The 71,406-nt window shown below is 40.0% G+C and overlaps 5 protein-coding genes across 11 annotated transcripts in view; 3 read left to right on the top strand and 2 right to left on the bottom strand.

The window, feature by feature from the left end:
* The first annotated feature begins 716 nt into the window (after positions 1–716).
* LOC144703492 (Peroxisomal membrane 22 kDa (Mpv17/PMP22) family protein) lies at positions 717–4,792 on the top strand. Of its 2 annotated transcripts, XR_013581540.1 has the most exons (4): positions 717–1,035; positions 3,696–3,787; positions 4,105–4,592; positions 4,661–4,792. XR_013581540.1 is itself a non-coding variant. In XM_078575665.1 (3 exons), the coding sequence occupies exons 1-3, from the start codon at positions 877–879 to the stop codon at positions 4,514–4,516; spliced, it is 663 nt and encodes a 220-aa protein (XP_078431791.1). In that variant the 5' UTR covers positions 717–876; the 3' UTR covers positions 4,517–4,674. The 2 variants fall into 2 exon arrangements, 1 of the variants encoding a protein (XP_078431791.1); XM_078575665.1 differs by having other exon boundaries at positions 4,105–4,674.
* RSY3 (Adenine nucleotide alpha hydrolases-like superfamily protein) lies at positions 4,012–9,325 on the bottom strand. Of its 2 annotated transcripts, none has more exons than XM_078575663.1 (11): positions 8,804–9,325; positions 8,524–8,718; positions 8,367–8,451; positions 7,966–8,041; positions 7,326–7,502; positions 6,961–7,063; positions 6,457–6,566; positions 5,859–5,948; positions 5,697–5,777; positions 4,884–5,582; positions 4,012–4,814 (listed from the first exon to the last, which is right to left on the bottom strand). In XM_078575663.1, the coding sequence occupies exons 1-11, from the start codon at positions 9,111–9,113 to the stop codon at positions 4,722–4,724; spliced, it is 2,019 nt and encodes a 672-aa protein (XP_078431789.1). In that variant the 5' UTR covers positions 9,114–9,325; the 3' UTR covers positions 4,012–4,721. The 2 variants fall into 2 exon arrangements, with proteins under 2 accessions (XP_078431789.1, XP_078431790.1); XM_078575664.1 differs by having other exon boundaries at positions 8,367–8,437; positions 8,804–8,939.
* Positions 9,326–18,398: 9,073 nt separating this feature from the next.
* On the top strand, positions 18,399–25,516 carry S1P (SITE-1 protease). 4 transcript variants are annotated; one of them, XM_078575657.1, is made up of 11 exons: positions 18,399–19,041; positions 19,129–19,257; positions 20,282–20,434; positions 20,740–20,856; positions 21,510–21,694; positions 22,120–22,383; positions 23,115–24,186; positions 24,293–24,760; positions 24,826–24,886; positions 24,977–25,056; positions 25,194–25,516. In XM_078575657.1, exons 1-11 carry the CDS (start codon positions 18,526–18,528, stop codon positions 25,425–25,427), a joined length of 3,279 nt encoding a protein of 1,092 aa, XP_078431783.1. In that variant the 5' UTR covers positions 18,399–18,525; the 3' UTR covers positions 25,428–25,516. The 4 variants fall into 4 exon arrangements, with proteins under 4 accessions (XP_078431783.1, XP_078431784.1, XP_078431785.1 ...); XM_078575658.1 differs by having other exon boundaries at positions 24,958–25,056; positions 25,194–25,333; XM_078575659.1 differs by having other exon boundaries at positions 18,399–18,550; positions 24,977–25,516.
* Positions 25,517–47,212: 21,696 nt separating this feature from the next.
* Positions 47,213–53,741, bottom strand: LOC144703487 (adaptin family protein). The gene is made up of 11 exons (XM_078575655.1): positions 53,609–53,741; positions 52,970–53,486; positions 52,736–52,860; positions 52,060–52,258; positions 51,728–51,956; positions 50,963–51,129; positions 50,674–50,883; positions 49,838–49,948; positions 49,572–49,748; positions 48,524–48,919; positions 47,213–47,608 (listed from the first exon to the last, which is right to left on the bottom strand). Exons 1-11 carry the CDS (start codon positions 53,659–53,661, stop codon positions 47,318–47,320), a joined length of 2,475 nt encoding a protein of 824 aa, XP_078431781.1. The 5' UTR covers positions 53,662–53,741; the 3' UTR covers positions 47,213–47,317.
* Positions 53,742–66,532: 12,791 nt separating this feature from the next.
* Positions 66,533–71,406, top strand: part of LOC144703485 (phox (PX) domain-containing protein) — a 21,538-nt gene continuing 16,664 nt past the window's right edge. For both annotated transcript variants that reach the window (XM_078575653.1, XM_078575652.1), the window contains exons 1-8: positions 66,533–66,662; positions 66,734–66,889; positions 67,685–68,072; positions 68,172–68,349; positions 68,606–68,745; positions 68,815–69,062; positions 69,165–69,904; positions 69,985–70,085. In XM_078575653.1, coding sequence (XP_078431779.1) covers positions 66,787–66,889; positions 67,685–68,072; positions 68,172–68,349; positions 68,606–68,745; positions 68,815–69,062; positions 69,165–69,904; positions 69,985–70,085 — 1,898 coding nt within the window. In that variant the 5' untranslated portion in view covers positions 66,533–66,662; positions 66,734–66,786. The remainder of the gene's footprint in view (positions 66,663–66,733; positions 66,890–67,684; positions 68,073–68,171; positions 68,350–68,605; positions 68,746–68,814; positions 69,063–69,164; positions 69,905–69,984; positions 70,086–71,406) is intronic.

Raw genomic sequence — 71,406 nt, 5'->3', positions numbered from 1 at the left:
CCCAAACTATGGAATAGTCTAGTTCTTCCCCAAATAAATTATTATCTGGCCCAAGAACTTCCTCTCACTATTTTTATAATCTTCTGATAGCTCTTTGTGCTACCTAAAAAAGTGCCCATACATATATATACCATGGTGATCTCCTAGCTCAGACTATAATTGAAACAATTTTTTGAGTTTTAACATTCATCATAGACCAAAAAAAATAATCAGTCACTATATTCGTTGATCTATAAATCTGTTATAGGGAATTTATAAAAAAACAAGGGGAATTGAAGAACTTATTTCCATGTCATCACTTTTTACATTAGATTACATTGTTGTATACATACTAAAATGAAGACATGCTAGAAGTATAAAAAACATTCCTTTTGAAATAAACTTCCAAGCCCATCAGCAAATTTCAAAAGGTAGAACATTTCTAGAATTGTAAATTCCTCTAGCAGACTATGTGGGGGGGGACAATTACCAGATGGTGACAGCTGAGGACTCCCCATTGACCTGCCAAAGTCTCACTAAAGTATCTCTTTAAATTATGTCGTGGGCAAGGGAGAGTGGGGTCTGTGTGTAATTAGGATACCCGGCACCGTGTTTTTGCCTATAAAATAAGTGAAAATTTCACAATTAAAGTAGAGAGGTCATAAAAAATGAAATTTACCTCATTGCTATAAGGAAATTTATCGGAGAATGATATAAAAACAAAATTTCAAAAAAAAATAAAAGCAGGGCGAACAAAACTTGGGGAATCGGCCGTCTCCGTCGATCTGGCAGGGTAGGTCGTCCCCGTCGTCGACGGGTTCGTCCCCGATCTTCTCGCGGAGCTCCGCCAAGAACTGCAATCCCCAATCGTTTATCCAGAAATCTCGTTAACCTTCAATGTCGGCACTGTGGAAATGGTACCAGCGATGTCTGACCGTGCATCCCGTGAAGACCCAGATTGTGAGCTCCGGTTTCCTCTGGGGTTTGGGTGACGTGGCTGCCCAGAGAGTCACCCATTCCACTCTGAGCAAGCTCGCCGATGACACCCCGACTTCGGTATTCAATCTTATTGGTTTTTTATTGCTTGGAAGTTCAGATTTTTTATTGCTTCGGTATCCAACCTTTCTAGTTTTTTTTTCTCGTTACCGTTCGTTTTTTCGTGTGAATTAGGGGGAATCTCTGCTTCTACTCATGAATGGGCGATTTTTCCTTCTTCCTCGGTGATTATCTGGGCTGGGTTTCGAATAATTGGGATACTGATCGAAGTATTCTTCTTCTCTATTCTATCAACATTGGTGCCGCTAATGAGCTTTTTGTCACTTATTCTGTTCATCCGGTTTACAGAAAAAAAAAATTGGCGAGCTGTTTGCTCTGTAGCTACCGGAAAAAGACCTAATTTCTTGATATTGCTGTTCAGATAGATCTTCTTTGTTGGAGGGTATTGTAGGAGCTGTTCTTACAGTATACTTCAAGATATCACTCTTGGAAAACTAGAAAAAGGACGTTCTTGGTATGAACCCTTTTCCTTTTGTTTCAGAGAATGCATTATCTCTCAGCAGTTCCTTTGAACCCTTGAGTTTTTTTAGCGGTTCGTTGGCTCCATATTGAGATAATGCACTCTTGTGAGACTAGGTGTGATCTTCTAAGGACTTTCTTGGTGTGGAATTTGTTCCTCTAGTTTCAGAGAATGGATTATCTTGCAGCGGTTACCACTGAAGCATTTAGTTTCCTTAGGTTTGAGTGGTATACCGGTGATCACACTGGTTTTCTATTTGGAGGAAACTGAAACTTGGTATGATCTATCCCCTCTCGTAAGCCCACCAGGGTTATTTCTTCTCGGCTTTTCCCTTTTTAAATATGTTGCCCTCCGTTGGAAAACAGGGCATGAAGTTAGAGGAAGTATTTCCCTGTGGTAACTCCGATCTCACAGTTAGAGTTCTGTATCGTCTTTGACGTGGACAATGGACAGGACGGATTTTGTTCCGTCCGACGTCCAGATTCAGTGCAGGGACGAAGGACAGGACGAATTTTTTGTCCGACGGTATGAAAACCATCCCGTCCAGTCCTCCCGGGACGAATTTTCGTCCCGTCCGGGGAAAAATCCGTCCCCGTCCCTCGTCCCGGACGAAAAAAAACCCGTTTTATATTTTTAATTTATTAATATAGATTTTTCTAAGTTTCTTAGGGAAATACGGAGAGAGAATGCAAAGGGATTTATGTAAAATTATTTCTGAGTGGTGTCGCTTTGCAGGCGCTTAAAAATACAGGGACTTTGATGCAAATTGTCATAGCAAGCCCACGTGGCTACATCTCAACCGTCAGATGTGAATCCGGCAGTTTTTCGTCCAGATTCGTCTGCCCATCGTCCGAGACCTTCGGAACGGACGGTTTTTTCATCCCATGGGATGAAAACCATCCGGTCTGCTGGTTCCCGTGACGAATTTTTGTCCCAAATTTCGTCCAAACCGTTGGACAGGACGATTTTTCGTCTCGGGACGAAAAAATCGTCCCGTCTGCGTCCCTGCACTATACTCACTGTTGATGTCTACTCTGTTGGCTCTCAAACCTCATTGGTGATGCCCACTCTGCCACCCCCCCTATTGTCCTCATTCTCCTCGGCATCGTCCATCCGATCAAAACCTTCTCTTTCCTCCTCTTTCACAATACGTTCCATGGGGGGAACATGTCAGGACTTAAACCTATGAATTTCCACACCATATCTGAAAGCTATAATATAACTGAATTGCGTTTGAGCAGTTTAGTGGGAAACCCATTGTCTCTGCTTTTGATTCAAAAGCAGAGACAGTGGTTAGACATGGTCGTTCTGTTCTGTTCGTTTGAAACAAACACAAAATTTGCACAAAAGAACCGCACAGGCCCTTGTTCTTTGTTCTGTTCTTTTTCTTTTTCAAAAACAAACAAAATTCTCACATTCGCACAAAATTAGACAAAAATTCGCACAAAGCGAACAAAAGAACAGAACACAGGTCTGTTCGATGTTCTGTTCGAATTCGTTTTTGTTCTGTTCGGAAAACTGAACAAAACGAACAATTCGCACAAATTTGCACCAAAAGAATAGAATGACCATGTCTGCTTTTGATATTAGAGTAATTTCCTAGCTGAAGATTGTTGGTTTTGGCAAATACATCTTTGTTGGGTGACCGTTCTTTTTTTTGGCTATTCAGTTAGGTTCTATTGAAATTGGATTCAGGTAATATCTCTGATTTTTGGAGCCAGTTTTTCAAAATCTTATTACACCCTATTTAGATTATTATGTTTATTCTAAAAATGGTGTTGAAAGTTAAATTTGTGACGTTTTATGTTAGTGTATCACTTCCTAACGTATGGCTCGAACTGAGTACTTTGCATGTTTGAGTGTGATGAGCCACTGTAAAGATCCATTATTCTATTTCTCTTTATTTTTGTCTCCAGCATTCAATCTTCAGAGTAAAATCTGGGATTTTCACAAACCCTTCTCTTTCCCCCTTAAATAAATCTGTTAATTTCATTATTCATTCCCTTCTCTTGTTCCAGTATTTTGATCCACACAGTACTGAGTTTTGTCGAGGCACAAAAATCTGGACATAGTTACTCAGGCTTCTTCCTTTGTCTTATTTGTTCATGAGAAATTGAAGTTGCCCGTGCCCAAATGTTATAATAGGCTGGTCAATGGAAGTTTTTGATTCAATCTTTTTAATGATTTTATTTCTTATTAGGACTCTGATAAGGATTTCAAGATCAACTGGAGAAGGGTGGCTGTATCAAGCATGTTTGGATTTGCGTTCGTCGGACCAGTGGGGCATCACTGGTCAGTCTTCAATTCCATCAAATATAACGTATTTTCTTTTAGAACACCATTGAACATTTGTCATCTACTTTTTTTTTCTTTCTTTCATTTATCTCATAATTACCTCTTCTCCTTTAGCGAAGAAGTTTGGGCATGATGGCAGAAAACATCAGCATTCTTATCATATAAAAAATTTCCTAACTTTATGAAATGCTGAGAAATAAAGCTTCAAAATGCACCTCATATGATTTTTTTCTGAATTCCATAAAATGCTGAGAAATTCTTGGAAACAGGAGGGGAAGGGTATAGTTGTTACGCACCGCTCTCGATCCATGCAGGTACGAGTTCTTGGATAAGTTCATCAGGCATCGGCTGCTCATGAAGCCCAAGTCGATGAAGTTTGTGGCAGCCAAGGTGGCGGCGGATGGGCTCATCTTTGGGCCGTTGGATCTGCTGGTGTACTTCTCCTACATCGGCCTGGCGTCGGGAAAGAGTGTGGCCCAGGTGAAAGAAGACGTGAAAAGAGACTTTCTACCGGGTTTCGTTGTCGGCGGCGGCATCTGGCCGCTCGTCCAAGTGGCCAACTTCAGATTCGTCCCTGTCCGATACCAGCTTCTCTACGTCAACGTCTTCTGCCTGCTGGACAGCTCCTTCTTGTCTTGGCTACAGCAGCAAGGAGACGCCTCGTGGAAGCAGTGGTTCACCTCGGTTGCGAGCTTGGAAGATCACAGAAGCAAGGACCAGGGTTGACCGGCTTTGACTCGGTTCAGTGGAAATGTATGCATCAGGGATTGATGACCCGGTTCAAGATCAGAAAGAAAGTCAGGTATTCTCTGACGTTGATCATGGGGTTTGAAATCCCATTTTGTCATCAACTGTTTCTAATAATGACAGATTTTGTTCTTGCTGGAGTTATCCATGGAGAGATGAAGAGAGCATTGAATTTAACTTTGGCTCACAGGAAGGAGCTGAAGCCTCCGCCTAGGGGCACTCTCGGCTCAAATCTAGCCGTCAATTTCAAATCAGGGCAGTGACTGAAGCAGATATTCTGTCCAAAAGAGGGAAGTTAAAAAGAGATCATAAACTTATTAAAAATTGTAGAAATTGAGGAACGCACCGGGATGCAAAGAGGCAAGCCCTCCGAGTTGACCAGGACTGGAAGGCCTCTCCTTGCCGGCGCCGGGATCGACTTAATCGCCTGGAGAGCTTTCTTTGCCGATTCTCTTGCATAATCTTGATGGTGTGCCATCTGGCTGTTAGACAGAAGAACGAGATATAGCCAATCACCGTCGACCATGTGGCGAAGGAAAGCCACGTCATGCGGAATCCGGCATGACCCGCATGATCTTTCCTCCCACGATACCATAAATCTTCCCATGAAATGACACGACTCCCCAGGATGGAGTTGCACGGAGGGGGGAACATATCCAGCCTTTTCTCTGCGTTTGGCTTTAGAGTCGTCTCGTAACCCAGCCGAGACCTTGAAATTTTCACTCTCTTCTTTCTGCAGCAAGAGTAGGCTGTCATGAGTGGATTCACTGATGATCTTAAGTCTGATTGCTTCCCCAAGGATTGATTCGGTTGAGGTGGAGTTCAGAAGAGGAGGAAAATCTGATGAATGGGATAATTCTTTTAAGTGGGAGATAATATCGTTTATCTCATCGGGGAGGATGCGCTGTTTCTCAAAGGATCCTCTACGTGATTGTGTTTCAGCCTCTGATGCTGTTGGGGAGTTCTGGGCGATTGTCACCATGACCATTGTACCCTTGGATTTTGGAACCGGGGATAGGTAACAATAAGCCACTGTAAGAGATGTCTGCAGAAAGACCAGGTCAACATTCCAAAAATTAATGTTATGCCTACCAGAACGAGCATGACTATGGAAAAGGAAACAGATAAGAATAAAATCATATGAATAAGAGTAACCGACCTTGCATGGGATTGTACGAATGTAGTCCAGAAGTAGCTTAGAAGCAGCCCCACGGACGGGTTTATGTCTTTGAGAGATGAACTGTTGGAAGCGGCAATGTTGAATCAGAGAAAACGTCAAATGAGAGGAAATGTTGAATCACTTGTCGGGTAAGAGGTAGACCTGCAAAATGACTGCAAGAAGCTTCGATAGACATAAATCTTCCACATTTGACGGATCCAATTTACTGAGATCAATGACAGCATATCCATGCTGCACAAGTAATGACTCAAATTCTTAAAAAAAAGTAAGAAGTCAACATGAGCGGTAAACGCGATAGGTTCTGTCATGGAGAACTCGGTTAGGTCTCCATAGAGAATGATAATGGAAGAGGAGAGAGAGAGAAGAAGAACAACGTCACAGGCCAGGATAGCCAATGAAAGAACTTATTATCTGCCCTCCTTAGAGGGGAGCTACATTTATTTAAGGGAAAATAAAACCAATATGATAGAAAGACCCCTGATAGAAGTTAGGAATGATAATTACTTCTTCTGATGTTGACTCGTAGGCATGTTACAGGAAATAAAATTAATATCAACAAAAACTCTCACGGATATTTTATAAAAACAAAACTTGCACGATCAAAAGCAGTTTTTATCAATCCTCACAAACGTAATATATTGTGGTCTTTGTGAAATCAAAGACGTAACCCTCAGCATCGAGATTCTACTCTCTTTTATCTATAATTACAAAAACGTGAATGAAATGACGCGGGACTCACATCATTAATCATGACGCATTGTTGTATTAAGTGGTGACAGATCTGGTCAACGTATGAACGTGTAACGCGACACGCCGAGATTAGTGCCTGTAACTCCGACCTAAAGGTATCTGATTAGAGAAAAAATGCTTCGACAGATTAATCTACTCATGTTTGAAATCAAAACTGGAAAAAATTGAACAATGGTCGTCAACTGTGATAATAAATAAAAAGGACAGAGATATTAAAAAATCAAAAGTCAAATTAAAGACCAAGAAATTTAGTTGGACAAACTGTTATGAGAATGCACGTGCACACGCACTGTCACACAACAAAAATTTATGCATTCCGACCGCTTTAATCCTTGTAATGGGATTGCGACCAACATGCATAATAGAATCGGCTGCGTTTTGAAGACATCTGCTGTTCTTCTTTTTAATAAAATTGCGTGCAACATTTTTCAAAAAATAAATAAAGTTTTGTGTAACACAAATAACATTTTTTTTTGCAGAGAATAGCCCATACCGGAGGGTAGATCCTTAAGTAGAATTCGAATCCTATTACGAACATAAATGGGGCTCAGGTTCGATGGGTCTTCAACCCACTCTTGTGAACTTCCAACGCATATCTGATTAAAATAAAATAAAAATGCAAACGGTAAAATAGGAAGAAATTAAAATCATTATAAAGTGGGAAGATGAATCAACCGCTACTTAGTCCACTAATTCCTCGGCATATAAAAAGTACTAGGGAAATGAATCAGTCAGAAATTTAAATCCAGGAATGACCACCTGAAATTTTAAGAGAGTACGCAACCGGAAACTAATACGAAGAAAAAGATATTTGAACATGATATCAAAGTTAATCTCGCAAAAGGAAATATTACCCACTTTATACATGTCATCTTTTGAGAACTGCAACAGAGGTCGAACTGTAAGTAGGCCGTTCTTGTTTAAACTGTCGCCAAGGCCATCAAAATCAGAATGAAATAACTGGGAAACAAATGCCATCCCTGCGAGGCCAAGAATGCCACTGCCACGAGACAATCTAAGGATGAACAGCTCAGCCTGCAACAAAATGTTTTATCCAGCTCAGAAATCACCCAATTTCTTCCACTTCATAAATGACTAAAAACACCACAAAATGTTTTTAACGCAAATTTAAGACAAGGAATAAAATCAGGAGAAGGAAAACATAACAGTCTGAATCAGAGGATATTGGTTTTTTTAGTGCAGTCAACCATCACAATGCTAAGCTTTCAAGGTATTCAACATGTTGTTAAATCCCATTAACATCTTACGTGAATTCTTTGACGTATGTTCAAAATTACTGGAGGACACAACAGGGAACGGAAGAGTTGAGCGTGAATTTTCAATCTCGACCTGGTGATTAAAAACTACAAACGAACTAAAAATCGGAAGTTATCGCTATCCTTAGTGTAATTGACATAAATTTGGAATTTTATTCGTGCGAATAAAACGAAGAAACAATCGGAGATGGTAGCATTCTGCACAAGTTTTCACCGGAGACCTGGTCGTCTGCATGATGTGCGACAAACAAAACGCTTATCCGCTGCTCATGGCATATCTCTCGAAAAATTTGATACCTGAAACTCCAGTTCGTAAAAATGATGTAAAACGGAAGAAAGAATGAAAATATTTCAAACATAAAGAAAACGGAAAACAATCCTTGGAGTCAAAACCTTATGAAAATATTCAAAATTATGGAACGTAAGGTAGTCTAATGAACAATACAGCGCCGACGATCCCAAAAAAAAGATCCTCAACTTAAATGTGAGTGTGATCGGTTTAGAAGCGTGCGAATAAGCTGGAGTAAATACGCAGATAATTTAATAAAAAATGCGAAGATTATTTCCATAATTTGCATACTTCCAAAATCTATGTGCATCATATTATAGTACCAAAACTCACCTCTTCTCACGCGCTGCTTCTTGCACATGTCCTTTCTTTGGGCGACCATCCGACCATTCACAGGCAGCAATCTGACATTGAACACCTGGGCAGGAACATTCACAGATGAACGGCGACGCGTTTCAATTCAAAATCACGCCAAATTGATGACTTTTACCGAGCATGAGGACTCTAGAGCACACCAAATTAGCTTCTTCTGTGCTCTCCGGTCGCAGTCTATGGTCCACCACGATTCCCAGAAGCCCATCAACGAAGCCGGTACCCTCATTCCTGCCGCCCAAACTGCAGGATTTCCACGCCGCAGTAAGAACACACAGAGCCATACTGTCAGGGCCACCGGAGACTCCCAAAGCTGCAAGGATCAGCAAAACTTCCATAAATCATAGAAATTAAAGCGAAGAAATATTCCAGCTACGAAGGTTCGAGATTCAACCGACCAATGCGATGATGCGGCTTGATTCCCGCCATCGCCATTTTTCTCGCGAAGTCCTCTTTGTACCTTTCGAGATCGATCTGGGGAGCAACGGAACAGAAGAATCGGCAGACGGAGAATCGCTGGGGAGGTCGGAGACATTGAATCATCATCCCCCGCAGATCCAGAGATCGACTTCTAGGGCTTGTTCGTTGATCTTCGCCGGAGCAGCTCCCTTTCGATAAAAAAGAGCTCGTTGTCTGTTTTTCTGTTTGAATTTCTACCGGTTCGACGATAACGGGACGAACGGGACGGGCCGGACGGGACGAGACCATGCGTTTTACCCGTCTCGTCCGGAACCGGGTCCGTCTCAAACATCGGCCGTCCCCGAACCGATTCCGTTCATAACCGCCATGACGGGGACGATTATTTCGTCCCTGACGGGGACGGACGGGACGGGATGAAGATCCCTATTTTTAGAAGTCTGTCCAGAGTTCATCCCATCCCTAATATTTTCGTCCACGTCCCGTCACATTCAATGACCATCCCGTCCCATGTCGGGGACCAAGCAGTGCATTAGGAACTCTCATGCAGATGCATGACTCTTGCAGGACGTAGAAACTGTCCCGTCCGCCGTCCAAGGCCCCGAACAGGAGGATTATTTCGTCCATAGACGAAACAATTGTCCCAAACGTGGTCCAGCGGATGATTCTTCATCCCATCAATCATCAGAACTTGGGGATGGGACAATTTTTTTGTCCACTGTCGAAATTACCGTCTCGTCTGCGTCCGTGCACTATACCGCCATCAAACCACTCCCGGACAAGATGGATGACCATAATAACAGCTATCTAACATCGACAACAGATACTGGATGTCTCTACCGTATAAACTGAGATCTGATGTCATAATATGTGGATGTCGATATTTAAATTCCTTTCTGAATATCATTTTAGAATAGGGAATTTTATTTATACCTCAGTGTATTCAAGAATAATAATAAATAGGTTATTGGATTATATACCTTCAAACAATAAATACAAAAGTATTTTGAAATGCCCAATCCTAGCTTCAACATCTGTCACTTAAGTTTCAAGTTCATGGACAAACATAGATCATCAGATTCATTTGTTTTCCTCGTCTTTCGAGAATCCTCCATTATTTTAGCAACCAGAACCCTAATAGTTTTGATATGGAAAAAAATCAATTGTCGCAAATGAATGCACTTAACCTTGTAAATAGCCCCCACACTATGATATTCAAAAACGACAAATGAACTTGAAACTGACATTTAAAGGCTCATTGCCCCCACACTATGATATTCAAAAATGACAAATGAACTTGAAACTGACAATTAAAGGCTCATAGCCCCCACTCTGTGATATTCAAAAATGACAAATGAACTTGAAACTGACATTTAAAGGCTCATAGCCCCCACACTGTGATATTCAAAAATGACAAATGAACTTGAAACTGACATTTAAAGGCTCATAGCCCCCACACTATGATATTCAAAAACAACAAATGAACTTGAAACTGACATTTAAAGGCTCATAGCCCCCACACTATGATATTCAAAAACAACAAATGAACTTGAAACTGACATTTAAAGGCTCATAGCCCCTACACTATGACATGGTTTGAATTTATTTTTTATTTTTAATGAAGCTGATGTGCACTTTCAATTGTGATGTTTTGGGATTATCTCATAATGATGTCTCTTGACCTTTAATATTAAGAATTATTAAATAATATAATAATTTAATCACATTTTGCGATCATCATTACTGTCGTGATCAATATCTTGTTAGTGAATTATGATGCTTATAATGATGTCCAAAGATATATGCAATTTTAATGAATTATGATGAGATCTATGATCAACTGACTTCAAACATGCATTTAAATTATTTATAGTAATACAATACTCATGAAGCATGCCAAAATATCCAAATAGATTAACATTATCTAGTTTCGCTATCATGATTCGTATGGTTGGTCCTCATTAGTGTGGAGATATAAAGGGCGGATAGTGGGTGCTATCTAGGGAAATGGTTAATTGAATTGATTTGAATGAATCTTTGAATGACTTTATACCTAGTTGTCAATCAGGATGTACCTGGTTGTCTAAGTGGTCTTTAGAGCACAGACACTAAGACATCTCGTGGATGGACGTTTGTGCTAGAATATGTTGCTTATCTTAGATGTTAAACCTCTATCGATCTCAATTCTCTCCTATCTTTCACTATTTATTTCTCTTTAGTTTCCAAATCTCCCTTTTCATATCTGAGCCTTTAGCTCTTGTTTCCAAAAACCAGGGTAACCGATTCATCCCATACCTCTTTCCCCTCAAGTTTACAGTATATTGCTATCTCAAAATCCCTCTTTCATCTTTCAGGCTCTGTCTATTCATCTCCTTAACTCTAATTCTCTTACTTTGTCTCTCATTCTAGCAGGAACAACCCTGTCTATTTTCATTTCCAATCTCATTCTTAAACTGTCCCTTTTTCAACTCTGTAACTTACTGAACTTCATGTATGCTCATCATGGCCTATATTTAATTATCCCTCAGTAGTAATTGCATTTGTGAAATAAACTGAAAAGTTTGTCCTTTCTTAATCATCTGTCGTCTCAGGACCGAGGATAATTATCATGTCCTGGGAAAAAGTCAATGTAAGAAAAACAAATTAATTATCCCTAAAAAATAATTACATTGAAGAACATAAACTGAAATTTTCTTCAGTCCTCAAACAAATCAGTTAATTATCATTAAAAATCAAATGAAGTGACAAAAATAATTGAAAACTTTCTCCTTTCTTTATTAATGTACGATGCCTCCAGACAGTACAGTTGTTTCTTTCCGTCATTTGTCGACCTGTCAGATGGGACATTTGTCTTGTCCCCGAATGAAAAAACCATCTCGTACGGGTCCATGCAGTATAAATATAGATCGGGATTGTCCCGAACAGGGACGATGGACGGGACGGGATGAATTTCATCCCGTCGGACGTCCAGAATTTTCCCCGAGATGAAGGACGGGATGGTTTTTTGTACGGCAAATAAAAAACAGTCCCGTCCAATACTTCTCGGACGGTTCTTCATCCCGTTTGGAATAAAAACTGTCCCATCCATTGTCCCGGACGAAAGTATATGTTTTAAATAACTTTTTATTTCATAGTCCCTTTCGAAATAGGAAGAAGAAGACCTCCCCAGCTACCCCTCTCGGCGCAGTACGATCCTCTCCCCCTCCCAACATCCCCCCCCCCCCCCCCCTCCCAACCAAGTCGGTGGCCCTCCGCGCGCCCATTTCCATAGTCGAGATTGCTTCCCTGATGTCGAGGTATGTGCCATATGGTTTATCATCTATCATTGTCTATCTATCTGTCTCACTATCTCAATGTCTACTTATCTATCTCACTGTCTTTCTATCGATCTCACTGTTGATCTATCTATCTTACTATCTACCTATCTATCTCCCTATCTATCTATCTATCTATCTATCTATCTATCTATCTCATTGTCGATCTATCTATATTACTATCTATCTATCTTTCTCACTGTCGATGTATCTATCTCAATGCCTTCCACTGCTATCGCAATGTTGATCTATCAATCTCACTGTGTATCTATTTGTCTTTCTCACTGTTGATGTATCTATCTCAATGTCTACCCCTTCTATATCAATGTTGATATATCAATCTCACTGTGTATCTATCTATCTATCTCACTATCGATGTATATATCTCACTGTCTATCTATTTATCTCATAGTCTACACCTGCTATCTCAATGTTGATCTATCTTACTGTCTATCTATCTATCTATCTATCTATCTCACTATGTATCTATCTATCTATCTCATTGTCTACATATGTATCTATATATCTATATATCTATCAATCTCACCGTCTACCTATATATTTATCTATCTCACTGTCTATCTATGTATCTTAGAGTAAGATTTGTGTATCCTATGCTAATTTTGAATGCTGGAAAATGCCCTATCTCTCTATTTCTCTAATCAGCCTACGTATATATCTCTCTGCATCTATCCATCTATCTATATGTTTATCTCGCTATGGATCTCTCTCTCCCTATCTATCTATCTATCTCACTGTCAATCTATCTATCCACCTATATATCTCACTGTAAATGTATCTCAATGTTGATCTAACAATCTCACTATGTATCTATGTACCTATCTCAACGTCGATCTATTTGAATGAGTTTTTGAATGAGCTGTCATCTTATCCCCCTGCAACTAAGTGTTTACCGAAACAGTTCTGCTTGTGTATCATGTAGCCCAATGTACTAAAGCAAATGGTTAATTTTACCTTTAATCATGCCTGGATTATTTCCACATAACATTAAATTTAAAATTAGTAGGCCGTAATATAATTCAATTTAGCTGTTTTCATGTATTGTTCAGATAATTCCTACACATCTTTTCCGGAGCTTCTTGATCGCAGGCATATTTGTCGTCGACCCAAAAGAGGTACATCTATATCAACTGGTCACATATATATATCAATTGTTTGCACTTTATCGTGTGTGAGTTCGTTAGAATGTTTATCGAATTTTTTAGTTGTGCACATATCATTCTGTAGCATGTGTTAAGTGATTATCATGTTTGAGTCTGTTAGAATGTTTATCGATCTGTCAATCTATTTTTAGTCAATCGGTTAAAGATTTGAGATTAATATCGTCGGTCATCTCTAGAAGGATTTGACAATATAGGGCAGCATTTTTTATTGCATTTTTGTCTTTAATGAACCTGGAGTGTTGTAAGCAATTATTAGAGTCTCCATTAATTTTATTATACTTGGATGTCAACCCAATACAGCATTCAAATTGCACATCACACACTTCGTGCGTATGACTGCATGTTGTGAACAATTTTTATAGAGATATGGATTCCACATCTGCTACTACTCCTAAATCAACAACTAGGGCTACTCCGTCAGCATCCGTGGAGTGCTATGCCATAGAGGTTGATAATAATGCATCAACTTGAAGTGCAAGATGCAATCGGTCTAAAGTTCTAGATCGGTTTGTTAAAGTTGGCCCGGACGAGTACCAGTGTACGCTCTGGCAAGCGCAGAACCCCACCCATAAGGTCATCATCAAGCGGAATAAAGATAAGAGCACAAATGTATTAGGGAGACATCTAGAGAAATCTCATCGCAAATTTCACGATGAACTCAAGGGCGTCCGGACGAATCAGAGAAGTATAATCCATTACGAATTAGTATCCCACAAGCTGTACTTACGTGGCATCACCACACAGCGTACAAAGGAGGAGTTTGTCAGGTTCATATGTGACAACGACCTTCCTTGGCAACTTGTTAAGAAGAAGTCGTTTCGAAGACTATGGTTCTACGGGACACAAGTGGTTGGGGACATCCCTGGTCCGGTGGAGGTGAAAGCAACGACTTCTAACAAGTATAGAGAAGTCCAAGGGAAATTAATAGAGATGTTTGCTGACGTTCATAGTGTCTCCCTTACAGTGGACGCTTGGACATCACAAAATAATCTGCTCCTTTTAGGTGTCACTGGCCACTGGATTGACGCCGACTAGAAGCTCTTTGAGCTACTCCTTGCTATCCGGCAGATCAAGGGATCCCATTGCGGCACTAACTTGGCGAGGATCATCGTGGAAGTTGCATATGAATATGGAATCGAGTCAAAGCTTTGTGCTATCACCACGGCCAATGCGTCTAACAACAAAATGATGCTGGCCTCTATTGTAGATCAACTGAAGACCGTAACCCCACAGTTCACTATAGATCGACACGTACCATGCGTTGCCCATATACTCAACCTCGTAGTCCAGGTCGGATTGAAGATCATTTGTAGTCCTGAGGCACCAGCAAGTAGTACGCTATGATGCTGAGATTTTCACACATATGCAGCATTGGCCACGGATCAACCAACTAAATCACAAGTCGACAAATATAGTACAACAACAGCTGCACCCTTGGGAATAGCAGTTTCACGTGTGCGAGCCATCGTCAACGCTACTGAGGAGTCCACACGACGAATGGAGAAATATGTTGATATGTGCAAAATGTTTGAGCTCCCAAACTCGATCAAGATAAAGGTTGACTGCCCAATGCGCTGGAACTCATCCTCCATTACGTTAGGTAGCGCGCTCTTACCAAGAGAGAGGTACTGGGCCATATGACTATGAGCTTCCTTTCGACATCGTCTAAAGATTATGCCCTATGTCTAGAGGACTAGGAGTTGATTGAAAAATATCTGTGTATACTCAGGCCACTGTGTCAGGGTTCCGACTATGGGTTTTGTGAAGAAATTTCCAATCACTAAAGTAATATCATTGATCGTGGACCTAAAGACTCAAATTGAGCAGGCTATGTGCAGTGTTGGGGCAACTTTGGATGTTGAGTGGTGGGATGCATTGTGCTCAGCATGCAGTGCTATGCATAACAAGTTGATGCAGTACACGACGGTACTTTGGGGCAATCATATTGTGGCAACGACAACGACATTGGATCCATTCTCCAAAATAGACGTTGTGCATCCGTCATATTTCCAAGACATGTTTTCCTATCTTGGCGGTCTTTTAGACCGCGCGTGTAATATAGATGCAACTGAATGTGAGTCGGAGCAGGGTCGAACCATCTGAAAGACGTCGTCCGCAACATTTTGTATCCTCCAGGCGACAATATACATGTCCGTGCAAGAGTCAGCGACCACGCTCAACGCCTAGACAGGAGCTCGACTAGTATCTAAATAACCCGTACAATGAGGAGGAAGATAGTCGACTAAGCTGGTGGAAGGACGTCGGAACTCGACACTTTTTGAACTCGACAAAAATTGCGTCCCAATTTCTTACTGTAAGCCCGACTAGTGCACCAGCGGAGCAGCATTTTTCAGTTGGTCGAGGCATCACCACGTATTGAAGAGCATGCCTAGATGCAGAGAGCATTGAGATGCTGATGATGTTTCGTGCATGGTTCCATCACGTACAGCAGTACTCATCTGACTCTGATGATGACGCTGACGACGACGATAGCTCCTGTAATAGTGAGTTACATTTTATCACTTTCTGACCTTTGCTTGAGCATGATCGATTTTCTTATCTCTCTCCTTTCCACGTAATAGCGTATGCGGGGAAAAACATGAAGGATGTGGATGGTTTTACATCCTTCCTACTTTACTGTAAGTCGTGCGTCTACCCCATTTGTGAATGCAGATATTTGTCTTCCATATGCATGCAAAGAATCTCTCTCTAATGCGTTAGTTTGAATTTTTTTTCATAGCTCTTATCTTCCGTCCCCAAAATTCCATTTCTAATGTGAATGTAGGAATTTCCATTTTAAATCCGCAATATCGAATACGTCTTCCTAGGCTTTGGCAAATATTTGTGATTCACTTCGCCATAGAGCAGCTGATATGCATTCAGATGCTGCTGCAGGTTAAGTTTGTGCTATTGGAGGAAATACTTCTTTAAGCCTAAAATTCGACTGTGTTTAAACGCACGACATGTTTATGATTCTAACCATGTTGGCTTGCTACTTGAAAGTGCATTGCGTTTGAGCAAGGACAGTGATAAGGTGATCCAAGGAATTTTATACTTTATTTTGCTTTCCTTGGATAGGTGATCCGATGAATATTTTTTGTATCTCTAGCTGCCAACATAAGTTGATTTGCTTTTGTATTCGTTGTTGATCCTTGCTGCAGCCTTAACTGGTAGGGAGAGAGAGAAAAAGACTAATCTGAGTTACATGTCCAAGGAGTATTTAAGATGTGCCCAAGGGTCTCGTAACTTTTCCATCATTATTTTGGACTTTCTGAATTTTAAATAATTTTTCCGACACAAAGTTATCTTCTTAGGAAGTTAACCATGAAATTCTGAAACTTCTGAGTCCTGCCTTATGAGTCAGAGTACTTGTTTATTTTCCAAATTACAGGATTTTTTGTGGTGGAGATATTGGCCCTTGTGTCATATATACTGAGAGTTTTCTCTCCTCTAAGAGGTCAGGGACCCCCCCAAGAAGAGCAAGGATTTTAATTTATTTTAATGGGTTCCTTAGAGTTATTCATTTTTGCCCAGAACTTTTACATGTGACATGGCATTAATACATCGTGTGATATGTGTTTTTCTCTTGGACCATGGAGTCATTTTGGGTTATTGTTTACGGTTGAATGCTGTTGTTTGTATCTCCTTATCAAGACGAAGGTGAAGATATAAGGGTTCAAGTGTCTCGAGCATGCAGCATTTTTTTACCCATTAATTGCATTCGGTTTCTTTTTTTCAGTAACATTTTTACATTGTTTCCTTACGACTTTGATTTGATTTCAGTGTGTACGGAGTAAAAGTGCGAGACGTGAGATGGCCATCTCAACACTGTTATTCTACACCAAAAGTGAAGGTGATTTTGAGCGAGTTGGATGGACGGCTGCATGAACTCTGCATCAATATTCTGTCTCAGATTCTGAAAAAACACTCCCCTACTTTATTGTTCACCTTTGTTGTGACTAATGAATGCCACATGCCCACGTCTTGCCCTACTCTGAATTTCGTTTCCATTTTAGTTTGTGTTATCATTTTAACTCCAATGGACATCTCGAAGGGTGGTCGTAAGAAATCTATGAAATTTTCTATTGCTCATCTCATTGTAAGATGGAAATAAGAGTACTTAAGAAAACTGATCAATTATGCACACCCTCTGGCATATTTAAGCAAGGGAATTCCATAATGGAATACCCATCTTTTTCATTTGTAATAGACATTTTAAGACACTATTTCATTAGATTGATACAGTTGGGAATCAAATAATGAACTATCTACATTCACCTTGAATTTAACTAATGAATTTTAAATTCAAATTCGTACTACATAACAATCAAATGAATTTTTACGAAATAAGTATTTTACACTTTGGTGGGCTTTAAATAATAAAAGCTGCACATCTCCCCAAAAGATTTATTGCATTCGTCGTAAAATTAATTAATGGATAAAGGGTATGTGAAAATCAAAATTTAGGCTACTTATCTGGTAAAGTAATCAAATATCGCAATTAACTACTACAATACGATTATAACTTCATGTATGAAATATATTTTTTTTGTTAGTTAATAATGGATTAAATTTCAAATTTTCAAAATTTTCAAATGTAAACAAATATTATTATTGGAATCTTAACAAATTATTAAATTCAAAATTCGTCCACCTTTCGTCCCTCCACTGTCTGAGTCTTCCGTACGGACTAATTTTTCGTCCAATGGGACGAAAAACGTTCCGTCCGGTCGTCGGACGAAATTCTGTCCAGTAATTCGTCCGCATCCCGGATCTATTAGTATAAGTTATGTTCCGGATCATCTGGGACGTGGACGATGGACGGGACGGGCCGGGACGAAGATCGTCCCGTCCTACGTCCATAAAATATGCAGAGACGTGGACGGGACGGGCGGGACGAAAAATGTCCCGTCCGGAGGTCTCGGACGAGTTTCCACCCCATGTTCGTACAACCTCGCGAACGGGACGATTTTTTCGTCTTGGGACGAAAAACCGTCCCGTCCGCGTCCCTGCACTCTAACTGTATGACTGAATTATAAGCGATGAACTCCAGCCCAAATCGCGTTTGTTTGCTCATTTTGAAGCTAAATTTCGCGATCTGGGTTTTTCTCTGCTTCTCCGGCGGAGACCGGCGACGCGCGACGGCGATCCGATGGCTCTACGGCGGCGATCGAACACATTCTAGATTCATTGCAAGCATCCGACATGATCAATCCTACCCAATTCCTCGGTTTGATTTCGTTTCTTGCTCTCTTACTCGCCTTGTTTCCCGTTTCCTGGGATTCTTCCCTGCACGACGCCTCCACGCGGTCGCCGGAGATTGAATCTTCTTCTTTGAGCCCCGCCACGAACTACGTTGTTCGATTCTTGGAGTACAGGCACGCGGAAGATCACCGTTCTTACATCGAGGAGAATGTCGGATCTTTGAGCGGATGGCGGTGGGTGGAGAGGAGGAACCCGGCTGCTTCATTCCCCACGGATTTTGCTCTTCTGGCCGTCGAAGAGTTGAATTGTGGGGAGGTTATTTCGAAGGTTGAAGGGCTCGAGTTGGTGAAGGATGTGGTTGTTGACTCGAGCTTTACTCGTAGACTATTCATGGATGAGGATGGAAACGGTAGCAAGCGTCCGGGGAAACTCTTTTCATCGTTTTCCTTTGAAGGAGAGGATATACACTTTTCCATTGTCAATTCTTCGATTTCTTGGAGGAAACTCATGATGGATGTATGTTTATTTATCTTCTTTCAAATTTTACTGTAGAAGAAGTTCATAATTTTGTTTAATTGTCTGATCTGTTCCTCTTTGTCGTAGAGATCTCAAGTGACTTCGTTATTTGGGGCCGAGAAGCTTTGGGAGAAGGGGTATACGGGTGCAAAAGTGAAAATGGCTATTTTTGATACTGGAATTCGGTCGGATCATCCCCATTTCCGACACATCAAGGTATTGGTCTCTTTGATTGTTCATTACTGAGGTATTTCTAGCTAAATGAACTTTATTATTAGTTCTTCTATCTGTTGAACCCACCAGAATTAATAGGGAACATTTGATGCTTTAATGAAATGGTATTATTATACATTACATTTTTTTTCATATTGATGCTTCACTGCAATGTTGACAGTTTTCGAACTTCTACATCTTATCTGTGAACAGTGATTCAGAAATACCGGATACTTCACTATGTGCACGAGAAAATAAACTTAAATTTAGTCATTTTAGAAAAACATTGGATCTATAAACTGATTTAGTTAATAATATATTTGGCTTCTGATAATGAAACTGAATCCAGATAATCCTCGCGGAGGATGAAGGAGCCACTAATCCTTCATTCAGAAGAGGGAGAGAAAGAGAGAGAGAAAGGTAGAGAGAAAGAAAGAGAAACGGTGAGAGAGAGAAAGTACAAGTGAAGGTGACAGAGAGAAAGTAAGAGAGAAGGTGAGAGAGAGAGAGAAAAGAGAGAGACGGTGAGAGAGAAAAAATACGAGAGAAGGTGACAGAGAGAAAGTAAGAGAGAAGGTGAGAGAGAGAGAGAGAGAAAAGAGAGAAAGAGATGGTGAGAGAAAAAATTCGAGAGAAGGTGACAGAGAGAAAGTAAGAGAAGGTGAGAGAGAGAGAGAGAGAGAAAAGAGAGAAAGAGATGGTGAGAGAAAAAATTCGAGAGAAGGTGACAGAGAGAAAGTAAGAGAGAAGGTGAGAGAGAGAGAGAGAGAGAGAGAGAGAGAGAGAGAGAGAGAGAGAGAGAGGGTAAGCGGGAGAACGAAATTGCATCGACAGGGGAACACCAATATTTTTGGATATTGTGTTTAGTATTCCAATTTAGATGTAGATATTGGATCGACCTTGTTGCTCGCATCGGTTTCCTCTGGGTCAGTCAGTCTTGTCTAACATACATTTTTTATATCATATTTTAGATCCGTATCTTGAAATTATTTCTGGGTTGATTATCATATATCGATGTGTGCTTCAGGAACGCACCAATTGGACCAACGAGGATACATTGAACGACAATCTGGGACATGGGACATTTGTGGCCGGAGTTATTGCTGGAATGGAAGCTGAGTGCCTGGGTTTTGCACCTGATACGGAGATCTATGCCTTCCGTGTTTTCACTGATTCCCAGGTAATGCGTTTTCACCATTTTTAAAAATATCATCAACATTCATTTTTACTATTTTCGAAACAAGGATTGTTTAATGCATGAACCTTTTGCAGATTTAAGATCAATCTTTCATTTTGAGAAAAAGGCATACACGTAAAATATATGTCAGCAAATTTTGATTTAACAATTACGGTCAAAGGTTCATCAGAATTTAATTTTATTGCATGAAAATTTTACTGAATTAAGATGTATTCTTTCAATTTTAGGAAAAGGAATTTTCACCTTGTGTTATATGTCGTGAGAATTTTTATTCAGTTTCGATGCAGGTATCCTACACTTCATGGTTTTTGGACGCGTTCAACTATGCCATCGCAATGAAAATGGATGTGTTGAATTTGAGCATTGGAGGGCCTGATTACTTGGATCTTCCCTTTGTTGAAAAGGTGAATTCTTCCTTGCAAATGACATCAGAAGTAGGTTTGGCGGACGATTTTGTCATTCTCACTGTCATCCCCATCATTGCCATTCATGTTCAAAAAAGTGAAAAGAAAAAAAGAATCAGTATCATCCATGTTAAGCATGGATGGTTGACGGTAATGCCATTAAAGGCTGGATAATGGTTCTTGGGAAACAGATGCCCATGACGATGATGAACTATCAGCGTACTTTCTTCATTATTATCGTTGATACCTAACTAGAATTGGCAGACTATGGCCATTGCCATCGTCATCCATGTTTGGGCTTGGCTTAATGAGGATGAGGATGATGATGATGATGATGATGATGATGATGATGATTCCGCATCTAATGGTGGACGGAGGGCGATGATCAGCCTTGGAACTTGGATGACCATGATGACGATAAGTTGACGTATATTCATCATTTTCATCTTTGATCTTCTTGTCAGCGTCATCCACGTTTGAGCTTGACTCATCATCGACTGATGGATGATGACAACTGCAATTCTTTGTCGTCGTCGATACCAAATCCTAAACATAATTTTAGTACATATGAGAAGGAACCAAGAATTTTAATATCTTGTTCTTGTGATGAGTTGTAAACATGCGCCAACATGTTGGATGTGGACTCTTCATAGGTATGGGAGCTGACCGCAAATAATATAATAATGGTCTCAGCCATAGGCAATGATGGGCCTTTGTATGGCACCCTCAACAATCCTGCAGATCAAAGCGATGTCATCGGCGTTGGTGGCATTGACTATGATGATCACATCGCTTCCTTCTCTTCTCGTGGCATGACTACCTGGGAGATTCCACACGGGTACTTCTTTCTCGCTTTTTTTTTTCTACTTGTCCTCTGTTTCGACAGAGATTGAGACAGAGATGCAGGTAAAGATAGAGAGAGAGTAGTAGGGATAGACAGAGATAGAGATGGATATAGAATAAGAGAGAAAGAGAGATGGAGACAGAAAAAAAATGAGATCGATAGAGAGCCATAGAGATAGAGATAGATACAGGGATCATGATAGGGAGGCAGTGATAGAAATAGAGATGTAGATAGAGATAGGAGAAGGATAGGGAGATGGAGATAGAAATAGAGAGATGGAGATTGAAATCGCGAGAGGCTTGAAATTGACTTTGAGATATAGCGATAGAGATAGAGCTAGATAGGGGTGTGGAAATGGAGATAGATATAGGGGGATAGGTTGAACGCATTTTTAACCTGCTTTTTTGTTTTTTTGGAAGGTATGGGAGGGTGAAACCAGATGTGGTAGCATATGGGAGGGAGATAATGGGGTCCAAGATCAGCACAGGGTGCAAGAGCCTATCGGGCACCAGCGTCGCCAGCCCAGTGGTGGCCGGCGCAGTCTGCTTGCTCGTGTCCATTTTCCCTGAGAGCTCCCGCAAACTCATCTTGAACCCGGCAAGCATGAAGCAGGCCCTCGTTGAAGGCGCCTTCAAACTCCCCGGCCCCAACATATTTGAGCAAGGCGCCGGCAGGCTCGACCTGTAAGTTTCTCTCTTCATTCTCCACATCCCCCTATGTTCATATCTTTTTTTTCATAAATTTATAGCCTAAAATCGAGTTATTCATGAAATTTTCTTCTTGTACCCCATTAAGAAATAAAATGCCATGATATTGAAATTTCCGATTCCCCAAAAATCGAATTCTTCAGAAACTTTTCATCTCCCATCCCCCAAATATCTCTAAAATCGAATTTTTCTTCACCTATCTCACTAAAATCGAGTTGTTCATGAAATTTTCATCTTGTACCTCACTAAAAATAAAATGCCATGGTATTGAAATTTCCGATTCCCCAAAAATCGAATTCTTCAGAAACTTTTCATCTCCCATCGCCCAAATATCAAATAGTACTGTGAATTTTTATTTCCATGCCATAAAATTGTTTCTTTTATGAATTTTCCAGTCCCATGCCCTGAAACATCGATTTTCATAATGTTCCATTTCCCATCCCACCAAAATCAAGTGTGTCATGAATTTGTCACATTCCATCCCACAAGAATCGATTCATTCACAATTGTTTTGTCTCGCATCCTAGAAAATTCAAATTTGACATGAATTTTCCATTTTCCAGCCCCGAAAAATCGAATCTTTCATTTTTGTTTCATCACCCATTCCCCAAAATTCAAACCAGTCATGAAGTTGTCATCATGCCATCCCCCAAAATTCACATCCGTAATGAAATTTTCATCTCCCATTCTACAATCTTTCCTGGCAGTTTGAATTCGTATGAGATCCTAAAGAGCTACCAGCCGAGGACAAGTATCTTCCCCAGCGTTCTGGACTTCACTGACTGCCCCTACTCCTGGCCCTTCTGCCGGCAGCCCCTCTACGCCGGCGCCATGCCCGTGGTCTTCAACGCCACCATCCTCAACGGCGTCGGTGTGCTCGGCCACGTCACCAGCCCGCCGACGTGGCATCCCTCTGACGAGGTTGGAAACATCCTTGACATCAGATTCTCCTACTCTGACGTCATCTGGCCCTGGACAGGCTTCCTTGCCATTCATATCCAAGTCAAGGAGGAGGCTGCCCTCTTCTCCAACACCATCGAGGGCGACATCACCGTCGGCATCACCACTCCGGCGCCCGCCGCCGGCGGCCCGCCGCGCGCCAGCGCCTGCACACTTAAGCTGAGGCTCCAGGTGGTACCGACGCCTCCGCGGTGGCGGCGCCTGCTCTGGGATCAGTTCCACAGCATCAAGTACCCCCCAGGGTACGTGCCAAGGGACTCCTTGGACGTGCGCAGCGACATTCTTGACTGGCATGGCGACCACCTCCACACCAATTTCCATGCCATGTTCGACATGCTGCGGGACGCCGGCTTCTTCGTGGAGGTTCTCGGCTCACCGCTGACCTGCTTCGACGCCGCCCGGTACGGCGCAGTGCTGATAGCAGACGCCGAAGAAGAGTACTTCCAGGAAGAGGTGAAGAAGCTCTGGGACGACGTCACACGCCTGGGCCTGGGCCTCCTGGTGTTCGCTGACTGGTACAATGTGGAGTCCATGGTCAAGATGAGGTTCTTCGACGACAACACAAGGAGCTGGTGGACGCCGATCACGGGCGGCGCCAACGTGCCCGCCATCAACGACCTGCTGGCGCCGTTTGGGGTGGCTTTCGGCGACAAGATCCTCTCCGGCGACTTCTCTCTCCTTGAAGAGCAGACCAACTACGCCTCCGGCACCGACGTCGTCCGCTTCCCCGCCGGCGGCTATCTCCATGGCTTCCCCCTCCAAGATAGCTCCGAGAGTGGCGCCACCCAGAACCTCCTTCGAAAGCCAACGGCTGCAAAGGTATGAAATTCTGTGCCCAATTTCGGAATTCAAGCTCTGGGATGAAAAACCCAGATGCAGTTTCCACCCGTGGGTGATGGGTTTGATCCATTTTGTGGGTTGACAGGTGAATTACTCGGTTCTTGGGCTGCTGGAAGCCGGGGCAGGCGCGGTGGCCGTGTACGGAGACTCCAATTGTCTGGACAGCAGTCATATGGTGACCAATTGCTTCTTTTTACTAAAAAAGATGCTAGACTTCACGAACAGGAGGGTCAAGGACAGGGCGCTCTTCGCCGGCACCGCCAGGCTCGACCGCCGGCTCGAAGAGGACGAGAGGAACATGCCCAAGAGGAGGTCCGACGTCAACTTCTCTGCCTTCTCCCGGGTCGCAGGAAAGGAGCTGGCTTGTGGAAAAGACGCCAGATTTGAGCTATGGGGAGGCCAAGGCTACAACAATCTCCAGCTGATGGGTAAGAGCAGGAAGCTCCCCGGTTTCCCTTCTACAGGCGCTGTCTCTGATCTCAAAACGAGCAATGTCTCGCACGAAGAGGAGCTTCGACGCAGCAGAGACGACTCTGTCGTCTTCACGGAAGAGGTAGAAACTTTCTTCTTGTCGCCGATCAAGATAGACCGATGATTGATGGAGTTTCATCTTCGCAGCTCGATGGGCCGGTGTTCTTCGCCGGGCGGTGGCTGGCGCCCTTCGTCGTGGCGGTTGTGGGTGAGGCTGCGATTCGCGCTCGTAGATCTGTTTCTTCCTTCGCCTCTGCCTGATCTCCCTCTGATTTCTAGGGTTTGCGCTGTTCGTCAGCTGCTGGAGGATGCGGCAGCGGAGGAGGAAGCGGAGGAAAGCTCCCGCGGCCGTCCGATCGGCGAACGCCGTCTAGCGAGGTGAAAAACAGAGAGAAAGAGGGGAATCGATTGAGATCTAGAAATCTAGGGTTCTTCGCCTTGGGCGAGGAATTCCTTCTCCGGAGATTCGACAACGCTGTTAGTGGAATCCAATTCACCGTCTTTCTCTTTTCCAGGATGATCTTCTTCCGCGGGGGGGAAATCTTCAGCGCGGGGCAAACCCTCGTCGTCGGCGATGGCGACGCGGGAGAGGAAGAAGGCGGCCGCTTTGGCGAAGGCTTCGTGGATGGCCTCTGGAGGGAGAGCGCAGTCTTCCAGCCCTGCATCTTCTATCTTGGGCGCTCGGAGCTCCTCCATGGGAGCAGCGCAGGAGGCCTTCGAATTTCTTCTCCTCTCGCACTTGTATGTAGGATATATACACAGAAGAAAGAGAGGAGAAGTGACCTCCCCTTGAACTCTCGTTTAGCCTTATGTTGAGAAAAAAACTCTCGTCAAGTTTCGTCACCGTCCCGTCACACGTCTCTTCTTGGGGCGTCCCGTCATGTCCTCATCACCGGACATGGCGAAACAAACCAGGAAATTAGGAGATTGCGGTAATTTCAAAAGTAAGAGGTGGTATTGTTAAAATTCCCTATGGCTTTTATTAGGGGAATTTGGAGGACAGAGTATTGGAGGGGTATATCTCCAATTATTTATAGGCATCATCGGTTTGCGCACCAAACAAAAATAGGGATTCTGTGAAAAATGCCAAGAATTCGAAGTAGCGATGCCACATGGCGAAATCTTGGCCGTCAGAAAGCTTAAAAATTATTGATTTTTATAGGTATTTTCTGTCTGTTATTTGTATTTTAAAAAATTCATCACCGCCGTCATCCGTGACGGCCATTCTGTCACTTCACGTGACCGAGGCACCCCGTCACCATCACAACCAATCTGTCATCCGTCACCTGCACCGTCATGTCCCCGTCATGACCGATCCATCATCCCTCACCGTCACAGTCACGTCATCCGTCATGTTTCTGTCACGATGACTTATGATACGACAGATGATGCCTGCCGATCCCTAGTTGCTATAGTATCCACAGGATCTTGGAAATGGTATATTCCATGCTACAATTCTTATAACAGAGAGTAGGGATCGTCAAACGTCATCTGTCACGTCACGCGTCACCATGACGGAAACGTGATGGATGAAGTGACGGTGACGGTGATGGTGACGGAATGGAAGGGGCGTGATGGTGACGCGTGATGAACTGTGCGTGACGGTGACGTGACCGTGAGGGGATACCCCGGCATGTGACGTGATGAAATGTCCGTCACGGATGACGGGTCCCGCTTCTCCTCGTGGTGACGGCGCTCGTCCTTGCCACCGCCGCCGTCGTCCGGCCAGGCGCCGGCGCGGGCGGCGGCTACCCCGGGTTCGGCTTCCCGGGCTGGGCAGTGGGAACGGCTTCCCGCCGGGCTTCGCAGGCGGCAGGTGGGGGGAACTTCGACGGCGGGTGGGGCGGCGGCTATGGCGGCCCCGGCAGCAGGCGCAGCGGCAGCGGCGTGTGGCGGTCATCGGTGGTGTGCAAGGAGCGGGGGCAGTGCTTCGGGAAGAAGCTGAGCGGGCAGCGTGGCCGGGCGGTTCGAAGTTGGTAGTCGGTGGCTGACGCAGAGAAGGAGACATTAGATAGTAAAATAAATAATATTATACTTCGACTATGTTTATTGACATAGTAAAATAAATAACATTATTTCCATCACCGGTGACGGTGATGGCGTCACAGTGATGGTGACGTGACGGAACGAGGAAGAAGGGACGCGTGACAGGTACGTGACGGAATTTTTTAAAATCCTTGGACGTGTGAAGAGACGGTGACATCATGAATATTTCGTCACGTCACCGCTCATCACTTATCGTCATCCGTCCCATCACGTCCCAGACGTGCTGTTCCCTTATGGAGAGAACGAGAGATTTAGGATGGAGAGAAAGAGAGAGATAACAAGAGAGAATGCGGCAGAGAGAAAGATAGATAGACAGAGCGATGGAGAGATGGGCAGTTAGTCGACAGAGAGAGAGAATGCACGATAGAGAGGGAGAGTGTGGTGAAGAGAGGGGGCGACAGAGAGAACGGAAAAAAGATAGACAATTGAGAGAGAGAGAGAACAGCAAAGAGAGCGATTGAGAGAGAGTACAGAAAAGAGAGAGCGAAATCATTTGTTGAGTGCCTAGTTGGCCACTTGGTTGGTTGTCTGCCTATAGAGGAAATCATTGGCAATCTTCAATAGCCGAATGAATTAAGTTCTGCTAATCATATTACACCATACCAATGTATCATTTGTAGTGTTTCCAAGGAATCTCAAGCAACTGCCCAGTTCATAATTTGATGCTGGCATGCAGATTTTGGAAGGCTTGAAACACCAAACAATTCTAGATCCTCGAAATCCTCTTTGAGGATGACCTTCATCCTGCTCAATCTTCAGTAGTGCTAACATCTGCCTCATCAACAGTTGAAGCTTCTAGGTGTTAACACGTTTGTGCTATCATTTCTTGGTAGATGAAACATGATATAGGACAGGTGTTACGACAACTTGGTTACCTGATTACATACCCATATACCTCACCAACCTCTGATGCATCAGATCTCTCATACATATAAGTGAGCCCTTTTTGGTCCAACATATGGAATATACTACCATTCATGTAGCTGCCAGATTCCATTCCATTACATAAATCTTTAGAAACTATAAGCTGCCAAAAACCTCTCCCATTAACAATATCTTTATCCTATCAGTGATATGAATTATAAAGTATAATGGATGAAAGAATATAATGGTGAAATGGCACTGCTCATATTTCTGTACATAACCACCTATGAATTTGACAAAAATTCCATCTTCTTGACAGCATTTGTGTCTTGTTCAATGTTTTCTATGTTCATGATTGTTGTCACACGAAGGCTGAGTTGGCCTGCTTGAACTACTAGATTTATATGTGGTAAAGATACCACATGTTGTGTCATGGTGAAATATGGTTTCAAACCCTTTATTATGTTTCATAGGTTTAATATCATCCTTCTGTTACAGAATAAATTATATATTTTTATTGGAAAAATATGCAGATTCTATTTAAATTATTTTTTAAAAAATAAACACAAAATTTTAATGTTTAAATTCATTCATGCCTTTGATCTGAGGTCAAACTTCCTCAACACCTTTTTCAAAATATCGACCATACTCTCCGTAGAGTGGCCCTTGGGAAGCTTGCAAAGACTGAGCACCTTGTAATAAAAAATCACTCAGTATATTTCAAAGATGATGATGCCTCAGATATCAAAATCATTGTTTCTTTTTCCATGCATCATGAAAGGGCTAAAGTATCCATAATGTTGACTTCCATGTCCATCCACAACTTTAGATATCATAAACTTTATTCACCACCTGTTTTGCACCCCTTGATGAAAGTATGCCAAACTGCACTTGGGCGAAGTAACATCAGAATCTGATCAAGCTTTTATTGTCCTTGAAAATCTATGGCACATAAGTTTCTCATTTAAGGTTTGCAAGTGATAACATGCTAATTATTATATTAATTTATTAAATTTTCCATGTCCATTTGCATTAAAAAGATCATATAAGTTTGGAACCAATCTTAATATGATTAAATTGATTGTCAGAACAATATTCTGATTTGTATGGATTTTTGGGTATTTTTATGTAATTTTACATTATATTCATAAAGACAGTTATTTTACAAGTAAGAATATACCTTGTGAGTTTTAAAACATTATATATTTTGATATTTTTATGCATTAAAATTTATTTTAAAGAATTTTAAGGATATTTTCTGGTTTTCTGAAACTTTCATGCCACATTGGGAATCTACAATATTGGTGGAGAGAGAAATTTGGGGACCTTTGGTTGAAAATGATTCAACTTCAGATGGTAATAGTTTGAAATTTTGTGTGTTGCTGTTAGGTTATGGGGCTATGGTTTTGGAGCATGAAATGAGTTTCAATGGAGCATAAGGTAAACATCAATTCGGAGTTGATCTCTAAAACATACAAGATGTAGAGTACCTTTTGGGTAACATTTTCTGCCCTTGACATTCTTCGTGGGAGAACTTTTTCAAGCTATTCAATTTCCTGACCTCGAGGAGTATCCACACGACTAGAAGGTTTTTGAATCTCCTCTCCATCTTCACATCTTCTTCTTGAAAATATTATGGATATTCTCACCATCAATGAGTGCTTGTGGAGCGAGCGGAGAAAGCAAAGAAAGGAGGGGGACACCCAAATCTGTCTGGCATGGGCACCTAAAACTAGTGCCCCCCCTTTTGTATACTTAATAAGAAATTTTCATAAAAATCATAATAATAAAGTATATCTTCCAACATCCTTTTAGTCTTATGTGTATGACCCTCTAGGCCCGTATATCATTGTAGGTAATAACTTTAAAGGTCTAATAACATTTATTCACCAACTTTATTAATTAACTGTATCAACGTGTGGATTTATTAATCAAATATTGATTTTACTCAATCAATATGTTAAGTTTCCAGCCGGTCAGTGCTGAATTACACCTCATGCTCTAGCTCTAGAAGATATTGGGTAGTCTTCGAACTCTCTTACAGAAACTTTTCTCCACAAGACTTGTGTATGATTTAGGGTATTTAAGTCCATGTTTATTTAAGTTCAAACCTTATACATAATTTGGTTAGTGATGATGCATAATGGGGATCATTAGAGAAAGCCTTCTTTAATATCCACCTTACCTTGGCTAATGATTTATGTGTATCATCTTCCTTGAGTCAATCTCCTAATATATCAAGGGCGGGTGATCTTGTCTTGACCACTCAATCATCTTTGTGTACTTCTTACTGATGGATATTATTTGGCCGTCAAGCCAATCACACCACCATGTTTATTTAAGTTCATTGAATAAAATATTATGTTCATTATTATTATAGTGTGATGATTATATTATGATGAGATCATAATACAATGATCATTAGTCTTTAAACATGTTTTATAAATATTTGATGTAACACGATATGTTGGGATAGACCGCTCGTGTTATACCACAGGGAGAGAGAAATATCACGTGATGTAAATGTGGGTAGATGATACATTTGTTTGAAAAGTCAACAAGCAGTACGACGGTAAACCTCTGACACAAGATGATAGTCCAAATAGTGACACGAGGGGGGTCTAGGCAACACACAAGCTCCCAATGACCTGAATGGTCAGCTCAAAGGCTGATAGGGTGGCAAACAATCACTGTCCGTGAGTGTCTACGACCATCGCTGAGAGCGATGTGGATCTAATGCCAAAAATAAAAGTCCCATGCACTAGTTTGATGGCTATTCCTATAACTCGAACTCTTGGCCATGGAGCAAATGAAGATGGCACTGAGGGATGTAATGACACTAAAATAAGGGGGAAGAGATAGACCAGCGAGTAGGGGCCCGGACGCTTGAGGTGGATCTTAGTCGTCGCGGATTAGTGTGGTGATGGTCAGCTCTGAGAGTAACCACAACAGTACTGGTAGAAGGACGACAACATCAACAACAAAGGGGGAACAGCCCGGGAATGGAACTTGCCCAGGCTCTGGTGGTGCTTACCCTTGGCGGCGACTGCCATGATACGAAGTCGCAGGTGCTGGCAGTCACGATCTAGGCGATGGCAGTAGCTCAATCACAAGTGATGGCCTCGTGTGATTGTGGGCGAGGACCGGGGGGCTCAACTAAGAGAGAGTCGGGTTCAACCAGTTGTAGGGCGTCTGCTAGGAGTGACGACGTCGATGGTTGGGACTCAGGAGTTCAGTCGAGGCCCTCGACCTAGAGGCCATCTCTCGGTAGGACACTAATAAGCCAAAAATAAGGGGTAAATTATCCAATTAAAATCCCTTGTCGATGTTAATTTTAGCTTAAACTATAAAATTTATAAAACCCTAACTTAAGATGTATAGTGATAAGTATAGGTATCGTCCAAGGGAAGCTAGTAAAGAATTCAAAAATTAATCTACTTGAATAATTGGCCCTAAATAGAGTTAATTTAATCTTTAATGAAGATCAAATCACCCTAATTAGATGAAGAATTTAGAGAGGAGGGTAGAGGAGATGGGAAGAATAGAAGAAGCAGTTGTAGATTGACTTCTTTGATCCAATAAAAAGGATCAAAAGAGTCAAGCAGAGGGGTTCAGAAGGAGATTTTGTTTTATTTTGTTTTTGGGGGAATCGGGTATTCAAATTTACTAACTACTATCTCATAAACACAATCGGGTATTCAAATTTACTAACTACTATCTTAATCTTCCTCAAAATTAATTTTTTTTTAATTTGTTTGTTCTTAATTTGTAATATGAATAGTTAGGTCAATTCAATGCTCACTCCTCTTAATCCTAGTAAGGACTTATACATTCTGCTCAAGCCTAGTGATTTGGAAATTCAGATCAAGATCAAAATAATAAAAAATTTCACTAACTCTTGATCCAAATTATGCTAAAATTCATATACAAGGAAGTAAAAAGTACCAAACACAATTGATCCAAGCTGGTTATCCTCTCTGTCTTGCAGCTGTGAACAAGCCTCTTCCAGAGTGATCTCCTCAGCTCAAATTTCTGCATTTATACTTAGGTTAAATGGTGAAAATTACTATTTTACTCCCAATAAGCAATTAATTTTTATCCATCGGTTTAGGCTTGATCTGAATGATCCAACTATACAGATAGAAAGAGGAGATCAAGATGAGAAAATAGATAAAAAATTGAGCTCAATCCGACTTCAAGATCAAAAGTTATTAATAATAATAATAAGAAATTAAATGATTATTGACCAATCAGAGACACTGGATCAATAATAATTTATTCAATTTAATTTTTTCATTACATGCAATCATGTGTTTCTTCCCGATTGGCTGGCTAGATTTAAACTTGTTTTGGTGCATCCTCGCTCGGCGTGCCACATACCCTCTGCCCTGAAACTTAAAAAAAGAGAAAAATAAAATAAATATATATTAAATGCACTTACATGTGTGTTTTTACCCACTCACAATTTGCCACGTCACCTCCCGTGCGTGCACGTTTGGGTGGTGCACTGACCGCCTAAAAGGACTTCCGCTGATGTATTCAATCTGTTGGATTCTTTTCCGACGTACGAGATCGTGTCACGTGTCCCAGCAAAATCATGCTCTTGACATTTTGTGGAAAAGTCCCTGCTTAAATTGGCACGCGCAAACGGACACCACACAAAAGTATTTATGCATATGCTACTCCTCTTTCTCTCTCCTTCATATTTCTTAAAAACATAGAAAAATCCAGATTATTTAAATAAAATCCTCAACTATTTTTAATATGATATTTACGCTTTCAATGCACGACCGAAAGCTGTTTTAAGGGCATATTTGCAAAAAAAATTCTGAAAAAACCTCCGACTTCAGAAATTGATTTAAACTACTATTTCTTTTATAGTTATATCATTTTTCTATTTACAATTCATTTCTTCTTTGAATAAATTCCCACAAAATTCAATAAAATTCTAGAAAATTATGTAATTCATCTCCACATTAATTAGAATTGAATTTAACTTTTAAACCTGCCATTTGCATTTAAATACAGTTATTCCAAGCCTACATAAATTTTATAAAATTTATAACATAACAAAAAATTATAATAAAATCAGAATTCACTTGAAATAATAATTAACATGTAAATATATGATAACGACCCTACTTTAAACTCTTTAAAGGGATAAAATTATGCTGAATGCTTGAATTAAAAACTGAATTTAGGGTGTTATCAGGCATCAGATAACCGCTTCGACCAGCGAAGGGGGGAGTGATCAATCGAATAGGTGCTTGGGTCGGCTCGCAGCCACAGGCGTACCCGAGGAGAGTGGGGAGGGGTGTTTGATTGGTCCGGGAAGACAGAAGTTGCCTTGATAGGACGACAGTGGATCGTCATACCTAAGGTCCTATTGGGTCAATCGGGCAGCGGCTGCAGTGCCACCCATGGGTGGGTGAGTAGGGGGTACAGCTCTGGCATCAGCACACTACGGGAAACGATGGCTCGCATCAGTAGCTTCAACAGTGCTACACCAACAAACAGCGGTGGCAGACGGCTTCGATCATCGGTGGATGGTAGACGACTACGCCCAAGCGTTCCTCCTTCCTTCAGAACTAACCTAATAAAACATAAGACAATCCCTCTAGGAGGGGAAGTTGGAGACCCAAAAGTGCAACAACATTCAAGCTTTTTTTTTCTTTTACATGGATCTCAATGGAAGCATGTGACATACCGCCCCTTATATAGTAGGATGGTTGCCGTAATGGGCCACCTTACGGGAGAAGTCCAACAACGACTCTCCCCTAATGGTTCGAACAAAACAACACAACACGGAAATAAGAACATGGGAGGCACGTAACACGGGGGGGCTCCATAAAGTCTATCAAATAAAATGGCACGTACAGGAAATACACAAGCACTAGGAACCTGTCGTCAAGTCTAATATCTAAAAATTGAGTTCTTCACGTTGGCTCGGGCTCCAGGACGTGGCTGTTGATGAGCTTGGGCTTGATCTTATGGATGGTCCTCCATCAATATTATTATTCGAGGGATAGTCGAGATGGATATTGAATCATCCAGATAAAATAACATTAGTTGATCCTACTTATACGATAAGTATAGCTTATCCTATGGCTATTAGTGTGGAAACACTAATGACACATAGTGGGTGTTCTTTGGTGAAAGACTTTACTGAGTTGGTCCGTAGGTTGATTCATGTCACAGTTTTATAAGTGATCCACTGACCTGAGACACCAATGACATCTCGTGAATGGACGACTATATTTTGACTACTACTTATGAGCCTCTAATCATAGGATTTAAACAAGTCATACCTCAAAAATAGTAAGAAGCTCACATAGATGATTGAGTGGTCAAGATGGGATCATTCGTCCTTGGTATAAGAGGAGATTGACTCAAGGAAGATGATGCCGCAAATCGTTGCCCAGGGTAGTAAGGATATTGGAGAAGTGCTCTCCAATGATCTCTATTACGAATCAGTACTAATCAAATGAAAGATTAGGGTTTAATAATCAACCATGCCCTAAGTTGTTCAAGAGTCTTGCATAGATGATGGATTATACATATACGATAACCGATGACGGTAAAGGTTCCATGAGAGATTTCAAACACTACTCCGTATCTTCTAAAACATGAGGTGTAGCTTGGCACCCCACGGGTTGGAAACTTAACCTATCGATTGTTTGAAACTGATCCTTAATTAATTAATCTATATGTTGATATAGTTAATTAATAAGTTTGGCCAATAATTATTATTGGGTACCTAAAGTTATTAACTAGAATGATACATGGGCCTAGAGGGTCACACACATAAGATCATAAGGGCATTGATGAATATATTTTACTTTATGGGTTTTTGAGAAACCTTAAATAAAATATAAGTAGGGAACGTGCACTTGTTCCAGGCACCAGGCCTGCCCCCCCCTTTTTCTCCACTCTACTCTCTTCTCCACCCAACTAAGGAAAGTGTCTTCATGGTGAGAAGATCTTCTACATTTTCAAGAAGAGTTGAAGAAGAAGAAATGAAGATCCAGGGAAAACGTGATAGTATGGATACTTCTAGAGGCCGGGCATGTGAACGGCTTCAAAACAATCTTAGAGCAATAAAGTCAAGGGTGGAACAGGTTCCCCACTAGATACATTTGATGTATGATTTAATAGATCAATTAAGAAACAATTTCATACTTCTGCATCATAGAAACCATGTTTTCCATGGTTGAACCAAGGCACAACACCCGACACTTACAACATCTAAGCTAAGACTTATTTGAACCCCATGATTAAAGACTCGTTCATCCACGAGATACCCTAGTCAATGAATCACTTATACAATTTTTTTATGAATCATCATGATTTACATTTAGGTATGATACCTTTGAGGGATTCATAGGGATCACTTCAGAGAACTCTTTCTCCAAAGAGTAACCACTATTTGTCCCTAGTTTCTGTATACTATGGACAACAAGTTCAGTCATACTGAACATATAACTAGGATCAAATAGTGCTATCATATCCAGATAGTTCAATGTCCATCTTGGTTATCCATCTAATAATAATAATTAAAATATGTGTTTAAAGACTAGTGATCTATATATTATGATTTCATCATAGTTCATTAGGTCATTTCATGTATTTACTGAATTCATAATAAACATCACACGAGAATAATAATGAATCTTTCATCTCTATGAACTGAAATAAATACGACGGTCTGATTGGCTTTATGGCACACACTATCCATTAATAGCCTCATCTCTCTATCCTCTTTCCATCCATAGTCTGATCTATAGAAATAAACCCTTTTATCAATGTTGCTGGAATTTTTTCTACTTTTGTAGGCTGAGTGAAAGAAAGTGATTTCAAAATTCATCAAGTTCTCTTGGTCTTGATCATTTATTGAAGTCAGAAATCAAAATGAAAGTGGAATGCATCTCCTGCTATTGTAAATTCCCTTCATATTACATAATAAGGATTTACAAAGAGCCTTCTTTCACTTCATCATCTTCTTCATCTTGTCAACATCATCTACATATTTACATCCATTAATTTATGTCTACCCATCCACCCTCATCTCATCCATCCCATCAATATACCTCATGCACCTCTATTTCATGTACAATCCTGGTTCACCACACCCACTCATTACATATAACCATCCTTAACTATCCTTCTCCTCATCTTATTTTATTCTTAATTCATAAATATATCATCTCGTCTCCTAATCATCATATAGAAGGTGATTCAAACCCTAATTTATGTTCCTTGTGGAGGCGGCAGTGACTGATCACTAACTAGTCGAATTCTTTTGCGAGTCAAGGTTTATAATTTTTTTTAATGATTTACTCAAATAACAACTGAAATCGAAAAGGCCCTAGTTAATGAGATTAATGAGACTAATGAAATAACAACTGAAATTGAAATAGGAAAGTTCTTCTTTTATCATCTCATGGTAGATGTTTCCAAGTGAGGGGGTTGTTTAAAGACACTAATGGGCTGTTGAGCATGTCTAGGAGTGAGTGCTACTGTTTTTTGGGAAACCCCTTGACCTTTGATGTAAATTGAAAGCCTCTAAAATTTTTATATTTATTTTGTTCTAATAAAATATTCCTTGAATCTTTGAAAACTATTCCATCACATGTGACTTCTTGGATGGTAAGTTGTTTTTGCTGCTGGATTTTTGGTTAATGAGCTTCCAAAACTATAACCACACTATTTGTTTCCAAGTGATCACCTTGATCACACTCCATTTAGATAGTTTCATGAGTACAATGTTTTTGTGCATTAGGATAAATTATAGATGACATTGATGAAATCCACTATTATTCATGTCAACAAGGTACGAGATAAATGTATAGACTATACCATGGATGGATTACGCTTTGATTGTGCTTGGTAATGAAAAATGAATTTTCCACTAATGAAAATAGATGTTACTAGAAAGCCAATCACACATTTTATATCTCATTCATTGTTCATTAATATAATGCATGCATTGGAATGCACATTTGATGCTTATAATGATGTCCATAAACACATGATATGACTTAGTAAATTGTCATGAGGTCATAATACAAATATTACGTCTTTAGGTATGTGTTCTAAACATCCATATTCGAAGAAAAATTGAGCAGGACATAAAAGTATCCAGATGGAATAACAATATCTGGTCCCACTCATATGATGAATATGGTCGATGCCATAGCCATTAGGGTGGAGACACTAAGGATAGATAGTGGGTGCTCTATAGCTGAAAGAGTTCACAAAATTGATGTCTGAATTTCTGCGTAGTATTCTACCAAACTCTTTATCAGGTTGATACATGTCACTGCTATGTAAGTGAGCTTTGACTTGAGACACCAAAGATGTCTATTGGATGGACGATTTTACTTTGACTATGACCTTTAAGTTATTAATCATGAAATTATAAACATTCTTAGTTTAGGTGTAGGAAGAAGGTCACAAAGATGATTGAGTGGTTAAGACGAGAACATCCACCCTTGGTATAAGAGGAGAGAGCTCATGGAGGATGATGTCATGAGGTCCTTGGCCAATGTGACCGAATAGAGGCGAAGAGTTCTCTGATGATTTTTGAAAGCATCAGTACTAAGTCATCATAAGAGAACTAATCGGATGAGGGACTATATGTACGCAATAACCGAAGATAGAAAGGTTTCATAATGAGTCAATACACTCATTTGTATATTTTAAATCACGGGATATAGCTTGGGCCCCCAACGGCTGGAAAGTAAACCTATTGATTGGAATAAATCAATCCATGATTAATTTATCTATGTAAGGATATAGATAATTAATTTGGAAGGGAATTAAGATTCTTGTGTTGTATAACTGATACATGGACCTAGAGGGTCACACACAAGTTGTCTTTTTGACGTCAAAAGATTTACTTAAAGATAAGGAGTATACTGAAAAAATTCTAGTATAAAAAGGGGAATGGTCTAAACAAATTCACCTAGCCCAGAAATTTTCAGTGCTCTACCCTTCTTCTCTGCTTTGCTCCTCTCCACTCATGCTATGTGAATGATATAATGTTGATGGTGGAGAGTCAATGGGGCTGATTAAGATAAAAGTGGAAAATCAAGGTGATGGAGTCATGATAATGTATCTAGAGATTGGAAACATGAACAACTCAAAATGCCTCACTTGAGGAACTGAGAAATTACAGATATAACTAGTGCTTAGTCGATTTTATTTATAATTTTTTTAGTGTCTTTAGAATTCTGTTATTCATCTTCACTGTGTAAATAAACTTATTATCTACATCAAACCAATCCAACCGAACAGGCATGGTGTGAAACCTAGCTAGCATTCTAACAGGCTATCTGACACACTAGCTAGGTAAAAGGCTAGACACTTGATTACTTGGTAACCTATCTTCCTAGATAAATAACTGGACATCTGGTACATTAATTATGTTGTATACTTGAAGACATATTGTGTGACTGGTTAGGTGGATGTCAAGTTTCTTGGCTTTCTAGCTTTGTACGTTCGGGTGCTATTTGTTTAGATAATAAAAAAAATGGATGTCAGATGACTACAATGGAAGCTGTTGCATTTGGCTTTTATTATTTATAAGGAATTTCAAAACCAGCGTATGTTATTTATTATTGTTATCTGGTAACATATAAGGATATTTTTGTGTGCTATCCATTATCGTATCCATAACAAATGCGTTTCTCAAATTTTGAGGTTTTTTGTTTTGATATCTGATATCACGAACAGATGTCAGATATTCAAACATAATTAAGTTTCTAGAATATACTCAGGTCATGTTAGGATTGTTCGTCACTTTGCCTGCATTGAGTGATTCGAGTGGGAGAGGAAGGCTTTGGCTTCAACCAATCAGGTAGAAGAGGCACTTGGGAGAGGGCAATAACGGTGGTGAATATGAAGCTAAGAGGGGCTTGGCTATGGCTGACCGAGGGGGAAGAATGGGTGTTTGGGGGAGGGTGCGATTAAGGGCATCTAGGAGGCCACAGAATGAATGACTAGGGGAGGACGACGTCAACTTAGGGCGATCAGGGAGGCAGGTAACAAGCAACTAGTCTAGTCCGGTGGCAGTGGCAGTTCTAAAGCCTTAATTTTAGTACTTTCTTTTCAATAATGGAGACAATCTTGTCATAGATAATCATCATTATCAATATACCAAATTATTGTTTTTTTGGAAAATGTATGATTATTACATTATGAAACAGTTAATATGCTCCCAATGGCATTTTTAGAGTGCATGACAAGACATCATGTGGTGTCGGATGTGCCTTACATGTATATGCCACCAGCTACAAGAGGGAACTAGAAGGTGGACACACTCATCAACTACGTGGTAGGTTCCACACCCATTCCTTCTCTATAGATTGGAATGACCTTCCCCAAATGCACAAGGCAGATATTGCATTGAGCGTCTTGGCATGCCAGTTGTTCACACACACTGTACCCTTGTCCCTAACAACACTCACTAGTGGAAAAAAACATGCAGAGTCAGACATGGGAGACGAAGATGTCCCACATAGGCGACATTGTAGACTCGGAGGGGGACAAGAACCAGCTATTGAAAACCAAGGACTCCCCATTATCCTACCGATGTCTAAAAAATGTATCTCTTCAATTTGTATCATGGGTATGGGAGAATGGGGCTTGTGTGTAATTGGGATATGTATGCTTGCTCCACACCTGTAAACTCTTAAAAACACTAAACATTTACATATATAAACCCCCTAGTGGCATCCAAGACACAGTTGGATCGGTGTACGAGCACAAATCTTGGGTCTATCATTAGTTTTTTGCCAAAAGATATTATTAAATTATACTATTGAATTAGAATATGGTGACAATGAAGATGATGATAAAAGGTGATGTTTTACCCTGATTTACTGATTAAGTTAATCTATCATAAAAGTGACTATATTGTACAAATGAATAATTACATCTCCATCAGTTCCTAATTATCATTCTTATTGTAAAATCAGGATCACTACAAAGCATTTCATTTCTATCAGTTAATGAGAGATGAGCTCACCTCTAATATGATGATGCAGAAGAATAACATGATGTCATATACCTTCAATTTCATCTTATTTTTAAGAAGTCTTCTGAAATTCTTTTGATTCAATCATTTGTTTAAGTATTTAGAATTTATTCTTAATATCATCTTGATCTGATCTGGTATTCATAAATAGTTTTCCATTCTACACAGTTTTTATGTATTTTATCTTGATGCCTCTACTTATTCATTGCGTACTATGGTTAGCATTCATTGGTCACTTCGACAATTGTCTTGTCGATGGTGGAGAGCGCATTACCCCAAATGATGGAGGAATTAAAAGAAGAGGAAGATGTATGAGACACAGTCTGTGAGCTTCTAGAGGTCCATAGACACTCAAAAAGGTTCCCCATTCTTAAATATTTTATACTCACTGGGGATTACATATATGAGTGAAAAAAAAATTGTGCAAACAATGCAAAAAAGATCATTCAAATGAAGTGACCATTCGATGGTAGTACAAGCATCTTTTGGCAACACTTCAACCTTGTCCATCCTAAATAGCATGATGTGTAGTAGGGTGATGCCACCGCACTGTTTTCTAGAGGAGATTTTGGATGATGGGACATCAGGAATCTTCATGGGCTGGTGACCATTGAGGGGTCAAACAATGAATGAAACAAAGGATGTCATTATTCACCTTGTTTATTGCACATATTTTCCATGGCATTGAGTGGACTCCAATGCATGGAAGGAAATATGGCAGCATATGATACAAACTGAGGAGGACACTCGTAGCGCACATCTCATCAAGCCGTGGATGATGAAGCTAGTAGACAATATTAAGTTGGAGGTCAAGCTGATGCTACCTGATGTGGACTAGGTATTGTCAACAACTTATGGGTGGATGGTGGAGAATAGTTGTGGTCTATTAGGCATAACCATTCACTGGATTGATGCTCGTTGGTAGTATCATGAGTGTATCCTCTCTGTTTGAGAGCTATGTATGAAGCATGATGGGAGTCTATGGCTGTGATCCTCCTGGAGGTTATGGATGAATTCAGCTTGGATAGAAAGGGTGAACGCTGATTAGCGTCCTCACTTATCACATTAAATGCAGAAGTAGATTTTTTATGATGTTTTGCATTGTATGGTTGCATGGTGATGATGAGAAATGCATTTGACAACAAAAAAATGATAGCTGTATGAGATGAAAATTGTGTGATCAAAACTTAGGATTAACTCCTAAAGGACTCATTCTGTACATTGCACACATATAGAGCATCCTTCAGACCACATTCAAGAGTTTTTGGCATTCCTTTTTGTGGCACCCATAGTGGAGGTGAAGAGCAAGTGACAAAGATGATCAAATTGTATGACAATGGCTCCATGTTGGAGAATGGGCTAGATGCTGGAGACTCATAGTGTTGATGCTATGGTTTTTTGGGTAAGGCAGTGACCAGGGTCAAGACATTCGCTCAAGCCATTCGTTAAACTACAAAGCAACAAATGTATATGCACTTTGTGGGACACACAAACGGAAGTGAAAGTAACCTCTACTTGACTGTCAGACACTAGAGTAGCACTCAAGGTATGATCGAGGTAGTTATTGCAAATTGAGACATGTTTGATGAATATCTCTTATAAGACGTGGGAGTTGTGGATGGAGTTTGCTTTGTTGTTGGGCACGTTTTCCTACACAACAAATCACGTGAGCAGGTCAACAGAGTGGTTAGCAATGTCCTCTAACTAGTGTGGGCATTATGCGAATCTCTAATGCCACATTAGTCATCGAGAGCCAACTACCTCGGGATGACTGAGCATCATCGAGGAGCGTGTGCTTAACCATATATACAAAACTTACATCCTATGAGATGCTGCTTGGGAACAATGGCACCTTCCTTGCTGCTTCTCTACTTGACTCCTTTGGCAAGGGCATGATGTTTGATGAGGTGACTGATAACACACATTTTAGTAGGTTCATATGATCATACTTACATGTTTATTTGTACTAAATTGATTATATATGCATGTTATCAAGCCTAAAATGGTTAAATTTATTTTAAAAACAATATTTTCAATTTTATGAATTTTTAAGCATCTTTAATGATTTTTCCGACATCAAATACTAAAAGAACATCATTTTTTGAGTCAGAATACACTTTTACCTGATTTTTGGCATAACATTTAAAGAGATGGTTTTTTACATTCAAAACATATATTTCTAAATTTTTTACGAATTAATATAAATTTTTTGTACTTATTTAATGGCTCTTTGGCCTTTTCAAACTCGGAGAAGAGAAAAAATTGGAGGGTTGGGAATGATGCAAATTCAAATAGCAGTATCTGACGATCGAGAAGTAGTTTTGGGCTGAAATTTTGAGTGGAACTTCCTTTTATGCCTCTTTCCATCCATACGGTTGGATCTACAAAGAGAGCCTCGGAGTTTTGTAAGAACTATGTTTGAACTCACTTTCTCCAAGAGGCTTATTGAAAGAGAGTGAGGGTTTTGAAGGTCCATCAAGGTGTTGTTGGTGTTTTGAGTGATTGGCGAAGATCAACAGAGAAGTGGAGAGACTGATCTGCATCAGAAATGTGCCTTGATCTCGGCGGAAAATAGGGATCTAATGTTAGTCTCTCACCATATATTGGTTTTTCTCATTCGCATCCCTTTAGTTATATCTACGTCCTTATTTTCACCATCATCTTATTCTCCTCACCATATTCCATCATCTCACACAAACACATTCATATCCAATCTCAATCCTTGACCTTGTCACCTTCGTCGCACAACCACCCATCCGTTCTTCCATTGCATCTATTCGTTAGATTATTATGATTTCTTCTTCTACATTCTATTTAACCATCATCCATCCACATCCATTCACCCATTTCATCATCCTACCTTCATATTCATCTTCTACATCCATCATCACTTCACATCTTCATCTATCCCACACTATCATTTCCATTTGATCTATCCACGCTCTCCTACCTATTCATCTTAATATTATTCATACCAGCCTTATATATAATAACTATCACCTCCCCACCACCTTGGACTCATCACATCACAATCCCCTATTTTATACGTATTCTCTCATCCATCTTCAGTCATCATTTAAAGAGTATTTAAACTCTAATATTCGTTCCCTATGGGAATGACCCTTTCTCATCACTAACTATTCAAATTATTTTATGAGTAAATGTTTATAAATTTTTATTTATTCACTCAAACATCAACAAAAAATTAACACACTAAAATTGAGTTCATTAGTGACCTATTCAAAGGCATTGTATTGTCTCTGAGATATCCTCCCTATTGGATACCAGTGAACCTGTAATGTGACTGGAAACGGCAGCAATGTTGGAGGAATTCAACATTTTCCTTTGTATGACACATCAAGGAAGCAGTGCAACTGCATAAAAATGATGGGGATGTAAAAGTGTCATTATCTACTCTTCGGTGGTGAATATTGTACATGAATATCGATCACTATCTGTGAAAAGTGCGCCTTCAATATAATAATTATTGGCAATATCTTTTGTCACCTACGAGTAATCCCGTCTAGATGTTCCTAGTATCAAGGTCCTCGTTGCGTCCAAAGTGTTGGTGTCAAGGAGAAAATATAAAATGAAATTTGTTTCAACAATGACATTGACAAAAAACCAGAATCTTGAAGTAATTATTTACATTTTTGTTGGCCATATAGATATTGTACTTCACACATTAATTTATTTTCATTTCACCTTGTTGCCAACCTCCGCTATGGCTTATTCAGTGGATGGAAAGAGCAGGAAAAGACAAAACTACCCTAAAAATTTTCCATCCACCGAAGGGATTTGTAAAACAATGTCAGGAAGGGGGAGAAACCATTTGAAACTTTCCCCAACCCTATATGTCTGGGAAAGACACATCAAGCTTTTGAAGTCATTTTTTTGTAGTTCTTGAGTTAATCTGGTGGGTTTCTTCTTCCCCTCTTTATCTTCTTCTTTTTGTCGCCAAAACGGCAAGCATGGGCAAAATAGTCATGCTCTAGGAGGAGTTACTGAGGGGAGAGCACCACCTTTGTTCAAGAGTGAAATCTAAAATAAAAAACAAATTAGATAGGTCATCTATCATTCCTAGGATCTCATTTAGATTGAATCTATTATTACCTACATCCTATTCAGCACTTATATTCAGTTTCCCTTCAGGATCTTGCTTCCCCCAAGGGAGAATCAAGATCAAGAAGGGGTATGATTTTTTTCCATCCATTTCTTCACTTAGGTATTGATCCTTTCACAAGGATAGAGCCCTAAACAGCACAATCATTCTCATCATTCATTCAGGTGAGCTGAATCTTTAGGAGAAGATTCAGATTGTTTGATCCCCTTCTCTTCTTTAGCATCCTCTCTCTATTTATCAGGCACTACATTCCTTCGTGCAACTTCTAGCTCCTAGAACCATAAAATAGTTTCAGATTTTAAGGACAGTTGCCTCCCTCCGGATCAACCCCTTTTCTCGTTCTATACTTTCTATAGTTTGAAAAAAATGAATTTTATAAATTTTATTGCATATGCTTATATTTTATTTCACCATTTTTAGGCTTATCACCAAACACCTCCATGTAGGCCTCCTCTACCTCTCTCTGGTGTAGTTCATGATTGAGCCCCACGTCCCGATTAGGCATGGGGACTCACTTTTCCATAAAATTTACGCATACTCTGTCAGGTGGGCTGATGGCAAATTTTGGTGCCATTACATCTTTTCGTCTACGATGTTTGCCTTGGTCCAACGTCATGTCAGTTGTGTCGTCTTCATAATAGTTGAACCATTCAAAAGGGCAGACAAAAGTGGCAAAGGCAGCTCGTTGAATGAAACTTTTTTTGCCTCGGTCCGAACTTACCTAGATTCTAGTTTCATTTTACTCTCTTAGAAACACACTTCATCAGTTAATCTCTTAGAAACATATTTTTATCCCAGTTCCTCACTTCTTCCATCCTAGTCGTCTCCTTGAATTTTATTTCGGCATAAACATTTTATATACAGGACACAAAGTATTCTTCAAAAAGCATTCGTTTATTAAATGTTTTACACAATTATCACCCTTACTTTATGTCATTGGATAACATAAATTAATAATTTTACTTTAATATATAAGTTATCCCCCTTATTTTAATAATTTCACATTAATGATATAAATGATATCACTTTTTAGCGTTACTTTTAGATTATTTATGTTAAACTTTAATCATTCTATATTGATGATATTTCTTAACAGTATCGGATAGCAGTTATTGAAACAAAACCATATTCAATATCATTATGTGCAATAAAATATTGGTGTCTGTTTTCGTTATCTCGTTACCATTATCCTATATCTTTATCTGGATAGAGACCAACAAACCCATATCCAGTATCATTATTGAACACAATTTGGTTTTTTTTATTAATCAATATTGTAATACGTGATAATGAAGACCAAATACATATACTGATAGTAGCACTCTATTTTACATGAAATAACAGAAATTGAGGTTAAAATTTTCATTTTAAGTTTTTGATTCATGTGACAAATCCATAAATATACTTAATAAGTAAGAGCCAATGCATAGAGAGCAAGTATTGAAAAACTTGAAGGGAAGTAGACTAATTAAGCTTTTAAATCAACAATATATATTATTTTTAATACATTCCACTGATATAATTGAAATTTTAGGGTTTTGGGAGATGTTAGGGGTAAGAAATGATTTTAAAATATCTTATGTACCGTCACTCGCAATTTTGATGCGACAGTGGCAATCAGCGGTGAAGGACGAACATGGATGGCGATGTGAGGTGGACAAAAAAGTTATAAATTTTGCTAATGGAAAGGCTTTGAGGCATGGTTGGTGGTCTTGAAAAGTTATGGATCCAGCCTTTTTTATGGATGACAAAAGATAAATAAATATGATGCAAATAGATGATGATAAAAAATAGCCCATAAAACTTTAGTCACGCCAGTTAAGGCCCCAGGAGATGATATTCTTTCCTTCTCCTTTATATCAATAAATATGTTGAACTTGGCCATTATAAAAGTTTTGGGACAGAAATTAATGATACAATCAAAGAGGGGGGAAATTAGTTTAAATATGCGAGCCATATTATTCCCAGCCGTTGGTTCTGAATCTAAGAATTTTGAGGGCTTAGATGTCATGAATTCATCCTTGATCTACAATCTCATCCATGTTTGGAAGAAGCTTTCAAAATTGAATTATCAAGTAGTTCCAAAAAACTTTCTCCCTTTGACTTGGTCCTGAAAATGAGTTTAACTTTGATTTTAAATTCTTCTCTGTGAGTACAAGTCCAACTTCTCTTCCATTTGCATCAAAATTTTAATATTTTATTTATCTAAAATCTGTTAACTTATTAAAACTCCTAGAATAAGAACAATTTACTTGATTCTCTTGAGTGAATTAAAATTAGTGTCATAAACCAATAAATTCAATAAATTTAGAAACCAATAGGTGATTCATACTCATATTTCTCATTTTAGCCATAAATAATAGATATAATTCATAAATTAAAATTAAATGATTACATAATCATCATTACTAAATTATATATTCTGGCATTTGAGAAACTAGGCCGCCAATAGCCTGACTGAACTAATTGGATAGACAGCTTGCTGGTTATTACTCTAGAGATCGAACTAGCCAGCTGGGATGCTCCTATATCGAGACATACAATATTTATACAATTACAAGTCAAAAATTATCTCTGATACTGCCAGAGATACATGATTTTGGTTTCCACATCGAGAGACGCTGACAAAAGTGTATATAAATCCAAATTCTGATATCAGATATTAGATTTGACAGGTAATATTCTTGAGTTTAATGATATTTAATACTGATATATTGATATCAATGTCAGGAACAGGAAATACTGCCCACCATTTGGGGACCAGTAAAGACCCCTTTTGCCAACTAGGAACCACTCTTTGAGTTTGTGCAATATGATGAAGGGTATGGAAAGCTGCATCCTATATTTTTAGAATTTAATTTATTTTTGGCCTCAATGGTTGGATTGGGTTGCTTGATTCCTGTTTTCTCTGATGAGATGGAGGTACCCAATCAGGGCTTATCTTCTCTGATCAAACTGATCTGTGATCAAATTGCTATTCCCTACTCAGAGCCCTCAACAGAATGAGATCAAGCTGGAAATTTTATTTTAAGCACTGTGAGTTTCCTTCCACAAGTTAGAGCCCAAGTGAGGAAGTGTCCAATGGGTTCATGGGAGACGGCTAATTCTAGACTTCAAGATAGAACGCCTCACAATTATTAATCAAGAGAAGCTAAAAAAGAATCAGAAGGGGGTGTTAATTGTCTCTTGCTAAAAAGTAAAAAATGATTCACTGTATCTAAGCTGCGATGCCCACACCACATTATACTGTATATTTTTGTTTTTGTATATTATAATTTATAACTCCAGGGAACCAAAACATGAGATATTAAAAACTCGTGGTACATTTGTCAAAAATTGAATCCTCTCTCTCTCTCTCTATCACACTTTCTCTCTCTATCTCTCTTCCTTCGGAGGAAGATGAGCAGCACAGTATTTGTTTACCAATCTTCAAATTCTACCCTATGATAAAGGCGGACAGGAAATAGCTCAAGAACAAAAAAATATTTATAAAAATGCCGCAGAAGGGGAGAACTACATAAATTCTCTCTCACAAGGGAGAATTCAAACAAGCACTGTGGTGATTTTCCTCACACCCCAAATTTAGAAAGTGCAGTTTGAAACAGGGACCCAAAATCTCCGGCCGCGGCGCTGTCGTCGGCCTTAATCTTAACTTGTACCTTGGCGGTGGACGAGTTGACCAGGCACTCCACCAGGAAAAACGAAGCGGATTGGCCCTCCCTTTGTGCATAGAAGAAGAATTTGAAGCATGGGGGCTGCCCTCCTGAGGCTATGCACTGAATGTGGTGCCCCTGCATGTGCCGAAGCAGCGATTGCGGCGCCACCAGTGCCACCACACCTCTCGGCTCCATCTCAAATTCCTACGATATTATTTCAAAAGCTTGTCATCATCTTTTGAAAAAGTTCAGTTTAAAGATTACTGTCAAAATAAGTCCAGAAGATTTTTCTTAACATTTTGGAACTTGTGGGAGGATTGGAAAAAAATTTACAGCCTATAGCAAATAGACTAAGTGAAGATCAAGATATTTCTTGTTTTTTCATTTCCCTGGGAGGAATGGAAAAGGTGGTGATTACAGGCTTTAGATTTGTGTTTATCTTTATTTAAATAACAGCAGAACGTTTTAAAAACTCAAAATTGCAAAGAAATCATATTTTTTGCTTGAAAAAGTAGATAACGACTTAGATGAAAAAGAAAACGCAAGAAGTTTTTTCCTCCATTCGTGTGAGGGAGATGGGAAAATTGGAAAGCTAGACGAGGAGACTGGTTTCTGAAGGAATCAAAACATGCAAAGTAATTTCTTGCTTCTTTTGTGAAAGATGGAAAAGGTGGAAAAAAAAATTTTTGGAAATGTGTTGCTCATTAGTTCATGACCTTATAAACGTTCAGAACCTCACAACTGCGAAGGAGCCGTAGTTCTTCTTTGGCAAAGTAAATAACAGCAAAGATGGAGAAAAAGCCGAGGAGGTTTTATTTCTTGGTTCTTGTGACGGTCATAGGAAAACATGAGAAAACACACTGGAAAATGTGTTTCTAAAAGAATTTAAATGAGACCCTTAAGCTCCTAAAAAAGACCATGAGATCCTAACATACAAATATTTTCTGACTTTTGTGAGGAAGACGGAAAATCAAAAGAGACCAGATTTTCTAACGTATTTCTCATTATTAAATAACCTCTGAAACCTTCAGAACCTTCAATATTGCAACGGAATCCTAATTCTTGTCTGAATATGCGATTGAGAAAGAATTCAAATGAGAACCGGAAAAAGGTCCAAACCTGTGATGACGAGATTGAAAGCTGGCTCCATTTCCTCTGGAAGGATCCAGGATCAAGAGCTGCCTTAGGATTGAGCGTCAGAGCTGGTGGTCGAGGAACCGACAAACCCAAACCGAGGAGATCATCAATGGGGTCGTAGGCAGGGAGGCCAGGAACAGAAATGATGGCTGTGGTGGCGTCATAGTCTGGGGCTTTGTATGCGGAACCAGTGTTGTGGATGGGTGCACGAGTTTCTTCTCTGTCTGTTGTATCCAGCAGCAGATTGACGTCATTGGCTTCATATCCTTTGGGTGGGAGTGGTTCAGCCTCAAGCTCAGCCGCCATGGACAGGCCTCCAAGTTCTTCCGAGATGTCCACTGCAGTGTGGCGTTCTTTTCCAGAAAACATAAATGATGGCTGAAAATTTTCCAATTCTCAGTTTGGCAAGTAGGAAATTTGCTACAATAAAGCTCGTAAAGAATGGATAGATAATAGGAGAGGACAGTCAGACTTGGGGATTTGGTCCGATCTGACTGGATGTAATCTCTGTTGATCAAAGGATTTGATTGATCCAACAGCCCTGATCACCGTTGCTCAATCAATTCAACAGATTGCATAGACTGGGCCCTGATAAGGCCCAATGGGCTGATCCAATCAATAAGCCCATCAGGAAGGCAAATCAGATCAAGCTGCCAAGCTAATGCGATTCGACTGCCCATCGCACAGATCGGCTATGTCACTTAAACAAAGCTTGCCATGTTTTTTTTTTTTTTGAAGAAAAAAAGGAAGACCACCAAAACTGGTGATCAACCTAAAAAATCCTGCCATGTGACACTCCTGGAAGTAGGTATCAGAGACTCAGACAGATCCAATTGAATTGAATCTGATTCAAAGTTTCGATTGATCTCATGGCTTTGATCATGGTGGATCAAAAGATTTGTTTGGCTGGATCTTGATCAGGCCCAATATCCTGATCTGATCAATAGGTCCTGATGACAAACGATCCTACAGTTCATTTGATCTATCTGATCAAATCTATGAGCCCTAGAGAAGAGGGAATGGTCTTTACCTTCTGGTAGATGACAGAGAGGCTGTTGAACTCATCAAAGATCCGATCTTTGAGCTCGCTGCTCTGTGTATCAGCGAATACAGAGACTGCCTGTTTAGGGGGATTTACAACCCGCTCTGCCATGGATACATCATGTTGCAATATCCTGTAGTAGAACAAGGCTCTGTCATGAACATCCTGCAATGACATTGCCGACACATTTTATACTTTCGAAAGATAAGAAAGCAGAAATTTTGGCCTTGTTTTTTAATTGAATCCCGACTTACCTGCTGAAAATCAGCCAAGCCAGCAGCTAGCGCAGCCCCTAGAGCTTTTTGAGTTTCAGGAGGCCTTTGAAAGAAGCACTTCATCACAGCACTTAACAGATGCAACCGAACCTGCGTAAAATAGTTAATACGTTGAACCTTTCAGGGACATCGAAATAGTTTGAATCAATAAATAAAGATTTTAAAAGTTTGCTAATCCATCACATCAAAGGATAAATGGATACAGATCTCATGATACATTTACATACACCTAGTCATTCGGCCTTGAAATGGTGAAACAAAATATCCCTCATTATGAATTTCAAAAGGAGGGGAGAAAGAGCCAGCGATTTCTTGGGATAATAAAGAGAGTGAAGTACGCAGAAGGATGATCCTTTGCATTAGGGTTAAAAAGAAGAGTCACGTAGATGAAATATGATACATGCAATTAATAAAAAAAAGTGGCCTAAACTGGACATTCGACATACAGATGCAAATGTTGTTCTATTGGTAACTCTGAAGAACAGAATTTTATCACAAGGTTAATAAAGCACCACTTCAAATTGGGGCAATTTCTTTGTTCAATTTCTCTTCCAATGTTACATATTCATAACCACAAGCGAGGTAATCAGAACAAGAATTCATACGTTTTTTTATTTTAATAAGTTAAAATGTATCTTTCGATCTCCCTTGGAGTTGCCTACTGAAGGAAAAAGGCCAGAAGTTTTGTGATCAATGCTTGGCTTGATTTTAAGCGTCTTTCCCTCCCATTGAGAGTAGGAAAAAAATCAATCAGGAATAAAAGCTGAGAGGAAAAAATGGACACTGCATAAATTTCACTCGTATAAACAGTTTACCTCTGAAGAATGTTCTTCATCCCAGCCGTCAACGAGATTTTCCAAAATGTACGGAGCTTCTGGCATGTCCTGGGAATATTCCCCCAATATCCATATGAGGGCTGATTTTGCTTTAGGTTCTTGAACGCTCTTGCCACTAATATTCCCAACCACTGCAATACAATCATGACTCCACTGGGGGTACTTTCTAAGGAGATCCTTCACAAGAACCTGAGATGCAAAATCAAAAGAAAAAAGCTCAGGACCACGTAATTAAGGCATGTTGGCAGACTGCATAAGAATGACAAACCAGGGTCTCCGCAGTCACATAGTCCTTATCCATTTCGAGAAACTGTAGAAGCCGGTCAACAATAGCATTCACATCATACTGCTGCAATGCTATTTTTCCAACAGCCCGAATGGCTTCTCTGGCGATGGCCACGTCAACATTTGCCGCATATTCAAAAAGTTCAGTCACTGAAACATATACCAAAAGTTACAACTCGTGTTTCCTATGACGATGAAGAATCATCAACATCCTAGCCATTCTTCTGCAACTGGGATGATGATGATGAAATCATAATCTTCATCATCATCTTGCTGGCGAACAATGACAAGGACAAAGATGATGATGCAAGGATGAGGCCACTCCATTGCTCAACCAATGCAGGGACAATTAGGGACTTTTTGTCCTTGCTCAAAAAATGACGAGGATGATGGAAATTTATCATTGTATTTGTCTGAAGCAAGATGTGACGATGATAAAGATGATGACAAACTCGTCATCATCATCATCACTTGTCCGCGATTAGGATGTCGACGACAAAATCGTCATAGTCATTGTCACACATGCTTGTGACGATGAGGATGATGATTAAGATTTATGGCTGATGATGACAAGGTAGTCCTGGGATGGCAAAGACTAGTCACAGTGATCTAACTGCAGTACATGCACTGATCATTCGACAACGGCGAAGACAATAGAAGGTTAATCAGATGACAAGTTGAAAACATTAAGATAAGGAATGCAGAATGCGCAGTTATTAGCATGGAAGACATTCACAATAGAAGTTACCTATTTCATATGTGTTGTTCTCATTGGCAATGGCAGTTAACATTTCAAGTTTCAATTTTTTCACGTAAGATGGGTCACTGTACTGGCAGTAGAAGTGCTTGTAGTCTGATGAAAACAGCACTGGGGCCCGCATAACTAGAAGATGGAGGTGGCTTAACACAGCGTACGACTGTTCTGGGCTTCCAGAACTCACTAACGTCAGTAAAGGGGCCTTGATCCGTTCATAAACCTAAACAACCAAAAACTGAACGTGGTGAAGCCCGTGATAATCCAGCATTGTACAATAAAACTTTGACAGGAAAAACCTACACAAAATAAACATATGAATTTACCTGCTGGTGAACATCTGGCATAGACAATGTCAAATGCAGAAAGACTTTGATTGCAGCCAAAACTACAGCACCGTTTGCATGCTGAAGCCTATCCTCGAGAAGATTCATAATATCAAATATCTCTTCGGTGTCAGATGGAATATAGTTGGATATAATCTCAAGTATAAGGCACTGGGCCCATTCATTAAATTCCTTGATCCTGAGGAACAAAGAGGCTCAAAATAAGAGTCACTGATAAGAATAAAAGGCACGAAAATGAGCTTAGATATTTTTTGAGATGGAAAATACAAAAATATCAAAAGGCGAGAAACAAAACAAAGGGGTGCCTGGGAGTCAACCGAATGGTAGAGTATGAAAGAGCTATCTTACTCATGTTCACAAATCCAATAAAGAGAGTTAAACAATAATAACGTTACAGATCACAGATCCCCACACTGTCATCGCTTGAAGTTAACAATTAATTATGGAACGATGAATAATTAATAGAAACCATTTATAGAGCGTTAAAGGTCGATTGGGGTTCATTGAAACTGAAACATAAAACGTGTATGGCGCCAATGTTTGACAAAGTTCTCTAGGGAAGATGAACACATAAATATGTTAAAATACGGAAATTCTTCGAAGATCGGCATTAGCTAGATGACATTTTCCACAACAACAGATTAAAAAAAACCACCTATTCAGCAGATGATAGACAAGAGGCTTGCTAAGTAGAGCTTCTCTTTCCCTGGCAGCTTCCTCTGAGCTACTCGCCTCCGCACTCCATATCTCCTGCAACGAGAACAGGCAATTTGCAACTACCTGCAAGACGACGACGTTCAAATCCCTTACTTTAATCCCAAAACAGAGATAAAAAAACTAGAAAAAATCTAAAAATCGATTCTTTCGGTTTTCCCATCTATGATTCTACCTGAGCATCCGTATCATTGAGCATTAATCGCTTGAGAATGGGTGGGAAATCAGCATCCCCGCATGCAGAGGAAGATATATGATAAAGTTTGAGAACTCCCATTACGGCAACCATTCTAACATACGCATTCGGATCTTTAAGACCTGATCCTAGAGGGCCGACCAGATACTCAACGAGATTAGCCACTCGAAGAGAGCAGAGACTCCTCAAGGCGAGACCCCTGATCATGGGATCTTCATCACGGCAATCTCTCTGTAGGAAATTGATGGTGAGCAGAGCGAGGTCCGGGTTTCCCTTGGCGTAGTTTCCAACGTACAAATAGCACATCTTCTTGAGCACGACGTCGGAGGTAGCCGAGCACATCACCATCTCGCTGAAGAGGGACGACACGTCAATCCCGACGGTCATGTGAGAGATCACTTTCTTGAAGAGCTCTCTCTTCGCGTCGTCAGAGCCGGGGGCGCGGCTCCCGGCTAATTGGCGGAGCTGTAGCTTCAGATCGGAGATCTCGCTCTTCCTGATCACGACGAAGAAATTGAAGTGAGAATCGATCGGAGATCTCGCGCTTCCTGATCGCGAGGAGGAAATTGAAGTGAAAATCGATCGAAGAATTGGGGAATTTGGTTCGAGGATTGGTACCCGGAGGGCTGCGAGGGCGAAGAAGAGCGCTGGAACTGAGTAGGAGGCGCCATGGACGTCGGCGAAGCTGTCGAAGGCGCGGATCGGGTACAGTCGACACCTCCGAAGAAGAAGAAGACGGTGCTGTCGAGTTCCTGACGCCATTTGAACTAGTTTGGGCTGGACCGGCCCGGCCCGGTCCGGCCCGAACCGGGTCCAGGATTGGCTGGCCAGTTGTTGGTACTTTCGTCCCGTCCGCAAAATTGGACGAAAACAGGGACGGAAATTCGTCCCGAGACGAACGGACGGGACGGTTTTCCTATCGTCGGATGAAGAAACCGTCCCGTCCAAAGGTCTGGGACAATCATTGAGGGATGGACAGAAATCCGTTGGTTTCGCTTCCGACGGTTGAGATCTTGCCGCGTGGCATTGCTTAATCAATTCCTTGATATTTTGCATCAAAGTCCCTGCGTTTTTCGCCCAAAAGCAATTGTACATGTCCCTCCACTTTCTGTCTCCTCCATATTTCCCTAAAAATTTAGAAAAGTATATTGAAATTTTAAAACTTCATTTTTTCATCTGGGGCAAGGGACGGGATGGTTTTTTCCTGGACGGGACGAAACTGGTAAAGTCATGATGTGAACGATTTTTTTTCTTCAATGGACGAATCCCTGGGCAGGACGATTTGGACGAGGATGAAATATCCAGAAGTCAAATGGGACGATCTTCATCCCATCCTGTCCATCGTCCACTTCCTGGACGATCCGAAACTATACTTGGTAGGGCCCATAAATATTATCAGACATGATTAAAAGAAAACTTTGGTACATGGGCCTGGCTAAGTATAGAAAATTCTAGTCACATCTTGGGTTACTTCTAGGGGTGGGAAGTTTGGTGTCGACGGAACAGCCGAGAAATGTGTTTGTGTTCGTGTTTGGTTTGTTTGAGAATGTTCGGTTGTTTGGTGAGAAATTCAGAATGAATAAATGATTGTAAAAAAGAGGCGGCTAATTATCCTCTTTTTTTGCCTAGATCAGAAAAAATTTTGAAAGCTTGGTAAAACACTCGATTATTAAAAGAGCCACAGTTTTGTATGAAGTGTATACCAGTTAACCAAAGCTTGGTAAACACCGGATTATGAAAGTTTGTGTTTCTGTTTGTGTTTGTGTTCATGTTTGGCTTGTTTGAGAATGTTCGGTTGTTTGGTGAGAAATTCAGAATGAATAATGATTGGTGTAGAAAAGAGGTGACTAAATTATCCTTATTTTGCTTGGATCAGTAAAAAATATGAAAGATGGATAAAAGGCCAGATTGTTAAAAAAGCAGCAGTTTTACATGAAGTATAGGCCAGTTAAACGAAGTTTGTTTTCGAGTTAGACAGAGTTTATTCTTGCTTATGGCTGTGAAGGGAGTTTATTATTTCCAATTATAAAATTTCAGCGAAAAAATAATATGGTTTAATGATTAAATATGATTGATAGAGTTGATTTCTGAAGAAAACTTATCAATTGGTGGTAACATGTGCATTATTAGATAAATAAGGTTAAGAAACAGTCAAAAGTGAAAACTATGAAATATTAAATCAATGATATATGAAATTCAGATATTAAAAATGTATGTGATGCAGGGATAGAAATTAGTCGTTAGAGATTTGCAAATCAGTAGAATGTAAGAATGTATCATGAATTAGATGGAAAGAGATGGGTGGATTGTGAAATGCAAGCTAGATAAGTTCTGAATTAGAGGTTCACAAATTTTATAGCTAAATATTAGAGCGGTTGATAAGATGTATATCAAATATTTTTCAAATGGCTAGAAATCTGAGGGCTTACAAATATGAGAGATAGAAATTAGATCATTATAAAATTTCTAAACAGATGTTGGACCTTCATATTACAAGATGGAATTACATCTCAGACCCTTAAATCTCTAATCAATATTCAATCTCAATCATATGATTAAATATTACATTACGTATGATTAAATATTACATTACGTAAAATTAAAAAAAGGCAGATTATAAAAACTGAAAACCTATAGATTTTGAAGCGGTTGAAATATCATAATAGATGTATTCTGAAATGATTGATTTGGGATATGATCAAGAGAGTATGACTTTATAATTAGGTATATTTGAAATCTGAGTAAGGACTATTTTGAGAATATCACTGATCTAATATTGAGAAAACTTTGTCACAATATAGGAGATACGATAACAACGTTACAGATAGACCAAAATGTTTGTGACATGATAGAAATTTTTATTGAAAACAGAATAAACTTTTCAACAAAAACATAAAAAAAAGTATGGAAAGAAAATTTTGAGAATACAAATTTTCACGTATTATTTGAGGTGAATTTGGTTGTTAAACCACACTGAAGAGAAATATTTCAAACAAGAAGACATGAATAATCAAACCAGGGAGATCTATTAAATGTAGAGCATAGTTAAAACCTAGATATAGGGGGAACTCCAATTATAAATGAATTGTAATGGGAGTGAGAATCCAATCATAGTATAACTCTGACCAGGTCACAGCCTCCATAGAGGTGATATATGATCATAACTTAGCTTCGATCAGAATTTAACTATGATCAGAGTCGAAATCAGCTCATGTTCACGCTCTGAGTAGATTTCAACTATGATCAATTTTTTATCTGATTTGAGACTTCTGATTCCCAAATTATGTCACTCAAATTGGTCTTAAATCAGTTATAAAAAAGAAACGTGAAGGTGATTGAGTGGTGAAGATGAGATGGCTTACGCGTGGTATAAGAGGAAGTTGACTCAAGCAAGAAAATGCATTGAATCTCTGTGATGGCGACCATGACAACGCACCATTACCAAACATGCCTCCACCTTCACACGAGACGTCCCGCGTCATGACACGTCACTAAAACCAACTTCAGAACCATCCTTTGACATGACACATCGACATGTCGCCAACGTTGTTTAATATTAGAATTTAAAATTAACAATTATCTTATTTTCTCTTTCCTCGAAGGCCTATAAATAGGCATATGTTGTAAGAAAGACTTGGTGAATTTCTTTTGAAATTGAAGTTTCTTCTTCTAAAAGGAAGTTTGCCCTAGCCGTGTACCCCTCCAAGCCACCACCGCCGTCATCAAGGAAAGGCCACCTGCCTTCCATGTGCGCCGGCCTGCATATTCACCTGCACCATACCTGCATCGAACCCAGCAACGCTCCTCCATTTTTCCCATGCAAAAGGATCCCTGCCTCCCACGGCCGCGCCTTCATCCGCAGCAACACGCACGGTCGACCGCCATGCCTGCCACCGCGTGCGTGGTCGCTTTCATGCGAGCAGCCACTGCTGCATGTCGGGTTCCCCACCCACGCACATGCCACACGGCTGCCACCACGCATGGGATCTCCTTACCCACGCATGTTGCTTGGCTGCCTCTTGTAGCAGTCGCGCGACGGCTGCCACTGCACGTAGGGTTTTCTACCTGCGCGCACTGCTCGGCCACCGCCCACGGAGGCCCAACGCCTGGCCGGCACCCGCGCCACGCCCTCTGTGTGCGCACGACCACCACAACGCGCATGCGCGCACTGTCGCTTGGCTGCCGTTGCACCCGGCCATATGCGCGAGCCCGTCAACCACCGTCGAGCTCCGCGTCCTCCTCCGATCATGACCACCGAAGACCGCCATCATCCTGCTCTACCAACTCCATACCTATCCCTGCTCGCTGATGCCCCGTCAAGAATTACCTGCATCACCTCTACGCACTGCTCTAGTGCCGAGGTAACTTTGGTGTCGGTGTTCTTCTTCTAGTGTTATTTGATTGTTTTTCCAATGCCGTTGGATTAGTTGATTAGACTTTTGAATCTTCTCGTGATTAGTTGATTAGGCTTTTGAATCTTTTCTTGATTTAAATTGTCACTTTGTTTTGAGCACGGTGGTTGTAAGACAGTACTCCCACCCTCGATCAAGGAAAGGGGCTGCACCATCAGTATTTACACTGGATTTAAGTTTTCAAATTCGATCGTGTGAGTTATGGTCTGATTTGTCCTACCCTAGTCAAGCTAGCCTGCCCTACGTGGTCAGTCCTATCATCCTGCATCACTCTGGCCACGAGAGTTGATATATTATAGAAGGCATTCAAAAATTATCTTTGTTGCACATTAGTGCTAGCTCTAGGTTTACCTTGGCACCTAACAAGCTGTAAATGTAATCGATCAATTAGGTTAAACTTAACTAATGGGCATGATCAATTAATAAGATTGGCTAATAAATGTTATTGATCCATTAAAAATATTACCTAGACTAAAATAAGGGGCACATAAAAAAGATCTATGGATATTGGTGGATATAGTTAAATTGTAAGGACTTTTGTGAAAAGTTCCAAATCAAGTATAACTAGAGGGGGCATTTATTCTGATTCCCATGCCAGCCAGATATGGCTAACCCCTCTTGTCTTCTCCTGTTCTCATAAATCTCCCCATTCTAGTAACACTTGTTGGTGGGAAGGTCAACTAGATCTTTAAAAAGGGTTAAAGAAGTTCTAGAGGAGATCCATTGATGGAAAAAATATATGGGTTAAGTCTAGAGGCTACAACCAAAAATGGCTTCAAGAAACTCTTATCAGGAGCAAAGTGAGAATGTAGATACTTAAGAGATAAAGGGTTCTACTCATAAAGTGATCCAACTGAAGATTAAGCTTTAAGGGTATTTTTAACACAATGCTTTAATGTGTATTTAAATGAATTTTCAAAGTGATGCATGCCTCAATAAGGGTTGTGATCAAGCACAATAAACCCTCAATCAAGTAGTTGACTGGTAGTATGTGAAGATAAAATAAGATCCATAGATATATTAAAAGGTTACTTAGTTTGGCCATACACTGAACAAGTCAAACCGTGTATTTAGGACTTGTAAGTTTAGGAAATGAAGATAAACATAGTCTTTACCATTGTTCAGATATTTGTGTGAATTTATCTTCATTTGATTTGTTGAATAATTTGTTCAAAATCTTAATTACTACCTTCTAGTATTTTAAACTAAATGTATTGATAATTTAATAAAAATTAATTACATCAAGATACTATTATCCAATGGTGATATCTTTATTTAAATGTTGTGTTAAACATATCTAAAAGTTTAATATTATTTTAAATCTCAAGTCCTTGGCATAACAGCTAGTTTTTTTGCTCTTAACTCTTGAGAGGTATTTTGAATCGATGGCAAAATTATAAATACAAAAAAATCAAAATTAAAATGATTATTATTTTATATTACTTAATCATAATCAATGAATATGACTATTAGACTTTTGACAGATTACCATTATGCACTTTTCAAATTTCCAAGTCCATATATGCAGTTTGAGCCCTAATTTCAAACATCCTTCTTCTTGCCCTTTGAAAACTACAGTCCAAAAGCTAGAGAGATCTTTCAAGTCCTTGAGAAATTTTCAAGGAGTTTTTGAGCATTCTTTCAAGAGATCATTGGTTGATAACATCAATCCAAGTGCATAGAATCTAGAATCGTGATTTTTGGTGCAGGGTATTTTAAGTTTCAAAGAAAAGAAGGCTGGGATCTGAACTTCGCATATCCACGACCCTGTGATACGTTTATAATTTTTAGCATATTTTTATACTAATTTTGAGCTTTTGTTCAACATATAAATTGTTTTTAACATCCATAAGAAACCAAAGAAATTTGAATAGCATTATTTGGTTGAGTTTGGAAAGACTTACATGGGTTTGAAGTTGAACACGGAGGAATCAAGTGGTGAACAAAGGGCGTTGAAAGATTGATCTCTGGAGATTTCTCTGATTCCTTTGTGAATACTTTATTGTAATATTTGTGAGAAATTGTGTTATGAAACGGTTCCAGGTAGAATCATTGCATTTGGTGCAGGATTGAAAAAGATATTGGAATTTAAAGCATCAAAGGTCAAACGCGAATCGAGAATTTTATCCAAAGAGAAATGTGGAGGAGAAAAGAATTGAAGAAAGAACGACCATAAACAAGGAGGTATTATTGAATGAAAGTCATAATTAGATTTATGAATATTTAATTCAATAAAATTTTGATATAAAAATTTCCTCGTTGAAATACTTAAAATTGATAATTGTGTTGAATACTATTTCGATTAGCCATCAATACTAAGTGTTGTTGAGGAGAATACATTATTCATAAATATACTGTTATTGGTAGATCTTTGTGATCACTCAAGTCAAGGCTTTGGGGGCCATAAGAAGAAGGCTTTGGGGGCTAAGTTGAAATGGATTAAACAACGTCATTCCATGGAAGCCATTGAGGGTTGAGGACAACAAAGCTTCATCGACTTTTTCTTTTTCTTGGTATCCTTGTTCAGCCCTATTTCCAAGTGACTTACTTGGGGGGCATTCACACAAATTTGGTTAGGGCACATCATCACCTCGGGACAGATACTCCCGAGCAGCATCAAGGATTAGCCTAAGTTCTCTAAAAAAAATAAATGTGTCTTCCATTTCCTTTACCTCATTTCTTAAGTAGAAAAATCCTAGGCTAATTAAAATAAAAATAAAATATAAATAGAGAACTTAGGCCACAGGTTGTTCCTTGGCCACCTAAACTGACACCAACCATGCACGAGATACCACCAAGAACTTTTTTATATGTCCAATTTTAACGTTCAATAGAGTTTACATGCATGGAGCGAGCATAAATATCCCGATTAGCACACATATCCTAATTATACATGCCCACTACATAAATGTAACCCATAAAACATTCATGCCTTGATAGGCAGTGTTTGTTTCTAGGGCCTTGATCTGGATGAAACAAAATGATTAACTCTAGCGAAACACTTCAAACAGAATTGAAAAGCCATCAACGAGATGATGAATACAATCACTAGACACAAATTGCGTTCATGATTTCTTCGATCCTCTAGTGATATGTGTTGAGCTTCTTATGCTTGCAGCCTCTAGATGTAACCACATGACCCTTCACACATCAAATCTCCTCCTCCATCTTGACAAGCTCAATTCACAATCTGTCATCCTCGTCGTTACGCTATCTAGATTAGATTAGAAATGGAGAGGAGCTAAGGGGAGAAGGAAGAGGAATTGGAAGAGCCCTAGAAAATTTATCCCAAGTGAATTTCATTTAGAGCCTTCCCCTATTTATACTAAATAACTATTTTTCACAAAAATTCCAAAATTTTAAGTATATCTTATGATGTTCAAAATGCCATTCATATCTGACCCTCTACGCCCATGTATCACTTTAGTTAATGACTCAAATGACCCAATAAAAAGTTATTGGATATTCAAATTAATTAATTGTGTTATCATGTAGGTTAATTAATGAAGTATGAATATAAGTCATTTGATAGGTTGAGTCTCTAGCCCGTGGGTTGCCAAACTACACCTCATGCTATATAAGATACAAATGAGTGTATATAGACTTTCTCATAGAACTTGTGTGTCATTGGTTATTGTGTAAGTATAGTCCCTCATCCATTTGACGCTCCTAGAGTTACTCAGGGTATGGTTTATTCTTAAGCCTTATTGGTCATCCAAGTTAATACTTATGTGTTTAAAAACCATTGGAGAACTCTTCTCTAATATTTTGCTGCCTTGACAAAAAACATTATCTCAGTGTCTTCCTTTTGATGGATATTACGTGGCCGTTAGCCAATCACACTACCATGTTTATTTAAGTTCATTAAATAAAATACTTGTGTTCATTATTATTCTGTGCGATGTTTATCATGAATTCCATGAATACATGCAATGACTTAGTGAATTATGACGACATCATAATACAATGATTACTAGTCTTTAAACATATATTCTAAATATTCCTATTTGATGGATATTCGAGATGGACATCAAATTATCCGGATAGAATAGCTGATCCTACTTATACGATAAGTATAGTTGATCCAGTGGCTACTAGTGTGGCGACACTAAAGACAAAAAGTGGGTGCTCTTTGCAGAAAGAGTTCACTTAATTGATCTGTATGAATCCTTGAATGGTATTATACCTAAACATCAATTAGGTTAATTTAAGTCACGGTTGTATAAGTGATCCATTGACCGGAGAAACCAAGGACATCTCATGAGCGGACAACTATGTTTTGACTATGAATTACGAGCCTCTAATCATGGGATTCAAATAAGTTATAGATCAAATGTAGTAAGAAACTTACCGAGATGACTGAATGGTCAAGATGTGATCATCTGCCCTTTAATAAGAAGAGATTGACTTAAGGAAGAGGATGTAGAAAAATCTCTGGCCAGGGGAGTGAGAATATTGTAGAAGGCATTCTCAATGATCCCCGTTACGCATCAATACTAATAGAATGATGAATTAGGGTTTGACGATAAACCATACCATAAGTCATTTGAGAGTCTTGTGCGGATGATGGAGTATACATATACGGTAACATATGATGATAAAGATTCCATGAGAGAGTTCGAGACTACTCGGTATCTTCTAGAGCAGGAGGTATAGCTTGGCACCCCATGGACTGTAAACTTAACCTATCGATTGGGTTAAATCAATCCTTAGTTAATTAATCTATACGTATTTATATAGTTAATTAATAAGGTTGATTAATAAATGTTATTAGGCCACTAAAGTTATTAACTAGAATGATACATAGGCCTAGAGGGTTATAAGGGCATTGGTGGATATATTTTACTTTGTGGGATTTTTGACAAAAACCTTAAGTAAAATATAAAAAGAGAAAGGGGTCTGATTTTTGTTGGGTTCTAGAGGCCTAGATCTGGATGAACAAATCAAAACGATGGGCAGCGGAAGACTTTTGCAAATCGAACGACATCGACAAAAACCATTAAATGAAGTACCTTTGCACGAATCTCATTCGTGATTTCTTCGATCCCGGAGCACGACGAGTCGAGTTGCTCAAGTGTGCAGCCTCTAGACGTATCCACGCGGTCCTCGGCATGTCGAATCTCCTCCTTCTTGTTGACGAGTCCCATTCTTTCTACGTCAGCGTCGTTACGTCATCCCGATCACATCACGAATGGAGAGGGGATGTGGGGAGAGTAGAGAAGAAGGGGAAAGGCCCTGAACAATTCTGGCCTGGGTGAATTTCGTTCAGGGCCGTCCCCTATTTATACTAAGTGGGTATTTTTCATAAAAACCCCCAAAACTTAAGTATATCTTCCAACGTCCAAAAGACCATTTGCGTGTGACCCTCTAGGCCCATGTATTAGTCTAGTTAACGACTCTAGTGGCCCAACAACCTTCATTGGCCATCCAAATTAATTAATTATATCATCATATAGATTAATTAACGTCGGATCAATTTAACCTAATCGATAGGTTGAGACTCCGACACGTGGGGTGCTAAGCTACACCTCGTGTCCTAGAAGATACAAAGGAGTGTATATCGACTCACTCATGGAACCTGTTCATCATCAGTTACCGTGTATGTATAATCCCTCATCCACTTGACACGCCTTGGATGACTTAGGGTATGGTCAAATGTCAAACCCTAATCGATCATCCGAGTTAGTACTGATGCATTCGGAAATCATCAGAGAACTCTTCTCTGATATTTCACTGCCTTGGCCAAGGTCTTCATCACATCATCTTCCTTGAGCTGTCACATCTCATCTTGACCACTCAATCGCCTTCGTGTACTTCTTGATGCACCCAAACTAAGACCGTTTAGAATCCCATGATTAGAGACTCGTTGGCCATAGCCAAAGTACAACCGTCCATTCACAAGACATCTTTGGTGTCTCAGGTCTAAGGACCACTTACACAACCGTGATGCGAATCAATCTGATTGACGGTTTGGTATAATACCATTCAGTGATTCGTACGGATCACTTCAGTGAACTCTTTCCACTAAAGAGCACCCACTATCTATCCTTAGTGTCGCCACACTAATGACAACGCAACCGGCAATACTCATCATATGAGTGAGGCTAGATAGTGTTATTCTATCCGGATACTTCGATGTACTTCTCGCATATCCTTCAAATAGGAATGTTTAGACCACATGCTTAAAGACTAGTGATCTCCTTATTACGATCTCATCATAATTCACCAAGTCCGATCATGTATTCATGGACTTTATTATACGCATTACCCGTGCACTATAATGAATATGTTCTATTAATGAACATGGAACGAGATATGGAATGTGTGATTGGCTTGCTGGCCACATATATTTCCATCAATTTTAAGTACCCATGCAAGCTTGATTTGAGAGCCCCTCCCTTTCTCCATTCTCTTCTCCGCTCATCCTAGGGAGAGTGTCTTCATGGTGAGGATATCTTCTAGATTTTTATGAAGAATCAAAGAAGAAGAAGACATGGAGATCCAAGTGCTGAGTAAATGCATGGATACTTAGAGGCCGAACGCGTGCACGGCTTCATAACGATATTGGAGCGACAAAGTCAAGGGGGGAATGAGTTCCCCAAAAGTTACATTCAATTTTTTTAAAGATTCATTGTGAATCGATCGACACGCTTCCGCATCCATGTAAATATGTTTTCCATGGACGAACGAAGGCAAAGAATGCAACACCTTTAGTTGTCGGCTCTTATACTAAGGACATATGATTTTATCTTGACACTTACTCATCCTCATGATATTACTGAATCACATGAACTGAGATTCTTTAGGATTCCATGATAAGCAATTCAATTGTCATAGGAAAAAATGTTAGGTTTTGTACCTTGGTTCAACCATTGAAAGCATAGTTTTCATGATTCGGTAGCGTGTTAATCAATTCACAATTGATCCATAAAATCATACATTACATTTATATTATGGGGAACTTGTTCCACCCTTGAACTTATCTCCTTGAGATTGTTATGAAGCCATTCACGTGTCTGACCTCTAGAAGTATCCATGCGATCATATGGCTCTTGGATCTCTACTTATTCTTCTTCAACTCTACTTGAAAATCTTGAAGATCTTCTCACTATGAATACACTCTCCCTGGTTGAGTGGAGAAGAGATCAGAAGGGATAAGGGGGGGCTCTCATTTCCAGTTGGTTTGTTTGCTTGAAATGAGTACGCCTTCCCTATTTATATTTTACTTATATTTTTCTCTAAAACCCACAAAGTAAAATATATTTACCAATGCCCCTATTATCTTATGCGTGTGGCCCTTTAGGCCCCGTGTATCATTCTATTTAATATCTTAATGTCCCATTAACAATTATGTGCCAATATTATTGAATTAACTATAGTACCATATAGATTAATTAACTAAAGATCAATTTAACACAATTGATAGGTTAAGTTTCCAACTCGTGGGGTGCCAAGCTACACCTCGTGTTTTAGAAGATATGTAATGTTTGAACTCTCTCATGGAACCTTTACCGTCATCATTTATCATACATGTATAATCATCATTCGTGCGAGACTCTTGAACAACTTAGGGTATGGTTGACTGTCAAACCCTAATCCATCATTCGATTAGCAGTGATTCGTAACGGAGATCATTGGAGAACGCCTTCTCCAATATCCTCACTACCCTGACCAGGGATTTACCACATCATCTTCCTTGAGTCAATCTCCTCTTATACCGAGGATGGCTGATCCCATCTTGACCACTCAATCATCTTTGTGAGCTTCGCACTATGTTCGAGCTATGGCCTATTTGAGTTCCATAATTAGAGGCTCGTAAGTCGTCGTCAAAATGTAGTTGGTTCATTCACAAGATGTCCTTGGTGTCTTAAGTTAGTGGATCACTTATACAACCGTGACATTAATCAACCTAATTAACTTATAGGTTTAATAGCATTCAGAGATTCATACGGATCAATTCAGTGAAAACTTTCACCAAAGAGCACCCACTATCTGTCCTTAGCATCGCGACACTAATAACCGTTGGATCAGATATATTTATTGTATAATTAAGATCGATTAGTGTTATTGTATCCAAATACTTATTGTATAATCTGACTATCCAAGGAATAGGCATATTTAGAATACATGTTTAAATACTATATATCATTGTATTGTGATCTCATTATAATTAATTATGTTATTGCACGAATTCATGAACTTCAGTATAACATCAAAATAAAATAATAATGTACCTAATATTTTAGTAAATGAACTTAAATAAACATGGTGGTGTGATTTGACTTAACGACCACATAATATCCATTAGAAAGTACAATCGTCCATCCACAATATGTATTTGGCATCTTAGGTCTAATCACTACTTACACAACCATGACGTGCAACAATTTGAATTAGACTTTGATATAGTACCACTGATTGATTCGTATGAATCAATTCAGTGAACTCTTTCTACAAAAGAACATCCATTATCTATACTCTGTGTCTTTGTACTAATGGCTAAGAGACCATCCATACTCATCCTTCTTGAGTATCTTGAAAATATGAATATTTAGAACACATCTAAAGTACTACCTATCTCCGTATTACAATCTCATCATAATTCATTAAGTTCGATCACATATTCATACACTTCATTATAAGCATCACGCATGCACTATAATGAATATAATTTATTTATGGACATGGAACGAGATATGGAATGTGTGATTGGCTTTCTAGTCATATATATTTCCATCATAAGAGCACATCAATGTAGTCATATTCTATGAGGGTTGTTGTTCATGGAGAGCTGCAAACAATTAAAAATTCACTTTACTAAAATATAACATAGCATGCCTCCGATGCCAGGAGCTAGTTCATAGAGAGCTGAAAAAAGTTACATTTATTTACAAAATAATATGTCAAAACATTCCTCAGATTTTTTAGAAAAGATGAATAAACCAAACTCGCAGATAATAAGAGGGTATTTTTAGTGTCACTTTATTAGGCAACCATTCAAATCTTATTTTTAAGTCTCCCTTCTTCGAATTTTCCTTTATAATAGTGGGCCCGGGAGTGTAATATAATTGACTACGCAGCATATTTAAGTAAAATTGATATCGAGCTACGTTGGGGAGGTAGGCGAATGGGGGGGGGGGGGGGCAGAAGGAGGAGAGAAGGGGGGGAAGTTTAGAGAGGGGGCCTGTGGCAGTTACCAGTGGCCTGCGATAGTTGCTTCGCGGTTTGAAAAACCGCTGGAATTTCACGAATGATCACTGGTCTGGATTCGTCGCTCTTCGTTTTTGTTCATCTCTTGATCTTATTTTGGCTGATTCTGTGTTTTTTTTAGGTGAGTATCCATTTCCTCTGTGGATCACTCTTTGATTTTGGAAGGCGGATTCGATGTGGACTGATCGCAAGACTGTGCGGGAAGTCGCAGATGAGGCCAAGAAGCGCGTTGTTTTGGTGCTCCTCTGCGTCTTTGGGATTTCCTACTTGATGTCTTGTAAGCTATTTGATGCTCAGGCTCGGACACGCACTCTCTATCTATCTCATGTTTTTGTAATGTATGCTTCACGAAACTCGAGTTATGCCTGATCTTAAATTGCTCGATTAATCGACTGTCCAATTGAGATGAAAGTAGATTCTGCTAAACGAAATTTCTGATTCTTTGTCAAATTTGCCAACATTTATGCTCCGGAGCATAAAAAAGTGATCTAGCTTTTTTGTGAATTTTTTTTATCTGATTTTTTTTTTCTGTTTCATCGATTGGCTGCAAACATTACGGAAGGTCTTTCTTTCCTGTTGCCCTCGTATCATTTTGGTTGTTGTTCTTCGTTATCTATCGATGGTTCAAAAACTCATGGCTCAAAGATGTCGCGTAACACTCCTTCGGGTAGTTTTCTATCCCCATCCAACTAGTTATGATCCTGGGAATCTTTAGCTATTTCCTAATTGTGTATGTTTTCTTAATTCCATTTCTAGAGGCACAAACTTATGCAATGTACGATGTCCATATTTTATTATGTTCTGAGAATCTTCGATGCCTTAATTAACCTAGAATTGTGAAAAGAATGATTGGAATAGCAATTTGATCCTATTAAGATTATCTTTTTTCTGATTCCCCAATGATAATGTGCAAAACTCTGTTTCAACGGCGGATTTTGTTCTTAGTTTTTTGGAAGAGAACTTCCTCGTGTATCTTGAGAAGATTTATTTTTACGCTACGTGTGTCTTTTATGGATTCAATCTAATGAATCCCTCAATCTCTTTTAATGATTTTTTTCATAAAATATTTCAGTGACAAGCTCCTCAGTCTGGGTGAATCTGCCGGCTGCTGCTTGTTTGATCATCCTCTTACGTTACATATCACTTGACCTTGAAGTTCGAAAAAGGTCTTCCTTTAGTAATAAATCACCACCTGTTTCTCTAGAGAGGACTACTGTCAATCTACCCACTGTTTCAGTGGACAAATTGAGCTGGAGGAGAAAAGTGGATTCTCCTGTCGTTGAAGCAGCCATCAATCAACTCACCCGCCATCTAATTTCTGAATGGGTGACAGATCTTTGGTACAGCAAGATAACACCCGACAATGATGGCCCCGAGGAATTAGTACTTATCATGAACAATGTTTGGGGAGAAGTTTCATCTCGTGCAAGAGATGTAAACCTCATAAATCTGCTAACCAGGTATGAATTTGTCATGTCTCTTTAGTTTTGATTAACTTAATTATATTCTCCCTGGAAATTTTCTCACATTTCTTTGTATTATTAAATCTCCTCTTCTAGGGATGTTATAAATCTCATTTGCAATAGTCTGGAGCTCTATCGATCAACTCAGGCAAAAATTGGAATAAGCAAGTCGGGAAAAGTCTCTTCTGAACATCGAGATGCACAAATCATACTTGCCTTAGCTTCAGATAAAAAATTGCACCCAGCTTTAGTCTCTGCTGAAGATGAATACAAGGTCAAATTTTATCTTCACCATCAAAACTTCAGTAATTCGTCCAGCTTCCCTCTCTATCCCTTGGACCAAAGTACGTTCAAGGTTAAATATTTTTCAATTTAACCTGATGACGGAAAGAGGAGCCAATGAGTTTTTGTAATATGATCCAACTGGCTTTATTCTGCATAACCGCTAGATAATAATATCGTTATTGCTTTAAATTTTTTTTTGGTTCGTTTGCTTTGATATGACTAACATATGCTTTTACTTTAATCAGGTTCTGCAGCATTTGATTTCTGGGTTGCTTTGTTTGACATTCAAGGCTGAAGATTTGAACTGTGCTTATTTCCGCTATACAGTTCGAGAGCTTCTTGCCTGTGCTGTAGTCCGGCCACTCCTGAACATGGCTAATCCAAGGTAGTGTTATGCCAATTTATCTATTGCCATATATTTTCCTTTTTTTATCTTGAATTTCTTAATTTACAGGTTTATCAATGAGAAAATTGAATCAGCAGTCAATTCTTTTTCAAAAATAACTCATGATACCAGTCCAGGGGAAGATATATCATCACCCGGGCTATCAAAGACACTGGTTGAAAACTCATCTGGACTACCACAAAGTTCAAAGCGTGGTGTTGAACTTCTGCAAATGAAACCCAATAATTCTTCTGCACTTAATGACTCTAGGCATCATCAGTACTCCAACAAAGAAACAGATATATATTTACCCAAAGGTACTGAATTTTGGATTCCGATTCAGTTGATGGTTGTCCTTTTTCTTACGATCACCAAGATTTATTCTGATTCATAGTTAATAATGTTTCCATTTTCTACAGATTCTTCAAAAGTTGATGAGGGAAATGCTGCTCAAACTGAATGGGGGCCTATGTTAGATATAATTTCTGCAAGAAGGAGCCGAGCTCTTGCACCAGAGCATTTTGATAACATGTGGACTCGGGGACGGGATTACAGTGGAAATGAAGGCGTAAGTAACAATAAAACCAAGACCATGGGGAAAAATAATTGTAAATTAAATCATTCACAAGAACCCCATGAGGGCAACGGGAACACAGAGAGGATTTCTAATTCCTTGTCTCGGGAAATCTTTGAGCCAAAGGTTAATCAGGCAGACTCTGAATTAGACAGTGAAGACTCATATCAAACTGATGATGACGATGGAAATCATGTCACAGGACTTGACTCTCCTGTCACCATGGTATGGGATAGCAAAACCAAGAGGAACTCCGATGTTTCACGCATCAGGCATCCTCTTGAGAGCTTTGAATTGAGTTCGTCAAAGAGAAATGGTAAGAGTCGCAGTCATCATCTCAAGATAGCAAGGTCTCATTCGGGAAGGAAAAGATTGAGGACCGTTGGTCAGAAGATTTCGACCAGGATTGATGTTGAAAGAGCTTCCTCATTGTCGGATGGTAGGGGTGACTTAAAAACCTTAATGAAAGACAGCCTGAGTACAGGGTCCGCTGCTACATCATTTTATGCTGAAAATAGGAGACGATCCTCAAACTCTGGTGAAATCTCTCTGATGGATGATTCCTTTCTGAAACTTAAATCTGAGGTAGGCTGGAATTCAGGACCAACATGGAACATGTCTTTGGAAGTATCGATATGTGATTAGAAAGTGGTTTCTTTTTTCAGGTATTGGGTGCAAATATTGTGAAAAGTGGTTGGGAAACATTTGCAGTTTATTCCATAGCAGTTACAGATGCAGGGAATAATAGCTGGTCCATCAAAAGGAGGTATTCTGATAGCCAACTTCTGATCATGATACTTCAAATCTTGGCAGTCTATTGAGGAAACATTTGCAATTTCTTTGGACGATGCATTGTGTTGATCTGAGTATTACATGTCTTTATTTTCTCTCTCTTATTAGCCCATTAAGGGCCCTCTCTAGTCAGCCCATTAGGGCTTCCTATAAAACCCTGTAATCTCTTTCATTTGCTATCAAGAATAGTTCTTTTCTTGTTTACATGGTATCAGAGCCCTAACCCTAACCCTAATCTGGGTTTCCTTGGCTCGACCTTGCGCTCCGATCTTCGGCGGTTCTCACGACCGCCTGATCTCGCGCTCCGGTCTCGCCGTCGCCCGGGCCTCCCAGCGCTGCCGTGCTCTGACATCCACCGCCCCAGCGTTTCCGCCGGCGCCCGCTGCCCCAGCCCGCGCCGCCTCGCTCGCCCGCTCGCGCGCCCGGCGATCGACGCCCTGGCGCCCGCCATCCCGGCGACCGCTGCCCGGCACCCGCCCGTCCCGCCGTCCCAGCGCCGCCGCCCCGCGCCCGACGCCCCGGCGCCCGACGCCCCGGCACCCGCCATCCCGCTCCCACTGCCCCAGCTCCCGGCTGCCCCGGCGCCCGACGCCTCGGCGCTGCAGTCTCGGCCGCTGCTCCGGCGCCTGACCGTGGTCTACTCTGCTTTCATCATGACGAACCTGGTTGAAGCCTGCACTCTACTGTCACGCCAGACTCGACGCCGGTATCTACGCCACATGCATCTGCGGTGCCTCTCGAGCCCGGAATTGGTCGCCCTCCTCTGGACCATCCTCTTTGCCTCGGATGCCTCCAGATGGTATGTTTACTGGATTCAATCTCCTGCAATGGCGCCAGACGCCCAGATAACTTTAAAAGGGCGCCTCATGCGCCATCTTCTAGAAGACGGACCTTCCCGGACCGATCCCAAGTATTATAACTGGCTGGACTTTGAGGGGGTAGTTCATCGTTGGCTCTTGGACAGTATTTCACCTAGTGTTAAAGGTGAATTCATGTCTCTAGAGTCGGCTCGGGCGGTCTGGGAAGCGGCACTTGAGAGCCACTCCAAGAAGCACAACATTGCGACTCTGTACGAATTGGTACATCGGGCCGCTAACCTGCGTCAAGGGGACCGGTCTATCATGGAGTACAGTACGGAGCTCATTTTGTTGTAGAATGAAATTGACTACTACATGCCGCCCGACCCCCATTCGGTGGACCGCCAATATACTCTTCAACTTCGGGTTTTCCAGTTTCTTATGGGACTGAACCCGGAATATGAAGTTGTACGGGCTCAGCTTATTCATCGGGAGACT

Source organism: Wolffia australiana, chromosome 5, assembly GCF_029677425.1.
Source record: "Wolffia australiana isolate 7733 chromosome 5, ASM2967742v1".
Taxonomy (NCBI): domain Eukaryota; kingdom Viridiplantae; phylum Streptophyta; class Magnoliopsida; order Alismatales; family Araceae; genus Wolffia; species Wolffia australiana.
Note: the sequence above shows the minus strand (reverse complement) of the source record. Positions and strands in the feature narration are given on the sequence as shown.

Bases quoted from the DNA above. Each gene is read 5' to 3' on its own strand.
- LOC144703492 (XM_078575665.1), top strand. From the start codon at position 877: ATGTCGGCACTGTGGAAATGGTACCAGCGATGTCTGACCGTGCATCCC. The intron at 1,036-3,695 runs GTATTCAATCTT...ATTTCTTATTAG, and splicing joins CCGATGACACCCCGACTTCG to GACTCTGATAAGGATTTCAA. The intron at 3,788-4,104 runs GTCAGTCTTCAA...CGATCCATGCAG, and splicing joins GGACCAGTGGGGCATCACTG to GTACGAGTTCTTGGATAAGT.
- RSY3 (XM_078575663.1), bottom strand. From the start codon at position 9,113: ATGGTCTCGTCCCGTCCGGCCCGTCCCGTTCGTCCCGTTATCGTCGAA. The intron at 8,042-8,366 runs GTGAGTTTTGGT...CTGGAGTTTCAG, and splicing joins GAAGCAGCGCGTGAGAAGAG to GTATCAAATTTTTCGAGAGA. The intron at 5,949-6,456 runs GTGAGTCCCGCG...TTACTTGTGCAG, and splicing joins AATGCGTCATGATTAATGAT to CATGGATATGCTGTCATTGA.
- S1P (XM_078575656.1), top strand. From the start codon at position 18,526: ATGATCAATCCTACCCAATTCCTCGGTTTGATTTCGTTTCTTGCTCTC. The intron at 19,042-19,128 runs GTATGTTTATTT...TCTTTGTCGTAG, and splicing joins GGAGGAAACTCATGATGGAT to AGATCTCAAGTGACTTCGTT. The intron at 24,187-24,292 runs GTATGAAATTCT...GTGGGTTGACAG, and splicing joins GAAAGCCAACGGCTGCAAAG to GTGAATTACTCGGTTCTTGG.
- LOC144703487 (XM_078575655.1), bottom strand. From the start codon at position 53,661: ATGGCGCCTCCTACTCAGTTCCAGCGCTCTTCTTCGCCCTCGCAGCCC. The intron at 53,487-53,608 runs GTACCAATCCTC...CGTCGTGATCAG, and splicing joins TCGCCCTCGCAGCCCTCCGG to GAAGAGCGAGATCTCCGATC. The intron at 52,259-52,735 runs GTGGTTTTTTTT...TTTGTTCCTCAG, and splicing joins GTCTATCATCTGCTGAATAG to GATCAAGGAATTTAATGAAT.